The sequence below is a fragment of the Dermacentor andersoni genome, chromosome 2 (assembly GCF_023375885.2).
Source record: "Dermacentor andersoni chromosome 2, qqDerAnde1_hic_scaffold, whole genome shotgun sequence".
Taxonomy (NCBI): domain Eukaryota; kingdom Metazoa; phylum Arthropoda; class Arachnida; order Ixodida; family Ixodidae; genus Dermacentor; species Dermacentor andersoni.
This window is the reverse complement of record NC_092815.1, coordinates 52,339,178-52,411,266: the sequence shown is the minus strand read 5'-3', so window position 1 is coordinate 52,411,266 and position 72,089 is coordinate 52,339,178. Positions and strand designations below refer to the sequence as shown.

At 45.6% G+C, this 72,089-nt stretch overlaps 2 protein-coding genes across 2 annotated transcripts; both read right to left on the bottom strand.

The window, feature by feature from the left end:
- Nucleotides 1-27,953: 27,953 nt before the first annotated feature.
- On the bottom strand, nt 27,954-28,844 carry LOC126542607 (beta-alanine transporter-like). The gene has a single exon (XM_072286125.1). It carries the CDS (start codon nt 28,842-28,844, stop codon nt 27,954-27,956), a length of 891 nt encoding a protein of 296 aa, XP_072142226.1.
- A 34,281-nt stretch (nt 28,845-63,125) lies between these two features.
- Nucleotides 63,126-64,151, bottom strand: LOC126542608 (solute carrier family 22 member 13-like). The gene has a single exon (XM_050189742.2). It carries the CDS (start codon nt 64,149-64,151, stop codon nt 63,126-63,128), a length of 1,026 nt encoding a protein of 341 aa, XP_050045699.1.
- Between the last annotated feature and the right edge of the window lie 7,938 nt (nt 64,152-72,089).

Genomic DNA, 72,089 nt, shown 5'->3' with positions numbered 1-72,089 from the left:
CCGCGAGCCGCGGCAGCGGCGACAGCGACGGCTCAAATGGCACGTATATCGAAATGAGGTAGTGTAAGGCTCGGTCAGCTCTGCGTTAAGCAGGTCAGCAAGGGATGTCGCGCACGTTTTTATTAAGCGTCCCCTAAGAATATAACCCTGCAACAAAGTTGAGCAAGGGCATTAGGGTTTTTATGACCTACGAAATAGTAGTAGCAGTAGTATTAGCCATAGAGTTTCTTACATTTATATCTCCAGGTGTGCGCCAAGGCGTCGGCGTGCCGCCGCCGCCGACGGAAACCGATCGTCTCACCGCCGCCACCGCCGATGTTTCTTGTCGGCGAGATCGGCGCGACATTTAAATAGGCATAAAGGTTGCTTTTTTAAGTCAATCCAGCTTCGTTTGAAATTTTGTGTTGTCTTGTTTAACTCTTTTGCCTGTCTCAAGCATAGAATCATGTCAAGCAGGGGAGCAATGAATAACACAATACAAACGAAAGTAACCCTGCTCTTCACGCGTCTGCGCATGTGTGTCGTCACAAGTCAGCGCAACGTGGGATTCCGAAACTTCTCCTCCAAAAGCGCAATAAAGCGAGCGAGAATAAACAGCGGCCTCGGAACGTTGTAATCACGGCTTGAGGGTCGTGGGCACTGTAGTTGCGCGTAGAATAGGCGATATGTCTGATAGCGGCATCAACGCGAGAGATGCAACTTGTAGCCAGATGAAAGGGGGTCACCCAAGGGGCCCAATTTTTATTAGTCATATCATAAGAAGCCAACAAACACTGACATCAAGGACAACATAGGGTAAATTACTTGTGCTTAATAAATTAAATAAAGAAACGATAAATTAATGGAGATGAAAGTGGATGAAAAATCAACTTGCCCCAGGTGGGAACGATCCCACAACCTTCGCATTTCGCATGCGATGCTCTACCAATTGAGCTACCGCGGTGCCGTTTCGCCGTCCTCTTTCTTTATTTTTTCTTTATTTCTTCATCATTTCATTTATTAAGCACAAGTAATTTCCCCTATGTTGTCGTTGGTGTCAGTGTTTGTTGGCTTGTTATGATATATAGCCAGATAGAAATTTATGGCCCCGGTGTGTTTTAAGATGCCGGTTGGAAGTTTTCGCATTATTTCGGCCGTTCCATTCAAATGACTTTTTCTACATTTTTACGTGCGAAAAAAAAATACTTTTACATGTCTATTGCATGGTGCTGTTTCTTTGTAACTTTCATATGAATAATTGAATGCAACTGGCACCGACAGCTGCAATGAACTGTAAAACAGTTTCGACGTGCAGGTTAAAAAACTCTTCTTTTTTTTTTGCGGGGGGGGGGGGGGGAGGATAGTTGTTCATCCAAGCAATGCCTGCATTTCTACTAATCTACACTTCGTTCATTCAATCTGCTGATGACTAGTTAACGAATTGAGGAAATTAGTTTTCTACCGCATGATGTCTCAGCTGAAAGAAGAAAATGTTCACCTGCTGCACAACAAAAGTATTTTGATTATTTTTTTCTTCAGGGAAAAAGGACGTTATAAGAAAAGTTACATAAGCAAAGGGTGATTATTATTCAGAACAAATGATTTCACTTATTGTCCAGTCGGGAATGTGCGTTATAACATCTGCTGATTGGTTGATAGCTTAAGCGCTGAACCCAGCAAAAGTTGGTCATAGAAGAGGTCTGTTTTCTTTTGTTCTTTTTTTTTACGTAAATCATATTGTATAAACACAATGGCTTAGCAATTCTAGACGAAGTCACTGACTCTTTGCTCAAAGCAAAAATATAGCATTTTTTAAATTTTATTTCACAATACGGTCAATCCCGATATGGATTATTACAGGAGTGGGCACATGATCATCAAAAAAGTACTATGAGAGCAAAATAGCAACGAACAAACAAGAAATTAGCATAGACAAAAACATGGACACTTAACAATCATTTAATAACACATTGGTCTTCACAAAACTGCTTTTGTCAAGTAGAAGAAACTAACTTGTGGTCACGACTGTTTCTTCTAAATGATTTGTAAATGTTTCTAATGTGGGCTGTACAGTAATAGCAGGGTTTAAGCAGTTCCACTCTCGCACAGCTCGCGGAAAGAATGAAAAGAGAAAAGTATTGTCGTTACAAGGAAATTCTTCTAGCGTGAAAGCGTGCTTATGTCGTGTCGGTCTGGTGTTTGTACTTCAGAAAAGCAGCTAGATCCAACTTCAGCGCACTGTGTAATACTAAGTATAGGAACTTTAAGCGTTGAACCTTAGCTCGAGTTTCGAGGGTAGCGAGGCCTGCGTGAGAAAGAAGTTCGGTTGGTGAACCTGTACGTTTAAAACCATTATAGATAAATCGGGCAGCTTTTCTTTGTATTTGTTCAAGCGTATGAATGTGGTTTTTAGTATGTGAAACCATACTATGTTGGCATATCCGAGTGTCGGTCTGATAAAGCTGACGTAATCAAGCTGCTTTGTCTGGCTGGTGGAATGCGATAAGGTGCGTTTGAGGTAGAACAATTTGTTTGGGGCTTCTTTAGCTACGTACTGTATGTGCGCATTCCAGCTGTGGTCGGATGAAATTATTACACCTAAGTATCTGTAATGGGTGATGCTTTGGAGAACAGTGCTATTGAAACCGTACGGGAACTGTAGGCGTGATTTTTTGTATGTGACCGACATGCAGATAGTTTTATCGGAATTTATCACCATTTGCCAGTCTGCACACCACTGCACTACCTTATTTAGGGAATTGTTCAGTTTTCTTTGGTGGTCTTCGTGGTTACTCACAGTATGATAAAGAATGCAGTCGTCTGCAAAGGGGTGAATTGTGACGTCAACTTGGTTTGCTATATCATATACGTACTATAACAACAAAAAAAGTAAAAAAGAACATATAAAGCGAGGCACAGCAAAAAAAAAAAAAAGTTGCAACACCGACGCAACACCAACGCTCTGCATATTCCTGGAGAAAGGAATATACAAACACACTCAACATAATCGATTCTATAGTAGGATACAATTTAAAAAAACAACAGTTGGCAACCAAGGCACACGGACCGCGCGTGGTTGTTACTCCGACAGTCAATCACAGAAGCAAACAAAATAGTGGTCATGCGACCATTTCAAAATGGCGTCGTCCTTGATATCTCTCGAGCGTCTGCTATTCTTGGAAAGTCTTTTCATCGGTGAGAGCGATGAGGTGTGCAATAGACATGAACAAAGTGTATGGAGTCTGAGCAATTCACTCTTCAAAAGTCCGCAGTACAGTTCATTTCACTGCTGACCCTGTTTTACTCATGAAACTTCACTGCCAAGTGAAGTGAAACTTGACAATAAAGGTCCGTCCGATTCGCCTGCACCACGGTGAACCAGTTCACGGCAGTTCACGAGAAGTTCAGAAATTGGTGCAGCTCGATTTCTGCGGTGCAGGCACAGCGCGGCACTCGAATGCCAAGGTGCAGACGCGATGCAGACGTTATGTTATGTCCGACTAACGTGCACGGAATACGTATGTTTTGGAGGTCCTGCACTGCAGGTATATGATCGGCTACTGGGGCATAAATACATACCACACCTTTGTAGACACATCAGACGTGCAATTAAGCGGGGCTTTAACGGCACTCGTGTCCGTGTGCTGCGTCGTCTGCTACGCTGCTGTTTCGCACCTGTACGCCTGCACCAAACTGGTACCGACAGTGGAGTGGGTGCAGCAAAATCATGAACCAGCCTTGCACCTTTCCAGCACCTTTTGAAACGAACGGCGTGGTTCAGCGGGCGCCATCGCTGCACCGTTGAAACGAACGGTGGGGTGCAGCACCTCGTGAACTGGTTCATGGGGTGCAGGCGAATCGAACGTACCTTAAATACTTGCAGCAAAGCATGCGTTTTATTTCAGTTCAATAAAGAATTAGGCTTTCACCATTCCACTATAATAGACGAGTGAAAACGCACAAAATTACGCGCTTATAATTTTACTTTTTTTGTGTGTGATTACCGCCTTATTTAGGTAACAGGGAAAGGTTGAAATACGAGCTGTTGTAGCCTCGCGGAGGAACAGTGGCTGGCGATTATGAGGGCGTGGGCGGGGCTTCACTGCAGACTTAAGTTGCATCCGACTATTGATATGTGCCCAATTTTTCTTTTAATTTGTCAGTTGAAGAGCAGAAAACGTAGAAAACGTTTTGTATTTCTCTGACTTTCACCACCGCTGTATATGGTCCTTTCAGCCCTTTGTATGAAAAGGCCTGAATTTCAACCACTTTAGCAAAGAAGGATGTAGCGAAACGGCTTGTTAAATTTGTGCTTTCGGTTTCCATGCCGCCGGCGCCGCCGCCACCGCCAACGAAAAATGGCCGCGTGCCACAGCCGATGCATGGATTATTCCATGAAGGCAGGAAAAATACCCATGGATTCTTCCTTCCTCCTTGCGCCGATGATGCCGCCGCCAACGAAAAGTTAGTACTTGCTAAGTTGAGGTTCATTGAAACCATACAAATTCTGTCAAAATTCATGCCATCGCATTCGTGACATGAGGAAAAATGTATTGTGGCATATACCCACCCGTCTTTCATTTTTGCTTTGTGCCATGCCAAGTCTCCTCTGACAAAACGTGTGTGCTTTGCCGTTGCTAAAGCACAATTTACTAATACAGGTTGGTATATTTGTTTAAGGTGAGCTTAAAATATTCAGATTGTCCGCTTGATATCGTCTAGTGAATCAAGTTATTTGCCTGAAGCACCATCCATGTGAAGGAATTTCGAACATTGCCCCTTCGGCAATCTGTTGAACTTCAACCCAATACAACAGCTGTATACTCAATGGCCAACATTTAAATATATATATATTTCAAACGATTGCCCCAGTTTCAACAAGATTCAAATAACAACGAACTATATATGTGTTCGGATAGGCTTCAGACCGCTTACACTCTCCGAGCGGTTCGTGGATTTGTACACCAGTTTTGCACGCATAAGTATACGCACGCGAACGAAGAGCAGAAGACATAACAGGGCCGACTTCTTTCGCCCTTTGCCCCGAGCACGGCACCGTTCTAATCTCTAGGACCAGACGCATGTTGTCGTGTCCGCATACGCGTCACATAGAACGGGGGACACCTTTGTCCCTATACATATAGTACACGTCGTCACGAGGCGATAAACTTTGCGCATTGCGACGAGCCGCCTTTCGCAGACCTAGTGCCTTCCTCTCGATCTCGATTGCAACAGAAGTCTTTCTGTCGAGCTCCCTGCGTAACTCGGTCCTTCATTCTTGCCCCTCCTCATCCGTATACCCCTCGTTCCTGTTGCCCCCACATCTCTCGAACACTTTTTGCCCACCCTCACGTACGGCGTGTTGCCGCTGCTGCTTTTCCTCGTGCTCCGCGGTGGTGAGCAGTGCCTGTGGCGGCTAGTGGCTGCCGGCAGAGACGCCACTGCTTCGCGCCTGCGCCCCCCCCCCCCCCCGCCCCGAACACAAATGATGCCCGCGGAAGCAACATACCCGCGGTTGGCGCATTCTTCAGGGCAACCGGCCTGCCGCTCGCGTGCTCTCTCTCTCTCTCTATCTCTCTCGCACGAGCGGGGAAAATAATTGATGACCGGCTAATTCCAGAGCCACGTCTATGTGCGGCTGCACCTCGTCCGTCCTTCCCCGCTCGACCACCGGTCCCGTTCTTATTATTTTCTCTTCCCAGCGGCGTTTGTGTACACTCGGACGCCGAGGCTCGCGCCCCGTGGCGTCGACGACGCGACCGGCGGAGGAGAGAGGCGCGAGAACGCCGGGATTCTGTGTTCGCGGCCCGAGGCCTCGGGGGCGGTGGTTGGAAGCCTCTGGCCTGGACCTCGGGACACGAAATTCCGCGCGTGCCGTCAGCGCCTCGGCTCGCCCGCAGCGAGAAATGATGCGCGCCTGCTTCGGGTTTCTTCGCGGTCGGAGCGACCGCATCGCGAAACGCTGCGCGCGAAGAGTTTCCGCACGAGCCGGCGTGGAGCGAACCTTCAGTAACGCGGGGTTTCGGTCGGCGTTTGTGTGATTAAGGACTGGCACGTCTGAGCTCGCATTGAAAGGTGCGCATGATGCACCGGTTTCGCCGGTAGTCGGAACATGACATGCACAAAGTGCAAAGATATATCGAAGGGGCGTGAACGCTGCCTGCTTGCTTTCCTTGCTTGAAAGATTTTGAAGGAACCAAGGCTTCCTTGAAATCTTGATCCCCTTGCTTATAGCTAAGGAATCAGCTAACAGAATTAAGAAGAAATGTATGAGAACAGTGTTCTTGAAGATTGGCTTGAGCGTTCTTTGTGCTCACTTAGTACACTGCTATTAGCATTGACATTGTGCCTTTCGTGTCGAAGGCAGGGAAGCGTCACTATATATCCCCTATAGCGCACGTGTGGTCAAGACATGCCTTCATAGACACTGCCTTCATAGATGCCTTCATACATGCCTTCATAGACACATGCCTTCAAGACACTTCATACGTCGCCTTGAAGAAGACAAGTCCACTTGTCGAAACGTTGGCTCCTGCATTCACCTTGTTCACGTTTTGCTCATCGTCTTCAATCTCCATCTCCCGCATTCCCCGTCTTTTCTCAAGACATGCCTTGACATTCAAATCGATTTCTTCGCAGCACTGCACCTGAGAGCAACAGAGCCTCCTTATTCAATGATATCAAGCTGTAGTTGATGTGGTTTATTACCGTAATCAAATTGCAAATAAAATCGTGGTGATGCTTCGCTTTATTTCCTTCGTTTACAAGAAAATAATGTTTTTCTTTTTTGCAATTGTAAAGTGATGTGGACTACTGTGTGTCAAAACACACACACACACACACACACACACACACACACACACACACACGCACACGCACACGCACACGCACACGCACACACACACACACACACACACACATTACTATGTAGTTCCAGTACGTCACGAAATTGACCGTTGGTGAAATAATAGGAACATGTTCGTGACGCCAACTGTTCGCTATTTATAAAGAGGGTTCTCTTTTAAAGATCATCTCTTCTTCTCAAGTTCTAAGCATACTGTATGGCCTCTAAAAGTAATGTAGTTTCCACTATCGTTCTTATAGAAGCTTAAGAGAGGCACGACAGGTCAAAAGAAAGCGTGAAAACCACTAAATACTACTGATACTAGGCTATCGACGCAATAAACTTGCTCTGACTACTACGCACGCGAAATAATTAAAAGTTTGCACTTAGGAAAATCTCACATAGCGCTTCAAGTTCGCCACAGTTAAAGAATACGAGTACATGTCTATAGACCATGCACTTTATATGTAAGGCAGGAAATCGTTAGGCCGCAATCAGTAGATATGTTCACACGCAGATTTCTGCATAAATACCTGAAGCAGTATTGAATGAACCTCGAGAGTGCTGTTTACAGTCTTCATTAATATAAAGATCGCATTCATGCCCATAATACCAACGGAAAACATAGCTAGCGCTGACAGTCTGGGCTGCACTGCAATGGCGATGTGAAAAATGGTGAAGCAGCCGCTCCTTGAGCTCGCGTATCCCCTTTGGATTCAACCGCAGCTGGAACATTCTTCATCTTCCGCGCGTTTCGAGATGAACTGCAGTTTTTGTGTTGTCCTTCCTTGCACCTTTTTCTCTCCCCTTCAGTTGTCGCGGTTCAGCATTTTCGGTTGTCGTAGCTCATCATCGCAGCAAGCGCAAGAAAAAAGCACGCTCACTCTAGCTCACTGTGCAACTCATACATGGATTGCAGCGCGTGGGAGGTGGGGATGGCGAGAATTGCGAAATGCCGGTGTTTGGCCATTTTAGCCCGATTCACAAAGCTGTTCGTGTATAAGCTCGATGCGCCAATGGGCATTTCATGATTTCTGGTTGTGTGCGCGTCCAGATTATTATTATTATTATTATTATTATTATTATTATTATTATTATTATTATTATTATTATTATTATTATTTGCTTAGAAAACGTATATACACTTCACAGGAAAGGAAAAGCGGGGAGCAGGCTGGCACGTATATATGTCCAGATTCATTATTCGGATGTATAATCCGAAGGTAACATAATATCGTTCATTACATAACGAGGGTCCCGAATCCGGCAACATTGATGCCTTCAGGTAGCATGTGTGGGTTTATTGACCAGTTTCCTTCGCCCAGAAAGATCACGCACTCGTGACGCCTGCGGCAGAAAGGATGTTCCACATCCGCCACCAAAGTTTGTGAGTGGTGGCGCTGGCTAACACTCCCAGAGTTAGTTCTAGTAGTAACACATAAATACCCCAGAAAGTGGATGGGAAGACGGCGTCGGCAGTCGCTCAGTTGGTAGAGCATCGCACGCGTAATGCGAAGACGTGGCTTCGGATTCCACCTGCGCCAGATGTTTTTTCATCCACTTTCATTTCCATTAATTTATCATTTCCTATTAATAAGTGCAAGCAATTTCCCCTATTCGACTTGGTGTCATTGTTTGTTGTCTTCTTATGATATGATTAATAAAAATCGGGCCCGTCGGTTCTCTTTCTTCTCTCGTTCAGTGATACTTCAGTTATACATTACGCGATAAGCAACGATATTGAGATTGTAGGAAATGAGTTTTGCAATACGTAAATGTACTGCTGAAAGAGGGGAGCAGAAGGAGCATGATAAGGGCTGCGTGTCATGATGCAGAGTGCCTGTTTTTGGAAGTGCTCTGGTGGGCTTAAGTAAGTTTGATACGCGAGATTCCACGTTTGATGCAATAGTTAAAATGATCATGAATGAACGCAGAATCAAGCGTAGCTAAAGAGTAGGGAGGCTAAAGTACTGACGGGTTTTGTGAAGAACTAGATTGCAATATGCTGTCTTTCTTTTTATTTGATTAATATGCGTATTAAAACTTAAAGAATGTTCAAGCCCGACGCCGGGAAATGTGCATTGGTCATAGAGGAATATTGTACAATTATTAACTTATACCTGAGGTATGGCCCGACACTTCTTTGACTGCGAGCTGAATATAACAAACTCATTTCTGAGGAATTGATAACTACCTTATTTTTATGACACCATATAATAACCCTGTGAAGATCACTTTAGCTGCTTTGTCAGAGCTGCAATGGAGTCGTGTGAGTGAGTGAAATAACTTTATTAAATCCAGAGAAGACGCAGGGGAGACACCGCGCCACCCGGCCACGTAGAGACCGCCAAGCCGAGGAGTCGTGGGAAGTGAAAATAATGGTGTCATCTGCGTAAAGCAATGTTTCTGTGACTGGGGACAAATAATCAGGAAGATTATTTATGTATGTGAGAAATAACAGCGGTCGTAATATAGGTTCCTGTGAAACTCTTAGGTTGATAGTTCTTGTGTCAGAGAGCACGCCTGAGTACGATTATATAATCAGCCACAAATTAGCTGAAGTGGGGAGGGGGAGGTAGGGGGTCATACAATAAGAGAGTTTGTTGAGAAGAATTTCATGTTTGATCTTTTTCATGTTTCAACGTTCATGTTTCATGTTTCAAATTTCATGTTTGAGCTTGACTGAAGTTAATGAAAATTCATTCGAGGAACCTGTCGTCGTCAAGAGAATTAAAAAAAAACATTTCAGTAAGTGGAACCAGCAACAGGTGACCGGAAAAACCTTGTCGAAGTCCAAGCTAATATGGCCATAAGGGCTTGAGTTTCTCAAGGTAATTAGTGAGATGCACTGCAAATAAGTTTTCAACAACCCTACTAAACAAAAAAGAATAATAGAGATTGGCTTATAGTTATTGAGGACTGATCTATTACGCTTTTTATATGCAGGTTATTTCGTTATAAACAAGACAGACAAAAATAACTGTCCAACCGCCGTCACGCCCTTGCAACGTGTTGTAATTAGCGTTCTTTTTTTCTGGTGCGGGTCACGAAGGAATTTGTGAGCGCGATGCAACATAGTGAGCCGGCGGCACACTCAGCCCAATGATAGTCGAGCCGTGAAGTAGAAATTCGCACGGCGCCACGCAACCGGCCACGACCACGGTGACCTTCATCAGGCGAGGCGTCTAAGCGTGAGAATACAGCGGCTTAGAGTCCTAGCAAGAAAAAAGAGAGAGAGAGAAAATGACGTATCTATCCCATTTTATTGACTCGCCGCGCAAAAAGCCCTGTGCCCATCTTTAGCTCCTCTCCAAAGCCTGCCCGTTGAGGACTTTCCTATTCGCGACTTGGTTCTTCGAGAGGGCAGTCGGCCGGCTCTGGGAGCCGAGTCGCCCTGGAAAGCCACTCCAGTGCCACCCGCGGCGGTTCGACACGCGTTGGGAGAGCCACCTCCAACTTCAATTGGTAGTGAGCTACTTACTCGCTTATGCTCTTCGCCCACCGGTCCCGCATTAAAGATCTCCCCGCTTCCACCTCCCCCGTCGTCCCTGTTTCATGTGTGCGCACCGCACTTGAAAACGCCGGGAGTGGCGGACCAGTCAAGTATACGGCCCGAGCTGCCGCCGCCGATTATACACCGCCGTCGCCTTCCACCACTTCTAAAACCAATTTCGACGAGTCGTCAGCACCCCCCCCCCCCCACCCCCGTCGCGGTGCACGTTATGTGACCCCTTATCGGCTCTCGCTCGCGACGATTCGATCGGACAGGGCGCTTCGTTAGAGGCGTCCAGCAGGCCTATCTAGAACTCGAGAGTCCTGTTAATCTGACACGAAGCGCTAAAGAGAGAGAGAAAAAAAAAGAGAACGAGAGAGAGAGAGAGAAGTACTCGAAGGATCGAAGCTACAGAGGAGCGAAATTCGATTCTGAGCGACGCAGGAAAAAAAAAAAGAAGAAATCTAGATGATGCAAGAAAAGAAATGTCACGCGCAAAAAACAAAAACAAAAATGGAAGCCGACGCAACCAGCGATTGAATGGAAGAAATAGAAAAAGAAGAACGAAATTAGGATTATCAAAATCACGAGCGGGGCCAGCGGCGTGAAATCCTATTCGAAGGATGAATCAGTTGCTGTACGCGACGCATATTTGGTCCAACAAAGGAGTCTCCGCGGCGACTGCGCGAAGCTAATCATTCCGCGTCATCGCTTTCAACCGCGAAGACCCTTGAAAGGCAAATGAGCAGATGTGCATGAGGCGGGCAGGCTTTCGTTTGCCGCCTGATTGTCGCATCGATTTCTCTCTCTAAGGTTCTGTGCGTAATTTTTTCTTTCGCGAACTGCCAATTTGCGCAGAGAGGATATTACGCGCGATGCTGAGTAGGCGCAGACCACTGCTGCGATATTAGATGTTTTCATAAGAGAGAGAAAAAAAAATTATCGCATGTGGTCAAGCTGCCAAATAAAGCGACCACCGGCTAGCTCGAATGAAACGTGTGGGAAATGCAGCATGTGAAGTGATGAACTTAACAAACATAGAATAGCCTTGACGTGACTGTTCAGCATTCAAATATGACAAGCCCTATATAGATGCTCGTGCGAGAAATCTGTGACTGTGCTAAATGTCATAAAGAAAGGGTTGGATGGCTTGCAGGATTTAACTTTGTCATACCGTATAGGACGGCCCTATGGTTCTTCCTAAGCAAAGTGCGTTTCGAGGTAAGTTCCCTCATACGCAATATCTGTTGTTTTATTTTGTTGTCCCGCTATATTCTTTTGTGCTCGTGAAGCGTGGGACTATATATATATTATATACGTTTTTCACGGGACCATGAAAAAAAAATGCTTCTGTCTGTGTCCAGGGCTATGCTCACTTACTGCGCACGATTAATGCAACTGTTAGCAAAACTGACCAAACAATAATTTTTAATGAAGTATTGATGATGATTTCTGGGGTCTTTTTGGCACAATGGTAAAAAAGCGTGAAATGGTAAGGGTAGTCGATGGTGCGTTCAGTGACAGAGGGTATAGATGCAAAATGGCTGTATAGTGGCCCACAATATTCGCTGTAAAGTGCGTGAAAGATATATACTACATACGTAGTACTAAAACCGCGATATGTGAGGTGAGCTATGAACATAAAGTGTATGCTGAATGATGTCAGGATCAGTAAGTAGCACTACTGCCTCCCAGGGGCCCTTGAGCGCAAGGGCCAAATGCACGTGCTATGCAAGAGCAACAGCCTTTGGTGAAAGAGAGAGAGAAAGCAAGGAGAAGAAAGGCAGGGAGGTCAACCAGACAAGCGTCCGGCTTGCTACCCTACACTGGGGGTAAGGGACAAGGGAATAGAAAGAGGAAAAAAAGGAGAGAGTGAACACTGAGTGCACGTGGGAGGATGCACAAGGACACTATAAATGGTATCTCAAATCGGTGCGCACCACTTCAAGTACTGTGCAGGAATCACATTTTGTGCCAGTGGCCGATGTGGTCACGTTCAGAGTACCTTTGACTCAGAGAACGGTCTCGAGTCTAGTCGGTTTAAGGTTGTCCGGAGAGAGAGGCGTTGTACGTCGTAGCGAGGACAGATACACAATAAGTGCCCGATGGTTTCCTTGCATCTACTGGAGTGGCACGTCGGGTTCTCGGCCGTTCCCATACGATAGGAGTAAGCGTTCGTGAACACCGCTCTCAGCCACAAGCGGCGCAGCAAAGTTGTTTCGCTGCGACGGAGGCTAGATGACAGTTGTAGCCGTAGCAAGGGGTCCAGCTTGTACAATCGGCAATTGAAGGTACTTGAACTTCAGAAAGCTTGTAACTTTTTACGTGCAAGCAAACGAAGTTCCCTGGCAGCGTCCGTCCTCGCCAAAGGTATTGGAGGCGTCTGGGCATCTTCGTGAGCAGACCGGCCAGCCCTGTCAGCAAAGTGGTTGCCGACGATGATGTGCTACGAATCTCCCAGGCTGATAACGTGCAGTATTTTAACACCATATATATATATATATATATATATATATATATATATATATATATATATATATATATATATATGTGTGTGTGTGTGTGTGTGTGTGTGTGTGTGTGTTGCATATACAAAGCTTAAAACTGACTTATTATAAAAAAAATATCGGTACCAAGGAACATAGCTGCATGAAAAGGAATATGCTCTCTGTGGGCTAAAGGGAAGTACTTTTGTTACGCTATGCCCAAGAACCTAGCAAATTATGACATGTCGATTAGATGCACATATAGCGCCCTAAATAGAATAAATTTCGAAAATTACAGGATTTTTTAGCTTTTACAGAGACATTAAGGCTTTTAAAATGCTTAAACAGTCTGTAAATACTATTGGCCTTTCTAAATTTTATTTCTTTACGTGTTTCACAGCCGGATAGTACATGTCACGTATAAATATACTAGTTTCTGGGTGCAGAATGTTCGATTCAGAGAAAGGCGACCGATAGCAGCATACGATACGCCCATATGTGACTTTAATGCGTCGGTGTAAAATTCAGGGCAAGAATAGTTCGTCTGAAGTTTTAAAACGTGCATTTAAATGTGTGCCTGTAGACCTCTTTTGTTACCTCGATAAAAGATGTGTCGCATTCTACCAGATTCCACTGCTATGGTGGTAGCAGCTTCGCTGGAGGCATTATGGGAAGCTCGTGAAGTGGGACGCCCATTTAGTTGCCAAGTTCCCTCATACGCGGTGACAGAGGTTGTCTCTTTGAAGGTCTATTATGGAATAGTGTAGCACACGTCAACTAATTATCAGTTGTATAACACAGCACACGTCAACTAATTATCAGTTGTATAACACGGTTAGAACGTACTTTAAGGAAAATGATGGAAGCAAATCTACGTTCTTTGCATATAGGGCGACTACTTATTCGATTCCGAGTACAGACTTGGTCTAGCGCTTGTTGTAAAGGCGCCTGTGTCCAGGCCAATGCCTAAATGATGGACAGGACCGAGCATCTTCAAGGCGCTTGGAGTAGCAGACTGATAAACTATGGCACCGCACACCAAGCGCGAGCGTATATATACGAGGCTCTTGTACACGTTCGTGAGGTACTTCCTGTGACACCCCATGTTGTGTGCGCCAGCATTTTCAGCAGATTCATTGTTTTTAAACAATTGTCCTTGAGGTACTTTATGTGAGGAACAAAGGTTTGTTTGGAATCAAGCAAGATGCCCAAGAACGTATGCTCTGCATTTGCAGGTATTTGTTGTCCATACGTTTGAATATTTAGATCAGCGGATAGTTCCCCTTAAATGAAGTATTGTCTCCTCGGCCTGATAGAAATTATTAGTAAAGCGGGCTCTGATGTATAGCCTACCTTCTCATTTATTTAAATCGTATGAACAACAACACAAGGAAATCCGAAACGAAAAGCATTCTGCTTTAGCAACCCTAACAATTGACTGCAGAACTTCTGGTCTATGTCTGTATCTTATTCACTGCATCAATGCACCGGCACTTTAATTTTTGTATGTATGTGATAATGATAGGCATTTGCATGTTGTACGCCCTACCTTGGAAGCATTGGCTCATGCTCTTTAATGAACGCATGTGTTCATGAAATTAATATGTAGAAGTACTTATAGTATAAGCATCAGTAGGTACCTATGTAGTAGTTCAAACGAGAAATCGTTTTCAAAAATTAAAATTTAATCGTTTTCTAATAAGCCGCAAGGCACCATGTCCCAAGACGATGTAGTAACTCTATTTCAATTCTTTCTCTTTTTTTGCGCTTCGTCTGAGCTCCGAGCGGTGCTCTGAGTTCGCTATCACCAAGATGACCAGCTGGTCGTGAATGGTATAAACGACAAGAAAGAAATAGGGTCGAACGCAAAATGAATCGTTGCACTATATTGATGACGGTCTGCAACTACTGCAACTAACAGAATTAATAAACTTAAATTCTGGAGCTTTACGTGCAAAAACAATGATCTGCTTAGGAGTGTGAAGTTAAGAAGTCTGTGATGCCTATGAGGTTGCAGTTGCAGTATCGGCATGAAACGGGCCTCCATGATTAAATATAATTTCATTCCCACATCATGCCGCGTGGCAACCAACGTGAACGAAAAGAAATCATCGTTGTTGCCAGGTCACCAATAAGAAATGGTGGCGTGTTTTTCTAGTTCCCTTGAAACAAGGCAAGAAGAAAAATCCACTGATGAGTTTTGGCGTGCGGCTCTTGTCTATTACCACAGGCATCTCATGACTGCCGTCTCTGAACCATTCTTAAACGCTTGCGTTTTGGCAGGCGTTTGGGTTCCAGACGATAGCGAGTGTTGTGAATGTTGCCTACAGTCGGCATGCAGATAATAGTCAGGTGTCCTTCACCCTAGTTGATGACCGTAACTTCCTTGTTTCTGAGATGTATTCGCACATGAGCACGTATATAAGGGCCAGCCTTCAAAGAAAATTCCTTACTATATGGAGCTCTTCATGGTTACCGGTCCCAGCCAATCAGGACGTCGCGCGTACTATTGCGCCCAACGCGCAATGATAAATAGCCCTAAAGTAAAAACAACTACGGATGATGCATGGTAAGCACACAGAAACAGCAGTTTATAAGGTAGGGAAGAGTAAGTACAGGCAGCGTCAGTAAATCATCAATCGTAAAAGTCCATGAAGGAAAATTGGAGGAGTAAGAAGTCCATGTGGATGTTGATCGATAGTCGCCTAATGATAGTTGCCGATAGTCACATAATGTTATCGTCTTGCAGTCGCTCAAGTGTAGCATGAGGACTTTTTGTCATCTGCGTTATTGATCTGCGCGTAAACTCTGCAATGTTTTTTTTTTTTTTTTTTTTTTTTATTGGAAGCTACGAGAAAGCTTTCCCTGGCTCAGTCGCGAGGCCTCACACGCTGCGATGACAGGAAACAAGAAAGAAGGAAATGAAGAAAGAAGGAAAGTAAGAACGAAGAAAAGAAAAAATGACAGATAGAAAGAAAAATTTTACGCAAAGCTGCCTTTCATCACGCGCTGCTCCTCGGTGTACACAGTGAGGACTTGCACGCAATTGCCTCGTCACGCGGTGTTGAATCCTCCTCTCTCATCTTTCCTAATTCGTGGCGCATGCGCCGTGTGTCGCGTATTGTCTGTTTTACAGTTTAAAGAGACGGTGTGGATCGTACAATCGAAAGCGAGAAGACGTTCGACCGTACGCTGTACGATAGCGTGGCCTTGAGTGGAACACTATCCGCATAGATTAGCTCAGGCAAGCCTCCTAGGTACACTAATTTGCTTTTAACGCTTTTAAATGTGCAAACGCACGTGCTGGTTGCAGCTCAAGGAGCTGTACCGGCACTGGCACGCATGTGCGTATCAAAATGGCATAACCAAAGTTTTGTACGATGATGCGACAAAGTGGTGGTCGCCCTCACGCAACGGAAGTGAAACTGCATAGAAGCACGAACATGCTACAGCCTCGACTTCGCTAAAGGGACGTACAAAAAAAAAATAAACTAGATTGTAAGCAGTTGGAAAAGCCACGAAGATATGGAAACCTGCTTTCTTTCGAAAAGTGTGAGGTGAACTTCGCGTTTCTTTAGGTTTTTTTTTAATGACTTTGATATAGGTGATGGTGAGTACAAAAGCGATAGCTATTTTTCCTTATTTGGGCGGCTTTTCGCCACATGTAGAAGGTCTCTGAGCAGTACGCAGCTTCTAGCGCTGGGAATCCTGTTCTTATGCTTCACATAGAGGTGTTGGTTATAGCCCTTTTGTTCTGCAAATTAACTGTTACAGAAAAAGGACATAGTGGTCTCTCCGATAAGCGCCGTCGCAGAGATTCTTGGCGTGAAGTTTCAACGCTCGCCGATTTTTTCCCCTTTAGGTGAAGGCTACAGCACTAGCCATAACAGTAAAACATGTTTTAGGATCTTTTTTTTTTAAACAGGATAATAATGCTTGTCCGTATTAGCGCTTCAGTTTCCTGTCTCGAGAGTGTACAGACTTCAGTCTTAAGGAACTGGTTGTACAAAACAACTCGTTTTCTTTGCGGTCACCAACGATGCCACAGACTTTATTGCTAAAGCAATGATTGATGTCTTCAATGCTACGCGAGTCGAAATGTTGATGGGCTGAGATTACGGTAAGCATGCAATCTTTACGTATTTTTTTCTGCTTCTCTGTAGTGCTTAATATGTGCCTGCTCACAAAGACAACATCCGGGATACCTTTAAATATAATGATTGCTATGATTATTGTAGAATGCATGCACGAAGTGGTAAGCGATTTCTCTTAGCGCATCCTATTTTGTAACAAAGAATTTTGTGAGAACTGTATTAAATATAGGACAGCTTGATTTCGACCATGTAGCAAACAATGGTGACACGAAGCAATATCCTGCAAAAATTTTCCTCGCTTTTCCAGATGATGCTACAGCAATGGTTAATTCGAAGTAGCGCTCATCTTTAATTGGCGTCGCTGTAGCGGGAGTTCATCGAAAGCCTCTGTTTTGGCGCTGTTGTAGCGTATATTTTTCGGGTTTTCCCCACACGCACGCACACACACACACACATACACACAGGTGAACAAAATTATTCCGGAGTTCTCCACTACGGCGTGCTTAATCATACGGTCGTTTTGGCAGGTAAAATTCAAGAATGTAATTACTTTTAATTTCAGAAAATATCGTTTTCATATAAGCACAATCCTCGCGGGCAGGGAGACGATCTCGTGACTCAGTCAGAGAACATCACGCCAAGCGAGTAAAAGAGAATCTGCGCGGCTTTGTAAACGAAGAACGATCGCAGGGCTCATTCGTGAAATTGCGCGTCTACTAAGCGGCATTGTAGTTGAACACAAATTTTACATTTCGCGCATGATTCTAGTCATTTGGGACTGCATATACAAAACTTCATTTGAGAAGAAAAGAAACCTCATTATTTCACTCACAGGTGACTTATTTCGACCATTTGTTACATCACGCCCTATAATGCTTCGTAATAGTTGAGCATACTTTGCAACATTGTCTTGCAAATAAATCTCATTGCCACTTTCTAACGCGAAAAGTGTGTTTGTTTAGGTTAGCATAACATTATTTTTGTTCAACGCTCTTTGAGAGTACCGAAAAACATTCGGAAAACATCACTTCATCAGCACAAAAGATAAATATGTTGTAAAAATACAACGCAGGAACACCTGTGAACATATTATTATTTTGTTGCACCTTTGTACGCCTCCATTGTTTTGTGCGGGTGTGTTTAGCGCTTCTGGCTACTTATTCGGCCAAGTACCGGGAAGCCTAAACTAGGCAATTTTCTTGTTTTAGTTTTAAGTACGTTTGACGCGCTTACACAGCAAAATATATTGAAAACGGTAATGTAATCAAACGCTGTCGCCTGTATTGTTGGGCGATAGCGCTAATTCTCATCGCTGGGCGAAACACGCCCGTGAAAAGCGCTCGCTAACCATGCATGGCAGGAGCAAAGAAGGAAAAGTTTACGCTGAGCCGACTAATATGCAGGAGCAGGCTGTGTCACGGTGGAAGTACTCAAGTTTACTTAAAGTTATCTTGCGAAGGTCCGCACTGCAGCACAAGACCACGTAGCTTTGTTTTGCCCATTAATCTTTAATTTTGTCTGCCCTTCTGTCCGACGTTCCAGACCGCATTTTGGTGCAATGCCGCTAAAGCAGTTCAGGCATTAAAGCATCGCAGTGACCACCTAGTTTCCTGGGAATGACATCAAACGTCCTTCATGATATGCTTAACGCGCTGGGCCGCAACGAAATTGGAATGTCTTGGAATTGGAAAACTGGAACCCGCAGCACGCGCTGGACAGTCGAACACAGTATTTCGGCGCAGACGCAGTAGTTGAAGGCCAAATGCTGCAGTTCATTGTCAAAAAAAGTGTCGGCAAATCATTGCAAGTGCATCACGAGAACGAAATAGCAATGACGAGCAACCAACGCCAACGTTCCACCGATGACTAGCAGGCGACGTCCGGAGCAATCCACACTAAGCGTTGTGACGGCCGCCGACTCCGCTCAATTTCGCAGGGAATAGTGTCCAGGAACATTCCTTATGTACCGTTCTACAAACCTGCCAGAATGACGTTTAAGAACTCCAGCAGAGTTGGCCGGCCTGCAGCGTCAACTTGCCTTCACGTAACGAGCGCGCGCGCGGCGCAGTTTAAGCGGCGCCCCCCCTACTGACGTCACACGCGAGAGGGTGCCACTCAGAGATCTCGGCGCTAATAGCATTGGCGGGAATGAATGAATGAATGAATGACTGTACAATTTGTTGGTAGAATGGCTCATTAGCCTAAGTGAAGATGGAGACGCCAGGAGCATAAATAAATAAATAAATAAATAGATAAATAAATAAATAAATAAATAAATAAATGTAGCGATGTTTCCTTCGTCTTTAGTGACGCCAGCCATTTGTTACACCGAGTTTCTAATGACCTAAGGGCGCAACCCTCCTCCCGTGGTGATCTATACTTTCGCTTTGGCCCTGGCTCTACTGACACTGTCCGCCTCTGCATGGCCCTCGCCTCTCGTCATTCTATTATATATGAACAACCTGTCACAGCAGGCAGAGTTTTTCACTTTAAAGATAAACAAAAGGAACCTACTGTAACGTTTGAGTAGAACGTTTGAGTGGAAGATTCCTTGCGTCGATGGCTACGTAAGTTTCACGTCAGGCAAACTAATAGAATAGAATAAATATTTTTGTGTTATCGCGCCCCTTTTTGCCTAATTTTTGTAACGCAAGTCCTAAGACATCTGTATTAATTAACCCATTTCTTTGATTTTCTTCCGCGTTTTTCAGGAATCAGATATCGTACTCCACTAAATCACGATGAACGAACTACGTGCTTTCAGCACGCAGTTCTCATTCCCTATGCAATACTATAACTTCGCCTACCTGTTTCCGTCGCCAACAATCCTTACTGGCAACTTCACGGTCCTGAAGATTTTTTTTTTTTTGTCCGGTAAGAACTGCCTTAAAATGCAATCGCGTATCTTTGTGCACTTGCAGGATGCGTATGCACCAGATACTTTCTGTACAGTGGCTCTACATGTTGTGCAATCAGATCGTAGCGAGATCATGCGAAATCTTAAGACTGCAGTTGGCGTGAGACTGCTTCTGGAATGATTCAAGGATGATGAAGCGTCACTTGTTTCTGGTATAAACAAAGGAGAAGGCAGCCGGTTTGAAAACAAACAAACAAACAAACAAACAAACAAACAAACAAACAAACAAACAAACAAACAAACAAACAAACAAACAAACAAACAAACAAACAAACAAACAAACAAACAAAACAGCTGCAGTCTTTATCAATATGCATCAAAATGACGAATACGGGGACTTTTGTCCGCGCTGGCCTTTTCCAAATCATTTGAAACTATGCCGACGTCTCGAAACGAAGCTGAAATTTATCTGCCTTGACTGATTGAAAGTCCCGTTATCTCAAACACAGTTGTCTAGAAGGTGATGCCTTACAGCTAGATGACTTTGACGTGGTCTTTTGAGTGCTGCCAAAACAAAAAGAGCGAGAGAAACATTGTGCGTGTTGATGTATCTTGATTATTATACCGTTTGTTTCAGGTTTGGTGGATGTCGGGAGTTTTCATAGCGGTACTTCTCTTTTTGCTTCGAGTGATCTCGTCCTCAAAGAAATGGTCGCCGAGCGCCACATCTTTCATTGGCGCCCTATTCCTGTCGCAGAAGACTGGTAAATCTTCAGTTATTGACTTCCTGGCGAAATATTTAGGTTTGTGGAGAGCGTAGGAAGTTGTCTGCGTTCTTTTAATGCACGCCATTTGATGTATCATGCTTCTTTTTCATTGACGCCGAGGCCAGAAGATACAATAATTTTCTTTTTGGCATTGCCCAGAATCTATTGCTGGCGTTTACTAAAGAGTCACCTATCGCAAAAATTTTCATTCTGGTTACTTTGATTACTTCCTTTTTCCACAGACGACGAGAGTTGCGCATGTTTTTTTTTATTTGGTAACAAAACTGTGATCGCGTTTAGTATGTGCTAGAACGATGCTTCTAATTGTGTTTCCATGGCGCATGTGTTTTGTACCTAAGCAACGACAAGGAAATGAAATAGGTCACAGTCCGAGCAATTCTGGGGAATTGTTCTCCCCCACACTTTTATGGAGCTTATTACGGCAACAAGAAGCACACGTACACGCCATACTTAAGCAAGAATGTTTTCTAATAGTAACTAACAGTATACATCGGTGGTACACAGCAGTACACAAGCATCATAGCTCTCAATGCCTGCCTCATGTAGCCTCACGCGGACCGCCTTCTGGGTCAAGTGCTGATATCTAGGGACTTACGCAGTGTGAGGAGAACGACGTCGCTAAATGCACAGTACTGGTGTTCACGTGGGCCCCATAAAAGAGTTCGACAGGCCACGTGTAACCCGTGTGCAACTTATCGTGGCGTTTGGAATGCATTCGACATTTTCCTGGTCGCAAACACCCATCCAGCGATGTGAATTGAATTTGATGCCTACAGGAGACTAATATAATATCACTGCTGCTCAGGCTGTAAGGATTGGGAGGTCAATCCCACCGTTCGTAACCAGTTGTCAAGATTGGAGTCGGGCATGAATTAGATGGTAGCTGGCCCCTGCCGTCGTCCAACTTATCCACGCTGAGGACGTTGTTGAAGGAAAGGACTGCTTCTCATCGAGAACGAGGAATATGGGTTTATTTACAGTATCGACATAAGGACGTTGCAGTTCATCAGTCTAGCATGACTGCGAGAGAAAAGTACACTGAGCAGCTGCACAACAGCGGTTTATAAACACTCGGTCCTCCCTCGATCCCAAGGTAAGGGAAACGTTCGACCAGGCACCGTAGACGAGCCGCCTCTTTGCGCGAGGGCACACACACACTTCCGCACAGGTTCACGGTCCCCAACCGAGGTCAGACGGTCTTCGCATAACTCGGGGCTGCCGTCAGGAACGGTGCGTGGGAAGGGGTCTCGAACTACGTTCCCTCGGGGACTCCCTTGCTCACAGCAGGCCGGGTCGGCGGTGGCGTGTTCCGTCACAAAGCCTGGTTCGTCGAATTCATCTCGGCAATCCCGCGACGCAGAGTGGCGGACGCGGCGTATTGTCCTTGGTACACAGTAGACTTAGTGACGCCGTTTGGCTTTCCAGGAAAAGTCGACGCCGCTGTCGCACCTGGCTGGCAAAACTTGCACCTCAGTGGGCCGTTCTTAACAAGGCTGATTCCCTGTCTCGAAACCGCGTTTTCAGGGCCACCAGTGAAAAAGAGCCAGAAGCCAAGCGTGCGCATGCTGCTCACCATGCTTCACTTCTTCCGGATTTCGTACTGCTTCACGGGCGTCTACATCAGCTTCCTCAACATGCCCCTCCTCGAAGTGGCTCCGGACACGAAGGAGAAACTCCTGACGATGCTGCAGTCGGGCCACCTGCAGTCCTGCATCTGGGGCAACTCGGTTGGAAATGCCACTATCATTTGCCACCACCATTTCATTATGAGGCGCGTCGTAGAGGGGTACTTGGGAATAAATCGGACCACCAGGGGAGCTTTAACGTATGGACACCGGCTTCGGAATAAGGTTAAACAAAACTCGATCACACTCTCTCGCGGGATCCGGTAGCGTCACAATTACACCGAGCGGCATAAACCATCGATTTAGCAGCGAGCGGTCGAACAAAGCGTCACGAAAACTCATCTAAGCTTGCCTTGGCCTCCAATAGAGGCCGCCTATTTATGTCTACGCACTCCATACATTATTTTCATTAAGTATAATTACCGCATTTTTGAGCGCATAACCCACCACCGCGTATAATACGCACCCCCACTTACAACAGCCTGGAAAGAAAAACAAAAAAGAAAAAAAAAATATCCCCGCATATAATCCGCGGAAGTAACCGCATACAACACTGCTAAACCTTTGCAAAGACAGTCTCCATTCGCGGATGAACTCCTCGTCCACGTCGTATCTTCGGCCAGCGGCTCTGTTCCCCCGTTCTTCAGCGATTCTGACAAAGCTGGGTTCACACGCCGGCCGTTATCGCGGACGAATCAGTCACTCACATGATATCTGAAGTGAATCGGATCACTTCGCAGCTAGCACTCGCACGACAGCGGAATTTGCTATCGTGCGAGTGCGGAATCCGTTATCGCGGGATCCGTTGTCGCCACAGCGGAACCCGCTGTCGTCCACGGACGGGCAAGCCCTCGCAAGCACAACGGAGCAAACGCGACGAAGTCGAAAATCCCGACGGTGATTTGGCTCACCGCTGTATCGCGAAGCACTTCGCGCAGACTGAGGAAGCGCCGTGGGAACGGGTGACGTACGAGTCTGCCGCCGCCGCGTGCGCAATTCGCTAACTACTAAACGCAAAATGGCGACCCGTAAAGCGGAGGAGGATGGGCGACCGTGAAAGAGGGAAGAAAAAAGCTTCAACACGCAGGGATGGGGACGAGGTTGAGTTTAGTGGCGGATAACATTGCCTTGATGTGTGGCTTCGCAGCAGCGCGCGCTGAGCTGCCGTGAAGCCACACTTCATGGCACAATTCGCATATAAACCGCAGCCCCCTTTTTTTTGAAATTTTGGTGCTTTGGACGCTTCGCACGTGAGTCGCATCACATGGAAACAATTTACTGATAAAAGTGAGAACGCACGCTCTTCTACCTGACAATAAAAATTAATGTTTTACTTTATAAGGAGGAAGCTTGGGCGTGTTGGTGATTCAATATCGACATGTTTGCACAGCGCAAAAGACGAGGACTGATGGTGTTGTGCTTTTCCTTCAGTCCTCGTCTTTTGCGCTGTGCAAACATGTCCATAATGTTATATGCCTGGAAAATAAGCCTATGCAATAGCGCCGTAGTTCAATCGAAGTCAGGTCTGCTGAACTTCAATTCTACTGTACCAGCGGGACGAAACTGACTGCGGTTGGGAGACCGCGTTTAGTGAAGCTTCTTTTTTTTTTGTGTGGCGGGCGAAGGTTGGCAAAGTCACCCAATATAAAATACAACAGTTGTATATTGATCCGGGCACGATGAGACGTCAATAAAGAATATATATAAAGCGAATTACAGATCATCTCTTGCAGTTCGGAAAATCCACCTAAGAGGGCCTTATCAGCTGCCGAGCTAGAAGAACGGACCCCGCATACGCGCAATTGGTTACGACGACGCGCGATACATTGAAAAATCTCATAATTACTATTACAAATTGTAAATAAAGGTGTCTTCAGTAATAAGGTGCTTTGAAACATTGCTTGAATGCTAATCGCGTTAACGTCGATGAGATGCGCACTGAGCTACTGGAACATTTTGCCATTATTCATTCATGGTCTTAAAGAAAAGCCAGAAGCCATGTCTAGGAAAATATATTTGCCGTGAGGTGGCGGCCCTAACCGAGACCTGTTATGCAGGAAGGAAAATAAAAAGTGTTTTGGGGTTTTACGTGTCAAAAACACAATCTGATTGCGAGGCCGTAGTCGAGGACTCCGGGTTAATTTGGCCACCTGGGTACTTTAACGCGGCCTAAATCTAAGTAGGCAGACGTTTTTTTTTTGCATTTCGGCACCATCGTAATGCGGCCTCCGCGGTCGTGATCTAGCCCGTGACCTCGAGCTGAGCAGCGAAACGCCATACTCACTGGACTACCACCGCGGGTGGATGTGAAAACCATGAACAACATTTACGAACGTTACGTTATGGCTGCATCGAAAACGTACAGCGGCGGATTAGGAGCACATTGCTTCGACGGCAGAATGTCAAGATAAATGCGTGGGAACACTCATCTTAGCACCCGACCTTATAACTCGGCAGCTACAACAAAGTTTTGCTCTTCAGTACTGGGTTACGGGAATGACTGACTGACTGACTGACTGACTGACTGACTGACTGACTCACTCACTCACTCATTCACTCACTCGCTAGCTCACTCACTCACTCACTCACTCACTCACTCACTCACTCACTCACTCACTCACTCACTCACTCACTCACTCACTCACTCACTCACTCACTCACTCACTCACTCACTCACTCACTCACTCACTCACTCACTCACTCAATCAATCAATCAATCAATCAATCAATCAATCAATCAATCAATCAATCAATCAATCAATCAATCAATCAATCAATCAATCAATCAATCAATCAATCAATCGTGTCATATTTGTAAAAAATAGCATTTCAACAACTATTTATTGCTCCCGTCAAACAGAGACACAGTATATATTGACGCTGAGGATTTCTGCTCTTCAATCGGCTCTCGCACACTCTGGAATTTTTTATTGAGAGAGTTTCGTGAGTGAAGATGCCATCTATTTTCGCATTGTTATGAGTGCGTTTTCGGCGTCAAATACGAAGTCCTTATTTCTCTCTTGTAACATGCTCTGCAATAAACAAAAACTTCGGAGTTTCTGTTCATGTTTGCTTTTTGGCCACCTTTAAAAAAAGAGTTGACCGAATTTGGAAGTGAATGGAAACAAATCGCAGTCAAAATGGAAGTCCCGCAAGGAAATGTGGATCCAGGAAGCCGAAAAACCCCGCGATTAACGTTAGCTTTTATTAGAAGAACAGCACAAATCTTCACTACACGACCTTATGATTTGTTGTCACTATGTTTCGATAACCAGATAAGAAAGAGAACTGCTACTCACCGCGAATTCATCGCTGCGTGCTAAAGACTGCAGTTGGTTAATTAACAAACCGCCATTGTAATATGTTTTAAGCTCTTTAAAGAGGTTATTTGTCGTTCTTTTGGATTAAAAGCTATATTAACCCTGACAATCTCCACAAACCACTTGACCCAGAACTGTGTGACAGTAGGTATTTTTATGTGATATACTAAATATTGGCGATGATGTCTCGTATATTCTTAGGGCACATTCTGTTGTTCTTGTTGCTGTTCATTTTTTGGGGGTGGGGGGGAGGTCAAGTAAAGTCAAGTTTGAGCTCAGGATAAGAAAAAAGAATAAGCGATATATCCCATTGCATTCTCAACAGTAAGTGATGCAAGGTACGCGGCTCCAACAACAACATATGATCGAGGTGTACACAGGCTCCCAAAGGGTTTGGAGAAAGTTATACTATCGTGCCACAGACAACCCCGGAGTGTGCATAAATATTAGTCATCTATAGGATCGCTGTATACGATATTTTCGAACGTTCCGACAGCGCTACGAAGGTCGTGTAAAAGAGCAACTACGCTTTACTGCAAGCATAAATGAATCTTAAAGTACATGATAAAGCTCCATCATGTCCACTAGACCCACGAATTCTCGTAATGCAACCTTTGAGCTGTTCTGTATGCGTAATTTGCATAATCCCTAAGTCAGAAACAAACTGGGGGAGATGGTATTGCATAAAGGAACATTAACCTTCATTCCTGTTTGTTTATTGACACCAAAAACAGTCCTATTGCCAATGAGCGTGAAAGTCACAGACCGACGCGCTTACACAGATACCTAAAACCCAGTGGCCTTTGGCTCCCATCACTGGCACTGAGTTGATGACTAAGGCATCAGCTAAGCGCATAGTTTAGGAGCATAAAATGTCCAAATATGTAGGCATGTTACGTACCAGTAGTTGTCTCGGTAGCTAAGCTAGCTGGGTTTTTATTTTAATAATGCTCGTAATTGCCAAGGATTCTTCACTTTCACAATGAGCGAAAGCGGCTTGATTCTCGGGAGGATCAAACTTCTACGAACTTCTGCGAAGTTCGCAGGTCGCTTGTTCGGCGGTTGCATTTGTTGTCTTTGTTTTTCTTTTTCTTCTTGTGCATCATCGATGTACTGATACGTCCGCTACCTCACCGGCATTAATGACAAAACAAAACTGATGTCACTTTCCCTTGCGCGCATCGCGAGTTTCTGCACAGGCTCCTTCCCGTCTATAGCTTCGAATTGAAACGAATACTCTTTGGTCTTTTAAACTGTGAGTGGCATGGAATAAAGATAACTGAGTACAACTTTACAGTTTCATTGATTTCATGGGGCGTTGCGCTTTTAAATTAACACAACTGGTCTGCAGTCGTCCAATTACCTTACTAAAATAAATAGGTCTAAAATATCGAAACATTGTGCATGTGCGCTAGCAGCTTCGGCGCAGTCAGCTAAGCGGATGGTACCAAGTTCCATTAGGTTGGCATTTATAGCTCTCTTTAAAAGGAATGTGCACATGGCCTAAACTGGCGAAGGCCAGGAACTGCCAATTTCAACATCAGGCAACAAGCTCGGCATGTGAACCACAGTTTGCGAGGTGACGTTTGCTGGAGTACTGGCCCGACCTTACGAATTCGTTTTCAGCATCTTTCATTTTAACACATTTGTACTGAAATAGAACAGAATTTTAAAGCATACATGACCATAAAAATTCAATCAATAAAGCGGAGTTTTACGAGTAAATCAGCGTACTCCGAAAGTCTCGTTCAGGCAGCTAAGTGTGCTGCAACCAGTTATTGGACGTGAATCAATTCGTGGGTCTGGCTAATTATCGATACCGTTTGAAACTTTCTTGCTGCGAGTTCGATGTCCTTTCACGCGCAGCGGCGAAAGGCTTCGTTGCATAATGTAGAGGATGTCCTTGTGTTTTCCCATTTCCTCGGTGACATTCGTGCCAACACTCGTCTCATGCAGCTGCATTACGACCATGATGTTCGCGAGAGCTCTGACGACGGATGCCATCGTGAAGCCGAAGTCCTCCCGGCCGATAGACTTGAGCTGTGCCAGACAGGCGGCCAGCACAGCTCCCGCGCGGCCGCTTGTGTAAGCGCTGCACATGACGGCGCTGCGAACGGCGGTGGGAAAGGGCTCTATGATGTAGAGGTAGTTGTTCGGAATAAGGACGCTGGCCGTCGCCTTGGCTGCGATCACTAGGACGTAAGACACCTCGACAGGATTTGCATAGTAGCGATACCGCAAATCGCGGGCCCTCCTCCCAGAAGAGCCAGCAGGATCAGCAGCAGCTTCAGCCTTCCACACGAGTTCAAGGCGTAGTACATGGCCAGGTAGCTTGGAGCCAGTACAATAACGGACGTAATCCTGACAACACCCTGTTCTTGAAAGTGGCTGCTGCTCATAATGATAAAGAAAGCGAACATAACGGTAAAGTTCGAAAAAAAAAATACGCTGACCGCTCTCACACGGATCACACCCGACTTGGCGATGGTCCTGAAGGACAAGACATGCTAGCATTGCTCCTGCTCAAGTCTGACCTTATGGTTTTAACAGCCGTTTCCGCTTCGGCGCGCCGCGCGCCCTTGATCCTGGCCGCTCTGAACATGACAACGTCGGCCTCCTTCACGTGACCCGTACAAATCAGCCATATAGGTGAGTCGTAGACAACCAAGGAGGCCGACAGCAAAATCGTCGTGGGCGCCACAATGATCACCCGCATTAAGTGCCATCTGATATGTTTTTGCAGTAGTGTCAGCAGCAGGAACAACGTATCCACCATGAGAGCGCCCAGGGAGCAGCCGAAGCCGATGCAGAATGTGCGTAACTCGTGTGGTATGATCTCGAATAGCAGGATGATAGTCAAAAGGTGAACAGTGCTGGCACATGCCGAGCTGACAAACCTGATGACCAGGTAGAACACAAACGAATGCGTGAAGCAGCCTGCGGCGGAGCTCAAGGTGAGCCCCAGCACGGCTCCCATGATCACCGGCTGGCGACCCGTCGTGCATGCGGCGTAACCGGACATGGGAACGACGAATAGCGCGCCACTCATGTATACCGCTTCCGCTAGAGTCAGCAGCCAGGTCCTGCGGCACACGAGGCTCCAGAGCCTGCGCGCGGACTGCTGTTTGGACTTGTCATCGTAATCCCACGGATCGCAGTGAACCACCGTGGTGTCGTCGACGTGACCGGGGTGCGCGTAGACGAGGCGCGCGCTGTATCGCTCGGCTTCGTCGACGGGAATCGCGATGTTTTTCCAGAGAGGCACGGACAGGTTCGCGTAGAGCTTGGTCGGCTTGCACCAGTGATCCACGTGCGGGCAAATGAACTTGAAGACGTGGTTGTGACACTGCAGTACCATAAGGGCCACGATGCCGTAGCATAAGATACGCCGCTGGAAGTTTCCGTGGCCATAGTGTTTGCGCTTTGCTGCATCTGCTTGGTCTCGAGTTTCGCATCCAAGTTATCCAATACACCCGCTATGCCCGACACAACCGTTGACCCCGACATAGCTGTATTCCGTGATGCAGCCGTAGTCCACGACACAGCCGTGGTCCCCGACACAGTCGTGGTAATTATCTCCGACTTGGACTGACAATGAGAGTTCCTTCTCGCTTTTGCTCGGCGCATCCTGATGCAAGGAACGGGAATCATCACTCTCGAATCAACGCTCGAATTACCGTACAAGGGCGCTATAACGTAAAACTATTCCAAACTTTTCTATTACAATTCTGCAATCAACCCTTCGCGATTGATCAAAAACTTGTTTGGACCACCCCCATTTCACCTGTCTGTCACGCGACGTCACGAAAACCGCGATAGCTCCCCATCTGATATAACGTGTACACACGGATTATGCACGATTTGACCGAACAAAAGAAAAATAGCTGTTTATGATTCGACGCCTCTTCGCCATTAGCCCTCGGCTATTGGTCAAAAGTTCTCGGGCTGCGCCCACATCACCTGCCTCTCACGTGACGTCACAAAACCGCAAAAGCTCACCGCGTCAAAGTGACGCGTACGCGATAAAGATGCATTAATATGCCGAACAAAACTGAATTTTTCTTCTGAATAGCCACAGGCTGCCCCGTTCCGATAGGAATAAAAGATAGATGTCGCCGATCGCTTACGCACTGGCTACTCGCTCCTGTCGGTGAGCATGGGTTTACTTGCGTGTAATAAGACTTTTTGCGTGGCCGTGCAACGTTTTCGAGCGCTTTCGGCACGTTTACGACCTCGTTCTGCCAACTCTTCTTTGCTGAGGATCCGTTTTAGCGTCATTCTTAAGTTTCCGTTGCATGTCGCCGCGATTGTCCACGAGCCACCGCAAGCAAAGTAAGGGGAAGCGGACCAATCGCAGACGCCGGCGCCACCCTCTTCATCCGGTTATCGATTTTCAGTGCAGTGGCTCGGCCCTATCGAATCCCTCTCCACTTGAGCGTGCTCCTCGCCTCTTGTGAGAAAATTAGATAAGACAAGCCGCTCAGTGTAGGCAATGTTATTCGTTTTTCAAGCAAACAAAAGTGACCCCCTATGAACGAGGAGAGTGTTTGATTGGTCTGTTCAGACAACCCTGCGGGTGACCGCCCGATGCTTGCGTCGGCGGTTTAGCAAATTTGACGTCAGGAGATTTGAATAAAAACCCCTGGAATAAAAGCCCCTGGTTTGGTAATATCTACGCTAAGCAACTACATTTGCTTAGTCCCCGAAACGGGCACACTGATGTCAGGAATCGGTCACTTGGCCCCAACGAAATGCTTAGACACACTAGTGGGGAATGAGTAAAGAATCCATCAGTGGGAAAAGACCACGATCTAAAGAAAATATCAAAATAATGTAAGTGTCAAGTTATTATGCTCGTTATGTCTACAAGGATTAATTCCCGGTATATGTGTGCCGAAATTAGTCACTCAGTCCGATTAATTTCAAATTCTGAAGCTGAACTCTTAGCGTTAAGACGCGTCTCGGAGAAACGAAGGTCATCGCGTAGCCATTTTTTCTGTTTGCCAGACGGGAGTGATTATTTCGTGCGCTATGGTATTATTGGCTTCAGCATTGCGGAAAACTTTGTTCCGCGTATCTGGGAAATCTTTGCAGACACACTAAAAATTCGCTAGGAGAAGCTTGGAGAATTAAGAGTATCGGAGAATTACAGTTACGTCGAGGAAAAATAAGCGCAAGGAAAAAATGAAAACGAACAAAGTACCTCACTACGGCAGTACTCAGTGAAAGTTCTCCTAGAGCACGCGCATTTGGTTGGGCGCGATGCTTCAACCTTAGATGTTGCGCGCTCTCTCTCTTCATAATTCTATCAACCAACAAAAAAATTTAATTGTATGGCATGGATTCGAACTATGGTTAAAGTAATTACAAGCATCGAGAAAAAGACACGGAAAAAGCGTGCTTTCTAGCCCTGACGCCGTAATGAAGCCTTTATATTAGACATGCCTTAGTGAAGCTACTGGACAGAAGGCTTTTGAATATTCCTGCCAAGAGTTCTGTTTGTGTGGAGGAAACGCACGAATCGACCTAAATATGAGCCATATACGCAGCGAAAATATTGAAACGCCCCAACTTGCATGGACCCGAATGTTTTAGCCCTGCAAGAAGGCACACTACAAACAAAAAAATATAGGTAACCTATATTAAACGTGAGGTGACATGCTTAGAACCATGAACGAAGAGCGAAGTATTTTCTATGTTGGCACGCGGAAGCCGCAATAGGTATAGGTAATATTAATATCTAATAACTGCAAGTAGCGCCAAACCCTATCGAAAGACAGTTCACACGCACTGATGCAACCGCTCCTACAAAAGAAGGCTCTTCCTGTCAAGGAACTAATCATACCACGTCATCGATTCTCTCAACGTCGATAACCCGAAAAATGGAAATAGGCAGCTGCCCAGAACTCTTCAAGCTGGATTTCTGCCTTACAGTTATATCGATTCCCTTACCACCTCAACCAATCTCTTTCTTAGGCAGGTGACAGGCTAAATGTGCCATGTTTCTACAGCAGAGCCGCTATTTTACTATTGAAGACAGCGGTGCCATGTGACCGTTGCGACTTCGCAGGCACAGTGCGCGGAAGCGAGTGTCGGCGTACGGACGAGAGGTCGAATTCTCAAAGCATTCCTACCGTAAGTGCTCTTTGCGATTGGCCAGTCACATTCGTTAATAATATGTCTATCATGACCATTGGCGGAAATTTTCTCTCGCAAACAATTCTAGCGTAAAAGCTTTTCGCCAACATTTGCGTAGGTCTGCTAATGGGGCTGAAATTATTGTGAGTAAGATGCACATGTTAGTTTCTGTTCTGAGTGACTAAGTCCTTCCTATCTTCCATTTCTGTGTTGCTGTCACCTCCCTTCAGAAGAGTAGGCAGGTGTTGTGCCCCTTCTGGTGGCAGTTGCCAGCCTGCTCCTCGCTTTCCCTTTCCTGATACCTGTGTAAATGTGTATATGCGTTCAAAACAAATAATAATAATAATAATAAGTGACACAGGTGAAAGACATAAATCATGAAGCTTGATAGTCCCGAAGCTTATTAAGTGCTTTCTTAAGGAGTGGTAATCCTTTTAGTATTCAGACATGCAGGCACTTGGTGTCCGGTAAATTGCATGAGTTTGGTTTCAGAATCAAGCGTGGTAAAAGAGCTCACGCTTGATGAGTCTTTCAAGGTGGGTTATCGCAGCGGCCAGCTCGTTCAGGGAGGTTTATTATTCCTGGCGGGCTTAGCTACAGCAACTGCTTCGCTTTAGTCATTCTAATGTGAACACGAAGCGGAATCACTATTCATCCACCAAACAAGTGCTGAACAGGAGTGAAACTATAAGGTTTAAGTCGGTTCCTTTCATATTCGCCCCATTCCCGGTAAAGTAACTTCTCGAAATAGAAAACAGAAGGCGACACTAAGTTACGCGAGGGTGGTTGTGCTGGAAGAGGGCATGCGATACGCTTCGAAGTTATTCGAGCACGCTAATTCTAAAGGAGCACGGAGAATCAAGCTTATACCATGGGCAACGTGGATTTCGTTAACAATTTCTTGGCTGACGGTAAATCGGCGAGCAATCGGTAAACCAGTTTAATGTTAGAGACGCAAGCAAGCATAAAATCGGACGTTAAATACTGTGACGTGGGCGCGAGTGGTAAGGTGAACAAAAGGAAAAAATAAATAACAAATGCTCCATTTGGTTGCGTCGAAATTCAGGAACAACAATAACAACTATAAGGCACTAAACGGGGTCGAGGCATGTCTACCTAGCCCTTGAATACCATTGCTATAGAATGTTCCAATCGATTATACGTTTATTTCTGCGTCTTTCAAATAAGTAAAAACCCGCCGCGGATCTATCCCGCTTCGTGGGATTGGATTGCGTAAACTTCATTAAACCTCCGACAGGACGCGCGTCAGCGCGAAGCGGGGTTATATTTAACGCCCACCCTCGGCTAGATCAGCGCTTTTCGTTAACGGAGTTATACTCGTCTTTTGTCACTCATACTCGTCTTTTGTCACATACGTTCATTTGACCTTCCCCGGTTACCCTGCTGACTTTTGGCGGTAAATCATGTGCCATCGATTTTGCTTGCGTGGTTAGTTGCGGGAGCGCGCAGTGGGACAGGCACATGCTGCGAACTGCAAAAAGAAAAAAAGAAAAAAAAAGATAAAGGGCAAATGGTTCACAGCCAAACGTGTTCCCCAATTCGACATCCGCTTGTTTCTTCTATCCTTTGAAGCTTTAAGTGTTTACTCTTTGCGCCCATATCTGAGATCAATAGATACGCTCGCTGCAGTGCTGCTTATTGATTACAAAAAGAAGAAAGAACTCTTAAGAGTACAGCTGTGTCATGGATACACTGAAAGTTCCGCCAACACAGCTTTGAACCCACGCACAGCTTCTTGACAGTGCGTGACCACTAAAAAGTCGAAGTTTGCTTGGACTGTGCTCTTAGTCCGGCGCCAGAATAGCGTTACCTATTAACCTATCGCTGCTGTGTTCCGCGTCGGCTTCATTGCACGACGTGCCCTTGAAGTCACTGCAGGTCCTTCACGAGTGAAAACCGCATTCGGTGTCTGTGTAAGCCTTCTGATCACTAGTGTGCAGGTAGATCTGTTTCTGGTTGGACTATTAAGAACCTACTCCTGTTTTTACGGCGAAGCTGTTAGCGCGACTAAATTCGCTCGAAAAGGTTATATGAGTGTCTTCGATGTTTCTTGGGAAAACTATGTAATCCACCGAGCCTATATTGTTAGGGAATATTGGGGGGAAGGGGAGATGGGTAAATCAGGAGTGATGTTCTGGTATATAGTAAAGTGCATGGATTATTTAGCGACGAAATAAAATTTGCAAATGCTAGATTTTGGCTTGCTTAGAGGCACTTGGTGTAACGCTTACAAGCATTCCCCGCCCCGCTGCCCAGGAAGAACCAAAGGGGACATCAGTATTATATTTAGGGAGAATGGCGGCTATGTTATGGGTGATGTATGGGCCGAAAGTAATAAACCTTTAGGATAACGTGTGGCATGTTATTACTAAATGATAGTTTTCTTGCCCTTTAAAGACATTTATAAGAAGCACGCACTTTGTTTCCGCGGTGTCCTGTGGGAACTAAATACGACACCAAAATTAATTTTGCATGATGATGAGCGGCATGTTGTGGGTGATGTACGATCGAAATGTGAAATGTGTGGCTTGATTACAGCCTTTGTAGAGCATTACTTATACAGCCATTCAATAGCGTTAGAAACGTATAGAAGCCGCATGTGAAGTTTGTCTCCTGCCCCGAAAGAACTGGATGTGCAACGGAGTTTACACTTCGAGGACATAGGGGACATCTTACGGGGGAGCTTTCAAGAGCGTCAGTTTGTAGGCGAGTGCTCTATAAACATTATGCGGCTTCTATTCGCAAACTTTCTATGTGACATCGAAATCACATTTGGTGGAAATTGGGGCTGCGTTAGGGAAAAATTGATGGGGAAGCTTTCTAGTGTCTGCGTTAAATTTCCGGATTTCCGGATAATTACTGATTGCTCCCTAATTTATCGCGATATATGAGACGTGTTGAGTGTTTCTCATTGTCCTCAGAGAAGTGCAAGTGACACTGACTCCATATTTGGTGGAAATTGGGGCCACTTAATGTAGGGTGTGTCTACAGTGTTCAACACCTGCACGTCGGTTAATTACGACGTTATACACATGTTTTACCTTTTACGCAGACAACAAAAAGGGACGCGCATACTAAGTTGGCATTCGATCGGGTCCATGTCATGAGTCATAAGCGGGCTACGTATTAGGGAGTGTGGTTTGATTCCTGGCTATTCAATTTCTTCATACGTGTCGGGGTGGCTTAGCGGCTATGGCGTTGCACTGCCAAGCACAAGATCACGCGATCAAATCCCAGCCAGGGTGGTCGGATTTGATGGAGCCAAAATACAAGAACGCCCGTGTACCGTGCATTGGGTGCGCGTTAAAGAACTTTAAGTGGCCAAAATTATTTCGGACTCTCTTACTGCAGCGTGTCGGACAATCAGAGCATGGTTCTGGCACGTAGAACCCCAGAATCTAATGTAAAAATTATTTATGCATCTGCTCGAAAGAAATAGCATAGCTGAAAATTTGGCTGTGATTCTTCAAGATCGCACAAGTATGCTGCGTTTGTTTTATATTGCGTAGCTTGTCTCAAGGCCTTCTGTGAAGAATTTGTCTGTCTTAGGACGGTTTTCTCTATTCAATGAGTTTTCATTATGCCGTGTTTACTTAACGAATGTCATAGTTATTCATGATGAGGCTACTAACGATCCTGCAGGTATCTCAACTGAAATAAAATAAAGATTGGGCGGGCGGGGAGTTAGACAGATGCTGCAGGCATTGTGACATTCATTTTCGAAACACGAAGGTAAACCGCAATTTTCTAATGACCACATATGGGTAGTGCAGTTTTTACATTCGGTAAGATGCAACCGGGTCCAGATTTTTTTCTTTTGCTTGCTGTACCATCCTTTGTCGAATTGCTGCAGGACATTATTAACTAAGTTTTTTATTGGGATCACGTTCTAATAAAAGAGCTACCAGACGCCTTGAACGGCAGACTGCGGCTGTCTCAGAAGGTGGAGACAATGATCGTATGTGCACTGCGGAATTTCATGCTGCTGCTGCTGCTAGCAACCAGTATTGCCACAAGAACGTCAGACGATCTTGAAGGTAGGCACTGCACTAATAAGTACATTACCTTTGTTCTCTATACGATCTTTATCGTGGTTCTGCACATATATGTATATATATATATATATATATATCTTTTTTCAACGCAAACATCTTCCTTTGATTGCGCTTGTGTACAGCGCGTTTAGTCGCATTGTTCCACTGAGGCATTGTGTACGTGATCAGTCGATCGTAAACCACCGACTAGAAAGCGCCATTGCAGAGGAACTTGCTTAGACAGTTGAGGCACATAAATTGATAATTGCAAAACGCAGCGCGAGTTATACTGGGATACTGATGCTGTTACACTGTGTCGGTCCTTTGTGTTGTTCTTGTTTCGTTGAAGCAGAAGTAGCATTTAACTGCCAACTTATGCCAATACGATGCGAGCATCTTATGCGTCAGAGTAGACGATACTTTCTTGAGTTTGCGAACGCGAGAAACTGGCGCGAGTGACACTGCGACTCCTACTATGCTTAAATAGATGCACTTTATATAAATATTTGTTGGAAACAAATTGACTGAAGCTTGATAGAAACAAACTTTTGATTGTAGACTGTCCTTGGAAAGGTGCACTGTCATTTTACTTTGGAAATAAATTGATTATCAGAGGAAAAAATCGAAGGCCAAACGTTCTCGGTTCAAATTTTATGCCCAGAATTTGTCTTTGACGAGCTCATACTGTCGTCGGTACGTGTTTCCCCACCTTCTGTTCAGGAAAACTCCACAAAATGTATCAGATTCAGTTAATTCTTGTTCATTTTCAAACATAATATAAGCTTTGTGTTCGGTAAACAATTGACTACCTTGCAGTAGGCGCTGCCAAAATCAGCGGCGTCACGGGGAGTTGGTAAGATAAATTTGGTTGGTACATGTGACGTCACTACCCGTATCTCAGTTTTACGACCTCCGGGCACACTAGGCCACTGCTTAGGCGAAGGAGGACTTACCTGCCATCACATAGATGTAATTAGAACGCCGTCCGAGAAAACAAAGCGCAACGCTAGACATTGATATCGCGATCAGTGCTTTGTCGAAACTGCCCGTATTTAGCAGTGTGTTCATCCAGAGCTTACTCGAGAAATAACACTTTTATTTCGCTAGTGTTCTATGTCATATCTATTAAGATTTTTACTCTCCTCAGAAAGTACATTGTCACTGTTCTTCATTACAGTCTCAGACGATGTGGCAGATTTTATTGCTCAAGTGATGACCGATATTATGAATGCGTCCCATGTGGAGGTATTAGTGGGCTCAGAACCAGGTAAGTTTACGTGTCCGCTGCTTGTTTCATACCTTTCGTTTTTAGGGAGAGAAAGAAACAAACTTTTCTCTGGCAAGCGAACTATAGAGAAACAGAATGATGTATTTATTCGATGGCTCGAGGTATTTTCGAGAAGTGGGTAAGGGGAGAGATCTGGCCAAGTATGTCTCACAAAGGAAGTTTTACATGAGAAACTCTGCAGTGAGTTAAGCGTCTCTTTGACGTCAGCGCGCGGCCGAACCCAGACCTCGAACGACGTCACCTCCTTAGGCCAGCACTTTTCCCCGAACAGCTTCAGTCCTTCGCATTTCCACGGGAGGTGCTGAGCACTCGCAGTTACCGCCCTTGCCCATGCGTAACATTTCACTTGAAGAAGTGATTCCGGGTGATCGGGGTCATCGCGCTGCTTTCGCCTCTTCCAAAAGGAGATGGCGTCATCTTCCATAACGTGTCCTGCTCTATAGCCTCGTTCTAAAGAGCTTGCGACCCTCGTGATAGCCTTTGGGAGAAGGCTCGTCACAAGCGCGTTCACGCCAGTGTTTTCGCGGCACAAATGGGGAAATAAATTAAATTTTGTGCATAAAAGAATGCTTAGAATAAAGCAGTATGAATGACGACCGCCACAGGACACAAATGCGTGTGACAACCCCCCCCCCCTTCTTTTTTTCAGACAATGGGACCGTGATGGTCATCCAGAGACTGCACCTTGCTTCTACAAGTGTCGTCACAACTAGCATTCGGTCAAAAGCTTCTGCTTCAGCTTTTCTAGAGCACGTGTCCGCGAAATTCTCTACAAACACCAAGGTCTACGTGATTTGTCTCCTTCCGCAAAAGTATTACCTCAAGCACATGTTCCCCCTGGTAGGTCGCTTTTGGTTTCTGCGTTTCGCTTGCAACGCTGTCGAACTCCAGAAAGCTTTATGCTTTACAAAGTTCGCCACCTCATCTAGTTATTCAATGAAAAAGAAACTAATTGATAAAGCGTAACCTTTTTAATGAATCCTTGGCAGTTCCGCCTTGCCTGAGGCCTTAGTAACACGGAAAACATTCTGAATGCGGAGAAATTGCACCCTGAAGTACGGTTAGAGACAGGTGACCAGCTATGTTTGCATTAAACAGTTTTTCGCAGGCGTCGTAAGTTTAGCGCTCGCATAAATCATATGTTAAGATCTACGGCGCTGACGTCCTCACGAGATGTACGCGAGCTGTGAGCAGTCTGATATTCTACACTGATGCAACCTTCGTATTCTCGCGTTTGCAGATGGAGTCTGTGTGGACTCACTTGATTTACTCGTACTGGATTGTGTTGGGCCGCGGAGAAAAGTTTGCCAGACTCATACTGCAGCAAAGCCCCTGTACGTTTTACTTTCTGACTGACACCGCTCAGGTGAGAAAGAGAAACACCCTGGTAACCTTTATTCTTGCTTTTGGCAAAGAAAAATAGTAAGAAAAACCTGAATGAACCCTCTCAGGATGATACATAAACACGCGTGAATGAAATATTTGATATTAATCAATACACTGCGAAATACACTGCGAATAATGTTTTTAGCGAATATATATATATATATATATATATATATATAGAGAGAGAGAGAGAGAGAGAGAGAGAGTAATATGTTTGTCACCGGTGGGCAATTAAGAACACTGCAAGTAAGCTTCACTTCAAGCCACCTTTGGCGCCTTCGTGTGGAACTTGCACAGACAGTTCTCGTCAGATTCGAAACAGGTCTACTAAATTGCATTTGCTCTTCAAGATTCGAGTACACTTCCTTAATGCAGGTGACCGATATAAAATTCGTCTTTTTAGTCTAGAAAACCGCTCACGAGATTTTTTTTTTCTTCAGGGTTACGTATTGCAAGGACCAGGCTATGCAAAGCGTAATAACTGTTCCGGCGTACGGACCATTGCACGGTGGCCCAAATTGACCGGAGCGACGTCACCGATGCTACTGCCACCGGCAAAGGAGGAAAGATCCAACGTTCTAGCGCTTGCTTGCGATGGCTCAGAAAACAACGTCAAAGGCATGGTAAGCATACCTTTCAGCCCAGCCTCGCACGTACTACCTATATATCCTACATTGTTGAGCACGGAAGTATGGCCTCCCCAGCTCGAGACTTCGGGCTGATATGTGCATCTTCTATTGGAAGCTAAATATCAGGGCGCCTGTTATACAATATATGGTCAGGCAAAAATGCATGGAGTTGCCAAAATAAAGAAAATTTGAGTCAATGTAACGCTTCAGCAGAAACACCTTATGCCGTCTGATCATCAGCCCAATGAGGGATGTCAGTAAAGGAGTTAAAATGGTGTCTGGTGCCAAGCTAGTCTGGTATACCCATGGAGGAAAGAAGCAAAATAGGAGAGGCCTTGACGTCACGTTTTTTTGAAGCCAGAAATGCAGCCATGTTGGTGTGCCATCTCCCGTTGCGCCTCCAATGAGCTCGCCGGAGTAGATACGTGGGAGCTTTGAACTTGCAGTGCTACGAGCTTCCGGTAGTGTGTGCAGCGGACGCGCGTCAGAACAGAGCCTACGAAACTTCTGTAACAGTTTTAGAGAAGCTGACGCGCTCCTGTGCATTTCTGTGGCGCGTTGAAGAAGACGACGAAGACCAACGCCGTGATTACTTGAGTGTGTCTGTATCTGACTGACAACTCACACTCACAGACCCAAAACACAACTTTCGAGCTTACACACCACGCTCTAAAGTCAGGTTGTCTCGCGGATAAAATGTGCTGCGAGAAAGACACGGATCGAAAAAAACCTACCTCACTTTTTGAGAGGACTAGAGCAGCAGTGATAGCTTCAGGAACGTGGTTGCTACGGCAACGTTGACGTCTGGTGTACTAGTCGCCGTGGTCCTTTGCGAAAAACAGCACGTGACTTACACTACACTTTCTCCAATATGTCCGTGCTGGCCGGGGCCTTTCATATGCTTTCCTTCCTCCTTGGGTATGCCTGACGAAGTCACAGTAGTGACGTGCGCAGGTGACCCAGTGCAGGCCGTGCAGACCTTTGAGACCATTATTCCCGATTAAAATTTTACTCCTTGCATAACTGCGCTCGGCAGTGTCTAATGGTGCTCATCTGAATGTATGTGAGGAAAGATTTTTAGATCCTGATAAGATACTGGCTGCTAATATTTATTTTGTTTGTACAAAAACCACTGAGGCGAACAGTAGTAAGGAAATACGCCTTGTAGCGCCCGACGCAAACGTAGCACGACCCCGTAATTTGACAACTTTAGACACTTTAGAGTTCGCGTGTTTCTCGGCTGGAACATAAAAAAAAAGAACTAATCTTTTTGTTTTCATTCCAGTACGAATGTTACTCGTTGACTGAAGAAGACGGAGTGATAATGATGAGAACATACCTTAATATTACGTGAGTTTCTTTTTTCCTATGAAGGCAGTCACAATATTTGTCACGGCATTGCAAGGTTTGGCTATTAAGATATAACGAAAAGAACTACGCCTGGGCCCCTAGTCACACGGGTTATTTATTGCACGACAGCACTTCGTAGTGATAAGAACTTTCGTAGCGTGACAGCGAACGAGTACGTTCACCGATATCGACCATTTTGGAACCGTTCTCAGAAACTGATAGAGTTTCAAATCCGGCTTCATAATTTTTTAATTGAATTGAATTGAATTGCTTTTATTTCAATAAACATAAAATTTATGGGGGATTTATCGAACTATGGATAACTATTTATGGGGGATTTATGGATTTATGGGGAATTATGGAACCCTGTCTGAGGGCAGCAGCGGCAGGCACAGGGCACAGGTACTGATTCAGTTCCAACAAATCAAACGCTACATTACAATACGGTACCGTGTTGGCATCAACTTGTGCCGGCAAAAAAGAAAATTTCAATATAAGAAAAGAAAAACACTACGAAAGATCAAGCGATCCGCAGTTTACACATGAAAAAAACACAGCAAATTGCAAATTTTGCAATTGCAAAACGCAGCATGAAACAGCAAATTCGATCATGATCAAATTTCGTTGAAAAACTTATGCAAACGCGTAACAGGGCAGGAAGTGACATCGGTGTTATTGCGCATGAGTGTGTTTATCAGGCGTGGTAAGCGATGATGTAGAATTTGAAACGCGTAGTTGGTTCGAGGACGAGGCACATGCCATTGTTCGGCTGATCGTGTGCTGTATTCTGTTTTGTTTGTAACTAACTGCGTTAAGGACGTATTTATGACTGGTTTTGTTCCTCGTCTTTACGATAGGCTAACGACAGCTTGAAGTCTAACAGAGAGCGCAGAGTGAGTAGTTTCAACTGTTTGAAGAGAGGTGCAATATGGGCATCTGCTGGAGCATTACAGATGGTACGAATTACCTTTTTTGAAGCAGGAATAATATATTTAAGTTGGTAGCAGGGGTCGTACTCCACATAAGACAGCAGTAGTGTATGTGATTCAGGAAGAGAGCAGTGTATAAGAGAAGTTTGACTTTGCGTGGTAGTGGTTTTAAACTGAACAGTAATTTAGCGACTTGCGCAAGCTTTCCTTCAAGGGAGTCTATGTGATCAGTCCATCACATATGGCTACCAAAAACACACCTAACGTTTTCGCAGACCGGACAAGCTCAATTCGTAGCCTATTGAAATGTCAGTCTCTAAGTGCACACGTTTATTTTCGGCTTAAAATAAAATAGCTTTGGTTTTGTCAGTGTAAATTTTTAAGCCATTGTCTTGTGACCACGTATGTATTTTAGCAAGGACAGAATTTGCAGTCGAAGTTAGGTTTACAATATTGTTTGACGAAAAAATCACGGTAGTATCATTTGCGGAGATGATATATTTTGGTTCGCTATACACATTCATTCATTCATTCATTCATTCATTCATTCATTCATTCATTCATTCATTCATTCATTCATTCATTCATTCATTCACTCATTCATTCATTCCCAAAACTTTCTTAGTGTCCTGAAGCCCGGTCTTTCAGGCCGAGGCGGGCCGCGTCCACGTCGGCACCGCCAGGCCGAGTCTTATGGCGTCATCGTGGACCCTCTGGACAGCCCGTAGTTGATCTTGATATGAAGAGCTTGATATCATCTTGTGCCAGTAAAGGCATTTTTCTTCGGGGTCGGCGAGAGTCGCGGGACAGCCCGCCAGCATGTGTCTGATGGCAATGATGCCATCGCACACGTTACATTCTTTCCCAATTTCTCTTTCGGGCAAGAACAAGATAAGTGACATATACATCGAAAAGAAGGGGGCCCAATATGCTCCCTTGGGGAACTCCAACATTTACTTGTTTGATCTAGGAGCAGACGCTGTTTATTTCTACAAGTTGACTCCGCTGCTTTAAATAAGATTTGACTATATCTAAGGTAATACCCCGAATACCGTAGTACTCTAGCTTCTTTAATAAAAGTTCATGATTAATAGAGTCAACCGCTTTGCTGGAGTCGATTAGAAGGCCAAGCGTGAGCAGCTTTAATTCAAAGTTTCTTAATATCAATTATTTTGTTCTAGCAGGGCAAGCTGGGTTGACCTTCCTCCTTGAAAAGCATACTGACAGTTAGATAACAGGCTGCGTTTTTCTAATAAATTTCAAATGCGCTGAAATATTATTTTCTCAAGTCCATTTGAAAATGTTGGAAGTATAAAGATAGGTCTGTATTTAGATAACTCAGTCTTATTACCCTTTTTAAGCAGAGCAAGTACTTTAGCGATCTGCATTTTGGCAGGAAATACCCCAAATAGCGGTCCGCATTTCTATCTACACTTATGCCGGCTGCACTGATAAAATAATTATTAAAACAATCCCGGAAATCCAGGAAACCTTGCACGTTTTAATGTGCCATGCAAAAAAAACAAAAGTTCCTTAAAGGTCTTGTAACCTAGTAAAAGGTATTTAGCCGCAACATCAAGGTGTAACACCTCGTGAATTTGACGCACCAGCCGGGTTACTCTTGCAGCTAAATTAGTTGTTTGTCAGCGTAGTGAGTGGTGTGGTTCGGCGGCGTGCTGGCGGGAGTTCACGCCTGACTTTAATGAACTTTTGCGAGCTCTTTTCTCAAACGTGGTGACAAGATTTACGCAAAAGGTAATGCGTCGCTAGCAAAATGCTTTCAAATGTACTCTAAAGACACAGCTTTTACTTGGCGACAGTAAAGGTGTTCATTAAAGGTAGCTAATTAATTGGTACTAAGAAGTACAGTGAGGACGAACAAATAATGCAGCTGAAAGTATTGCACAGGCGGCTGCTCGCAACAAATAGTTGCTATTATTCGCATAAATATACGCGCCTAAAAAGAAGTATTCACCTCATTGTGCATAAAACGCAAACTTAGTGCAATAAAAAGAGTTACAATTCAAAATCTGGTTGTATAGGGAAACCGCCAAACCTGCTTGGCACTACGACATAGCTCGAAGTGTAATTAAAAGATGAAATCGCGTAATTGGGCTCTGCTATAAGAACTACTATATAGTAAGTTATTTAGGATGGTCTGACACATGCCAATATATTATTTTTCCTGGGGTAATAATGATCCGGTTAAGAAATCACGTTCATCTCCAGCTGCACTGTTTAAACAAGCCGAATGCTTTTCTAGGCTGTGTAACGGTGCGCGTTTACGCTACTTCTTCATTCAGACGCGCCGTTTAGAATCTTTCCTTTCAGAGGCTTCAATTACTGCCGTAGGCAAAAAAATTGCTTTTATGGCCCATCCTGAAGTGAGCTTTATAAAGATGTATATTCAGACGATGTTGTTTTCAGTTGACTTTACAAAGGAAGAGGGGGGGGGGGGGGAGGGCATATTCGTTTAACAAATGGGTGACAGTGCAGGTGAACTTGATGGCAAGCAAATATTGAACACCAAACGCAGTTCCAGGTTGCCTGAGGGTGCTTCCGCCATAAGAAGATAATAGAACGTTAATTAAACTAACTGTGGGGTTCAACGTCCCAAAGCTGGACAGAGTATTATTATGCGTAGCGCTCTATCGGAAGGCTCCGGGTTAATTTTGACCACCTGGGTTTCTTTAACGCGCATGGGATGCTCGGTACACGACCATCTTTGCGTCCCCCCCCCCCCCCCCCCCTCGTCGCGGCCGAAACGAACCCGCGAACTCGTGGTCAGCAACGCAGCGCCACAGTCGCTATAAGCCTTCGTGGCGGGTAATGGAGCTTGCTTTACATTTGCTTCGACACCGTGCGTAGATTTCAGTCAGTGAGGAAACTGCTACAAACTTATTCGTCCTTGTACTGACGTGCTCTGTGCATCGGCCCCTTCATTCAGGCATTTTATCATATTTGCAAATGTAATTTTCTTTGGGTTAATTGTTCATGAAATCAACAACAATTTCTAATCAATAACTCGTTTTTCACTCGTGAGAGCGCATCTTTTGTGAGAAGAAATTCTTTAATGATCCTAAATAGCAGTAGCTTCTTCAACTAGCTTGAACTATAAGCAAGACAATAACCGCCAATTATGCTGTTGTCAGAGTACACTGCTGGAATATCGTCTTTCGGTCACATACTGCCGCTTCATTACATGCTCTTTTTTGTTCAGGCGATTCGAGCGTGTGACAGCGCCGTTACCTTTCCTGCCAGACGACAGGTTTCCGGAAGCCAACACGTTGACAGGCCTTCTCACTCACGGCGTAAGTGCACACAGTTAAGCAGCATGGCAGTGCTATTTAGCTGTAATTCGATAGTGAGCTTTCTGATTACTGATCCAGCAAGTTCTGCGGAAAATAGGGAAGGTCGAGGTAGATTTATCAAATGGAATTCCCATAAGCACCTGGTTTCAACTAAGTTCCTTAATGATTTCTACCTACTCCTCTTCAACAATTCATGATCGCACAGTAGTCATCTAAAGAAAAAAATAAAAGAAATGACTCTTTGCTGATTTTTTGCAGCCCGCTACTTATGCCCAAAATAGTAAACTGCTACTGCAATAATATGCTCTAAGAACCGTACGTCGGGCGTTCTCCTTGTAAGCAAGCTAGGGCAATGATGCGCTGGCTGTCAAAGGAGAGAGATAAAGAGAGAAAGAGATAATTTTATTAATTATAAAAAAATGTACATATATTAAAAGTTACCCCAGTGACTTTCCGGCGATGTGCCTATACATTAGGTGAATTGTTTCGCTTCTTAATAAGTAGAGCAGCGCGTTGCCGTATATAGCTTTGCACTGTTCAAGGGTCCCTCTTGGAAGGATCCAATCTTGGATGGATGCTAAAAGTGTTGGGTCACAATGGCAAGGCCAGCTCGAAGGCGGTTCGGTGTCCCAAACGTGGAGTCTGGCAACTATGTATAGCATCACTCAAGCTGCTTTCGGTTGGCATATAGCCTTAACAATTTTGGCCCTGAATTTTTTTCTTTAAGACAGTGATTTTTTGTTTACATATTTAGTATGAAATAGCTTTCAGAAACATGATACTAAAATGAAAATTGAAATCTCGAAAATTTTAGCTAAGTTGCGGAAATGGTGTTAAATAACGACGCCAGCGCTCAAAGGTTGTGTGTGAACATGTGATGCGTTCTTTTGGAAAAATGCACAGCGCTTTTATATATTATGTTACAGGGACTGAAAAAATTGGATTTCATTTCTGTCAAACGTTATGTTGGGTGTTGTAATTCCCAAACAAGAAATATAACTACATGAAATAAAAAGAAGCTTATCACAGGTGCCGAGACTTCCTGTTCCAAGTCGCAGTGTGAGCTGAGGGCTTGAGATTTGTGGGCCAAGCTCACACACGCACACGCACGCACGCACGCACGCACACACACACACACACACACACACACACACACACACACACACACACACACACACACACACACACACACACACACACACACACACACACACACACACACACGCGCGCGCGCGCGCGCGCGCGCGCACGCGCACGCACACGCACACGCACACACACACACACACACACACACACACACACACACACACACACGCGCACACACACACACACGCTCGCACGCACGCGCACACAAACAGGCGCGCACACGCACACACGAACAGGCGCGCACACGCACATACGCACACACGCAGAGAGAATAATGTGCGTACAAAAATACAATTACAGTGGACACACAAATTGAAAGTATGTGAACCGTTTACTTAAAAATACAAAGCAGATCAAGGGAAACAGTTGGCGTTTTTCCGGGAGTGTCCAAAGGTCCGAACGACGTCCTCTTTCTCCACCTCCGTCGTTTCTTGTCATTCGCGCTCCTTCTGCCCTTTGTTACGAGAGCTGTACTGCATTATAGGGCTTCAGATGGGCAACGTGCGTGACTTCGGTTTCGGCCGATTGTCGTCTACTGCTTGTGAGGCTTGCAATATGCGATAGTTGACCTCGCTGAGAAGTTCGAGTATAACGTAAGGTCCAAAATAGTGGGCCAAGAACTTCTGGCAGAAGTCGCCCTTCCCTAATGGCGTCCAGACCCACACAAGGTCACCAGGATCGAAATGTAGGCGACGGCCGTCGTAGCGGCCCTTTGATCGGTCCTGCGAAGCCAGGGTGCGTAGCCGAGCAAGGTGTCGCGCTTCTTCTGCTTGGCAGAGGATCTTGGTAACAGAGTCATTGTCATGAGCGAAGTAAGGAAACATGGTGTCGAGCGTGTAGCGATGTGGACGTGCATAAAGAAGAAAGAACGGTGAGTAACCGGTGGTCTCGTCTCTTGCGGTGTTGACTTCATAGGTTACAAAAGGCAAGACACTGTCCCAATTCTTATGTGCGGAATCGACGTACATTGATAGTATGTTGGCAAGCGTTCTGTTTGTACGTTCAACCAGACCATTAGTTTGTGGATGGTAAGGCGTCGAATGCCGGAAGCTAGCTGAACACAGACGAAGGGTCTCGTCAACAACGTCTGAGGTGAATCGTCTCCCACGATCGCTGATTATAATGCGAGGAGGCCCACGTCGGAAAATATGGAATATATTAAGAACAGAGAGACTTCTGCTGCTGTTGCCGATGGCAGCGCTGCCATCTCACAATCACGGGCCAGGTGTTCTACACACACAATAATTAAATGATTGCCGCTGGAGGATCGCGGGAAGCGACCCAGGAGATATATACCAATTTGTTCGAAAGGGGCGCTGGAAGGTCGAACTGGCTGAAGTCAACTGTGTGGTGTGTTTGGAGGTCGCTTGTAACTCTGGCATTCGGTGCAGCTGGCGACGTACAGCTCGGCATCGTGACGCATCTTGGGCCAGTAAAAGCGCTCTTGAGCACGGTAGAGCGTTTTTGTAGAGCCAAGATGGCCAGAGGTTGGATCGTCGTGCATGGTGCATACTATTTATATACGGAGGCTCTTGAGGACAACTAAAAGGTAGCGCGCGCCAGCAGTCGAGTAGCTCTTCTTCTACAGGACGCCGTCACGTAGGCGAAAGCGGCTATTTCCTGAAGGCTCGTGTGCGGTCGCGAAGAGTGGTTGCAAACTGTCGTATTTGTGCTGTTCGGATATGAAGGTACCGATATCAAGAAATTCTGGAGATAGAAAGGCGATCTATTGATCGAAGTTGTCAGCGTCACATTCAGTCGTTGGAAGAGGCATCCGAAAGAGATAATCAGCTTCAGCGTGTCGTCCAGCGCTCTTGTACGAAACAACAAAATCGTACTCTTGTTGACGCAGAGCCCAACGGGCAAGTCGACGGGCAAGAGTCCCGAAGATTCACGAGCCAGCACAGTGAATGATGATCCATGATCACCGTGAAAGGGCGCCCATAGAGGTAAGAACGAAACCGTTGGACCGTGAAGATGACCGCCAAACAATCTTGCTTGGTCACTGTATAATTGCGCTCGGGGCGACTCAAGGAGCGGCTAGTGTACGCGATCACGTGTTCACTTCCGCCGATGCGCTGAACAAGCACAGCGCTGAGGCCAACACCCCTCACGTCGGTGTGAACCTCTGTTGGTGCTGAGCGATCGAAATGGCGAAGAGTAGGCTGCGACGTCAAGAGAGACTTTAATTGACGAAACGAAGAGTCGCACTCTGTGGTCTACTTAAAAGGAACGCCTTTCTGGAGAAGGTGCGTAAGAGGATGGGCCACGTCGGCAAATATAGAAATGAATCGGCGAAAGTAGGAGCATAAGCCTAAAAAGCTCTGTAGCTGCTTGACATCGTGAGGTTCCTTAAATGCCTCTACAGCCGCAGTCTTTTGTGGAACTGGTGATATGCTGTCTTTATCGACCTGATGTTCCAGCACAAGAGCTTGTCATTCACCATAATGGCACTTCTTCGAATTCAGGACAAGGCTGGCTTTCTTCAAGCAGTTTAGCAGCGACTCCAGACGCTTGCTATGCTCACTAAATGTTCTCCCTAAGATCACAACGTCGTCCAGGTAGCAGATGCAAATTTCCCATGTCAAGCCGCGCAGTACAGTATCCATGAACCTTTAGAACGTTGCGGACGCGTTGCACAGACCGAAAGGCATCACGTTAAATTGAAATAATCCATCGGGCGTTACAAATGCTGTTTATTCCTTATCGTCACTATGCATAGGAATTTGCCAATAACCTGACCGCAGATCAACAGAAGAGAAGTAAGAGGCCGCAAAAAGGCAATCGATCGCGTCGTCAGTGCGGGGAAGCGGGTACACGTCTTTTGTAGTAATGGCGTTTAGGTGTCGGTAATCAACGCAGAATTGCCATGTACCGTCTTCCTTTTTCACCAATATCACTGGTGCTGCCCAAGGGCTAGATGATCCTTGGGTGACTCCGTTGCTTATCATTTCTTCGACTTTATCGCTGATTATCTTGCGCTCTGCGGGCGACACACGATAGGGTCTTTGTCGAATCGTCTGGGCAGACTCTGTGTTGATGTGGTGACGAGTTGTAGACGCAGGGATCGATGGCGGGCTGTCATTCTGCGTGAAGTGGAATACTGAGGAGTGCTTTACAAGGAGGACCACCAACGCCTCCCGTTTATAGTCACTGAATGATTTAGCAACCATGAAAAGGACCTTTGAGTCCACAGAGCGCATGTTACCGGCTTCTCCTGTGTCCGCAAGTTGGGTAAGCACTGCCATGGGTATCGGCGAGTCTTCTTGAAATGTGGCAAGCTTTAAGCTTTGAGGCAGCACCGCCGCTTCAGTAGAACAATATATCACCCACAGGCCTGTGCATCCATTCAGCACTAATACCATGCAATGCGGAACCAACACATATTTCTTCAGGCAGTTCACATGTACAGGATCCATTGCAGCATCAAACGGCTTGTAAGTTGAACAAACAGCAGAAACACGGATCGCGGATAAAGCGGGCACAACTGTATCCTCGGAAACACAAAGCGCACTTTCTTAGCTGGGTGAGTCATCCAAGATCACGGATGTAACATTCCCGCCCCCACTGAGTTCTCCCGTTCGGCAGTAAACATTGGCACCACACAATTGCAAAAAGTCTATCCCTAAAAGGATGTCGTGAGTAGGACAAGGAAAAACAGTAAACTCAGTGTTAAAAACTCGGCCGCTAAAGGCCCCATTCATATTGCAAGCACCAACCGGGTATAACGAGTAACCGCTCGCTCCACGAAAACTAGTGATCTGGTCCCAACGAAACATAACCTTGCGTCCCAGAAGGCCTTTAAACATCAGACACATGACGGAAACAGACAGTTGCGCCTGTGTCGACTGGAGCCATGGTGGAGACACCGTCAATAAGCACATGAACCCTATTCTTTAGCATAAAAATAGTTGGACGTATATCAGTCCGCAGCAAAGGTTTTTCAGCAACCTCAACTCCATCGGCCGCGCTGGCTAGTTTTCTGGCAGGGGTCACGTGAAGCGGCACCATGGAAATGATAACGTGATGAGGCCGCCGGGGAGGTGGTGATCGGTACGCTCGGAAAGCTGGTGGTGGTGACGGAGTGCGAACGGAAGCAGGCGAACGGTCGCAGGTTTTTTCTTCTCCCAAGTACCTTCCTAGGGTGCAATTGCGTGGCCTGTCTTCTCAGAAGTAGCGGAGTTCCCTGGCCACTGTGTGTCCAAGCTGCGGCCACTTTGCCACGTAGACGACATCGATTGCCAATAGCCCGATGGTCGACGTTGGTTACAGTATCTGGCTCTGTCACCTGGTGTGTCACAGCTGTAGCGCACTGGCATAGGGCGAACTTCGTAGTGCTGATGACAATGTTCGGCCGTGGCCGTACGTGGAGAGTAACGAATATTCTCGCCTTGTAAGTCGCAGGCAGGGCTGGTCGTCGAGAACGAACGTAGCGTGGCCGCTGATCAAGGCTTCGGTCAAAAGAATCGTTATAATATGGTTCGCTCAGGTCATAATGCGGGCCGTCTCTATAGCTGCCAAAATCTGTAGAGTTTATCGAGTGCTGCCAAGCAGTCGTGGGGCTTGCACAAAGGGCGTCTGGGAAAGCGCAGGAGCTCCTGACAATATGGAATACAACGAAGAGACTACGTTTAATCCGAATTGCACAGCCGCTTGTTGCCATGTTTTAATACAACAACAACAACAACAACAACAACAACAACAACAACAACAACAAACCAGTTTGTTTAGTGTGCTTCATTGAAGAGTGCTACAATATGAGCCGAATAAATGATATCGCATTCTATAAGAGATGCAGTACTCGTTTGGCACTCAAACGTAGCCGATAATATTGCGAGTGTAAATTGTGATTTATTTTTAGAAGGAAAGTTAACAAAATAATCTTAACAGCATCTGCTTTTTCCTCTCTCTTGCGCGTATGCTGATCAGGAGGCGGATGTCTTGCTACTCCCCATGATCGTGAGTGAGCCACGTGCGTTCAGCACAAAATTCTTGTTTCCAGCACGGTACAGCAAGCACACCTTCCTTTATCCATCGCCCAGAGTTCTCACGAGCAGCTTCACCGTCTTGAAGATTTTTTCAGTGCCGGTGAGAACACACGATGGATTGATTTGATTCCCTTGAATAAAGCGGGAAGCATGGCGCAGTGAATAAAAAGAACGCGGTGCTCGCCCAGTTTTGATCTGAAGACATGCGAGGCTTAGCAGTTACGTTGAAGAGGTCCTGTAAGGTACCTCGGGTTGAATACCATGGGACAATAACTGATGGCTGCCTCCATAAAGCTGTTAAGAACGAATGTTGTGCTGCAGGTACAGCTTGTTTTATAGTTCTACTCTCTCCGTAACATTCTCTGAGACCCAGACGCCGTAGCCTGAGCCACATTAAGAGGGAAGTGGAAGAGCCAGGAAAGATTACGCATTCGCGCATTATTATTTGTTTCAGGTTTGGTGTGCGTCAGGAGCTTCCCTCGCGTTGCTTGTCCTTATGCTTAGAGGGTTTGCATACGCGGGCGAGCGACCAGTAAACTTCATACGTGTCGTCGTGGCGCTACATACTACAGAAGACAAAGGTGACTCTTTTGCTTTCTTAAACTCTTGGGGTGTACTAACAGTAGTTTTTTGACACCGAAACGAATGCGAATAAGATGGTGCCAGATCCTTATGGAAGCGAACATCGAATATTTTTCGAATAATATGCGGTTAATGTACAGCATTCTCACCTTTATTACGAAGCAGTTTTCACATCATGGCGTCGCGACTTCAATGTCCAATGCACTGCCCATTACAAAACGTGCTTTATTAAACGCGCAAAGGGAGCATAGGGGGCAACTGAAAAGCTTGTTCGCAAACTCAGGGCTCTTTAGAACGTACGTTGTTCGCATACGAAGTTCAGTGAGGCCTTTGTGGGCCAGTTAACGTCGTAGCGCCCGCATCTGCTGCGATGCCAGAGGGCGCTCACAGCAAGAACAACGAAAGAAGTAAAGGGCGTAGGTTGCAGTATATCAGCTGTGCAGCTTACGTGTCGGTCGTTGTTCCTTTCGCGCTCTACAGTGGTGACCCCGACTTGATTCGAACACACAACCTTCTGATACTGAAGCCTACGCTCCGTATGCGCCTGTATATCTGTTTGGATATCTGTATACCTTCGTGACCTAACCAGCAATGCGTGTCATCTGCGGCGATGGCAGAGCGAAAAAAGCACTTTTTTTCTGTTTTGAATGGTCGTCGTAGGTGGTACCACTACTGTATTAAGCATGTTGCAATGAAACGTGTTCATATTTATTCCAATGAAACGACACAGCGGCGCACGTCCCATTTTAGGTGAACATAGAGAACCAGCTAGCGTATGTTAGTTAAGTGAACTTAACGCTCTAAAATGAAATGCAACGCGTATATTTCTTTATTATTCGTTACCGCTGTTCAGTACGCCCGAGTGTCGGATGTGCTCTTACTACGCAGGGCGAATTGGCTACTGCACTCTTAGAAGACCAACTGCAACAAAAATTCACTTTGGCTAAGTCGGTTATAAATGAGTTGTATACTGGGTGATCATTTTTAAGTTTTACGGAATTTTAAAAATTGACTGTGGCAAATAGCGTAATTTTTGTCTGTCAACTGGGTTTTTCGAATATACTGACATTATTAGCACGATAAATCGAAACACATTCAACTAATTATCCCGGCCACGGCGGCCGCATTTTGATGAGGGCGAAATGCGATAACACCCGTGTACTTAGATTCAGGTGCACGTTAAAGAACCCCAGGTGGCCGAAATTTCCGGAGTCCTCCACTACGGCGTGCCTCATAATCAGAAAGTGGTTTTGGCACGTAAAACCGCATTTTTAATTTAATTCAACTAATTAACGAAAAGTCAGGAATGATATTCTTAATTAACTGCTTTAACAGCGCATATCGTAATTTACGAATTGCAGCCGTTGAGTTTGCGAGACGTATCTACTTGAAAAGATTTCCAGGATGACATCAGTTTCGAGATAACATTTCCCAAACTATGGGACAAAATACGAATCCGTTCCAGTTACTTTTGTGCTTCAATGCGTAAAATAGCGTCTTGTTAAAAAAAAGTAAGTGCAACAACCGTGCTTTTTTACGGTGAGTTGGGTGGCGCGTATCTATAGCTTGATGGCATACTGTAAATTAATTCCAAGTGCATACGCCTTGCAATCTCACCGCCTACAATTCGTAAATTGCCATATGTGCCGTAGAGTAATTAATTAGAAAGTTAATGAGTGATTTGCTTTTGTTAGTTGAATACGTGTTTCGACTTAACGTGCAAGTAATGACCGCATCTGAGTAATGCAGCTAATGACTAAGATTGTGTTATCTGCAACAAGCGATTTTAAAGAAATTTCGTGAAACTTTTAAGATGATCCGCCCATACACCCCTGAAGTAAACTTAGCAATGACGCAGAGCTGGTACTTGCATAGTTTTCTTGATAGCAGTCTCTAAGCAGCACCTAAGTAAACGACGCTTGCGCCTGATGCTTAGAAGCTATGACGTAAGTCCGAGCCCGCTGCCTCCGAGATCTATCAGCGCACCTCGGTATAGCCGCGGAAATCCGCCCAATCTGAGATCTTATGCCAAAGCGCCACACATTGTAGGTGAGGCGTCACATCGGGCGGGCGGTAATGGACGTATTTTCTTCCCGGTTTCGGTATAAAACAAAGGCCCTTTCTGCGAGGTTTTCGTGATGCTTCCACTCGAATTTCAAACACAAAATGTTGCACGGACGCGCCTCTACGTGTACAGTGCTCAGCGTTTGAAACGCGATACTCGGAGCGCGTGGCTGCAGGCCCCTTTTTTTTTCTTGCACCACTGGTGGCCACAGGGTGCACCGAGTTGGAACATTTTTGTATCACATGAAAGCGAGAGCCCTTGTGATGCGTTGTTCCTGCAGCAATCCCCCAGCGCGCACCGTTGGCGCAAAAAGGCGCCGACCGCCATGCGATCCGAATATCGCGTTTCAGTAGCTAAGCAGAGTAGATTATATTAAACTAGGCTTTTCACGCGGCCCAGAACCCTGTAGCAGTTGGCCTTTAACCTCGTTTCATTTTGGTTTCTCTAAGTATTACGTCTGTCACACGGCACGTGTGATGTCATTCACAGTAAACGACGTTCGTACCGAATGTCTTTGCGGTCTTGCATTCCCTGTCTACACGGGTATACAAGATGGCATTCGCAATTGATGGCGATGTTTATTGGCATCTTGCGCACGCAGGAATTTGGCAATCGACATGTATACTTTCAGGTTGCGCTTCGCCCTGCGCAAATCGCTGAGGCGGTCTTCCCACACTGATCAGCAGCGCGCGCGTCTCGTCGCCGGTTCAGTGCGCTTTCCGCTTCTCATTCTCCGCTGATGAAGCTCCAGAGCTGGCTTCCGTGGTTGGTGGATAGACTTTCGCACGGCACCACTTGGAAACAATATGCAGAAATGAAAAAAAAAAACAAGAACAGACGACCGTTTGTAAACATAGCCGACAAGAGGTGCTAGCGTCCAGTCGGAGACTGGGAACAAGAATATAGTTGCACAAACTGCTTCAACTATCGTGCTGTACGTCATAAAATTAATAAAAATTAATAACAGCAACTTTTACGCTGATTACATTTCGTTTTAACCTGTCGATTTCGTAATTTTTTGCCGAGACCCTCTCGTCGAGATTACACAAGTCGCTGTTGCGTGAGTTCGGGAAGCTCGATAAATGGGCGAATGCCATTAGCTGGGAATTTCATTCACTATGCCCGTGTAAAAGCAACAGAAAAGGCATTAAGGCGTAATCTCATTCGCTGCGAACGACATTACACGTGCCGTTTGATAGGGGTATAAGTGGAAAATTTGTGCTAATTTTCTTGATTACCTAAATGTAACTCTCGTGCTTCTTCAATATACATTTATGAAACATCGTTCCACACAACGCACTGGTTATGTGGAATTGCGTTCCACTAAGATAGGCGCTGCTATCCGACACAGCGTTCCACATAGCTGTATCTTCTATCCGAAAAGGAGCAGCAGACGACGGTGCCAGATATCGCTAGCCCGAACGAACTAGTGTTCTTTAAGCATCTACAAAGTGTTCCTCCTCATTGAGCGCATGCACGCTTTCTTGAGCTTTCGAACTGTCCTTTTACGATGCGTGCAGTGGATGCTCATTCTGGACTTTTGTGTTTCCAGAGACAGATGTGGCACGCAGCAGGAGACTAAGCCTGCGCATTATTCTGGTGACACTCTATTTTCTGTGCTTTATGATGTGGTACTGCTTCACCGGCGGGTATATCAGCTTCCTAAACCTGCCGCTCTACGAAGAAGCACCAGATACAGCGCAGAAAGTCCTGGCCGCGTTCCGGGATGGACGCCTGCAGCCGTGCATTTGGAAGAACTCATTTCTCAACGTCTCTCTTGTGGTAATTATGTTTGCAGCTAATTGAACGCTCTGTATCTTGATTTTCTGCAAGTGTTCGAGATCAATAAGGAATAGCCTGATTAGGGCTCCCGGTAAGTGTGGTGGTGGTTTCATCACGCAGCGCAACTTTGCAACACCGGAATGCTAATGTCGCGTTTGTAGTGTTTGAAGGCATATTTGTTGCAGTTAGGATGCTTAGGTAGCGTTTGTTCTTCCATTTCGTAATTGCCTAGAGAGCTCAGCGGGAAACAGGCAAATCTGTAGGGATAGCGCACATTGCTTTACCTGTACGCCGACTCAATATGTGTGCGCTGTTCTGTGTTGAGCCACCGTATTTGTTTGAAGTTAGGGGTGCAATCAGGACTCGATTGCAACCAAAGGTAAGTAGGACGCCTCGAATTGGGCGCTCACGGGAAGACTACGAATGAAGTTGTGCAGGGTGATATGGCCTGGGTAAGTTAAGTGAGGGAAGCTCACAGTAAAATTGATTATAAGGAGAGACTGACGACTATGGGCGAACGTAAATGGGCTGGGAGAGTGTTGCGATATTTGTACAGGAAAAAAAAAATGATCCACCGTGGAGGAAAAGAACGAAGAATCTTATCGGCAAGAATGCGACGATTGCGGTATGGGGAGCAACATGGCAACAAAGAACGTCAGGCGGAGAGTCAGAGAGGCTGAGGTAATCTCATGGGTGGTGGCATTGGAAAAGAAACCTGCTATGCGTAACTACCTCAGAGGAAAAAAGGAAATAAAAAAAGAAACAATTTATGATAACTCAAAGGGAAGTTCTTTTCGAAGCGAGATCAGGATGCTTTAAAACACGCACTTAAAAGCGATGCACAACAAGGAAGAAGAAGCATGTGCGTACTATGGCAAAGGTAGGGAAACAATGGAGCATGTTTTATTAGAATGTGAAGATATCCGCAGATAAATGTAATTTAGGCACCTCTGGCCCCCTTGAAGCTCTTGGGTTCAGCGAGAGCTGGGGGAAAGTAAGCATGTCCGAAATAGAGATTAGTAAGAGGCGATAGGAATATTTGGAAGAAAAGTAGGCAAACGACAAACAACGGAGGCATACAAAAACAAAATTCCGAATATGGGTTCAGAAAGATTTTGATGGGAATTCATCGTGGGTATTTTTTTCCTTTTCTTTTTTTGTTTTTTTATAAACATAGGTAAGACATTAGGCAACATAATGATCAGAGCTTGGTGGCACAATCCACCGTCCCGCTCCAAAGGGGACTCTCCTAGCATCCATCCATTCATTCTATGTCAGGCGATGGGCGAGTTTCCATGAAAAAAAGCACTTTGAGTAAAACCACTTATGCGGTGAAATGAAGCCCTATGCCCGTCCAAGCCAAGTGACCTCATTATCGTGCAAAAAACGATGCTGGGAAGGTAAGCTAAAACTTGTAATATTTGGAGCATGTCAAGTGTGAATGCTTTTACTGTAGAGCTGTTAATCTTTGGATGTCTCTCGCTAAAGATCACCACAATGTGCAGTGGTTAAAATTGCTAATGACAATTTCAGGCACTTATTCCGCCTCCATTTTAAAGAAGCGAAGAATGACAAAATTTCACAGTTTACAGCAAATTTACAACCTATTTTTGTTTTTACACTTTAGTATTTATTTATTTCCAATAGGAAGGGGCCCGCTGGTATAGGAAGAATGAAAAAAGAAATAGGAAGAACGGATCAAAACAGGGCGGGTAAGCTGGGGACAACCACGAAGTCCACAATCTTCTGGGCACGATAGTTGGCGTGCGTCCACGTCTAGTTGGCCATTGTGTCCATTGCTAGTATCCTCGCCTGGTAATTCAACGCGTCTGGGTTCTTTTAATGCCTGTAATTCCTGCTCCTAAGTCTACCCTGACGCTGCTAAAGAATCATGTAGTGTTTCACGTATGGCACTAGCCAAGCTTCCATCATCAATAGCATAACGACATTCTTTGCTAGTGTTTTTACGAACTGATAATATTACGATTATACATAACACTTGTCCATTGTCGGCATCGGACAACTAGCCGATAGCGAACAACACATATTCTAATTGTGAAAGGTTAAAAAAAAGGCTGGTGATCCCACGAAACCTATCCACTGACCGGATGCCCATTCATGACATATATCACATGAAACACTCATGCGGTAATTCAAGGCGTTGAATCGAGATGGTCACATCCGCAAATGACTGCCACGGTAGGGATTCTCCTATTTGTGCGTCTGAGGCGTGATTCAAGATTGCGCAATTTAATTGTGGCCCTCCCTCATCGTAAAAAGTTGGGGGCCTGTATTTTTTAGCTTTTGATCAATTCAATCACTTCATTAGCATCTCACGTAGATGGTTGATTACGCTTTTCCGGCTGTGTTTGCAGAACTCGAAGAGCACGCTAATGTCACACTTGAGGGACGCGGTGAGTGACTGGACGCCGTTCTTGCTGGAAGACATGAACGAGTGCGCCGAGCGCGTGAGGCGGCGTCAGGCGGTGTTCATCAGTAGTAGCTGGTACCAGGAGAGATACGCCTACTCACTACGAGGACAGGTGGAGATGTCCAGTGAGTCCCTGCAGGGTTTTGTGCTCATATGCTACGTTCTGCCGAAGGCGTCACCTTACGAAGACTTGATTGAGAATGCGTAAGTTTACGAGTGCCACGTGGTAAGCGCTTTGTAGTCTGCGTTTCAACCAGCGTTTAAGCCCACCGAGGCAGTGATTGTAAGGGCACGGCTGACTACTTAGCTGCAGCGATATGAAATCATATGTAATCAACTCATGTGGTCAAATGTGACCACGATTTTGCTTTTTCGGTTCACGATGCCAACGCGCCGCGTCCGACATGGCGAACCATCCAGTCCAGGAGTGTCGTTTTGCTCCAGTATTTTTTTGCACGTATAAAGCGATAGTAGAAATCACACGTTTATGAAACTGCAGTATCAACTATTTGCTCAACAAAAGGCAGACTCAAGTGACCACACATGTGCAAATAAGTCTTTTATTTACCTATGCCATAGAACCATCCCGTCTGCAATGACAGCGAAAGAAGGCAATGAAGGTGAAATAGAGAAACAGAAAAAGAACACGATAAGCTAGAAATGGTAAATAAAACCAATAAATGCATGCTTACCATTGCCTACAATTGCTGCATATTTTAAAGCGAAACTTTCTCTATTCGTCACATTGAATACAATGCAAATAGGCGGGAGTGGTCCGGTCAGCTCAGTATCTAAAACTAGGGAGCCGGGAAACTAAATAACTGATCCAGAAGCGTCGTCCACAATTCATACAGAACATGCAGATTTGTACTCAAATCAACAACAATACAGCTGCACTGAGCGTTTGTGCACATTATACTTGCCTGCAGTGTATTCAATACAGGGCTACACACAACTCAAAGACTGTTTATCTCTCTTTCTCTCCCTCTCTTTTTTTGTTGTTACTGGTAGTGTGACGTTCAAGATATTGATTCAATATTATATCTTTGTGTCTGTTACAGGATCATGAGGATGTTCGAAGCGGGGCTGTTCGACCAATTCGAGCTCCGCTACCGTTATCGCAACTTGACGGCGACGAATGGCTCCTCATTTGAAGACTTCGCGCATGTGTTGCAGATCCAGAACACGGCTCTCCCTTTCTGCAGCTTAGCAGTGGGTCTGGCCTCTGCATTGGTAGTGTTTACATGGGAAGCCCTGAGCGTCGTTGCCAAGAGAAGGTCACGACTCGGGCCCGTCCGCGTGATCGTCGTACCACAATCTGAAGGGCGTTGGAGATGTATTCGCCAACGTCACCTAGCTCACCAGCCCCTTGAATGAAAGAGAAAGTCGCAGCTCTAAAGGCCTTTCAGTTGTAATGTGTTGTTTTGGACAAAGTTCAGCGCATTTAATCCTACAGTGTTATACTTAGAAGATCAGACGAAGTGTGAATGAGAACAATGACAGGCATCTCTTAACACGTACTGTTCTGAGAGCGCACGTTATGAGCTTTGCTTGGCTGTCGAGGTTTAAGTAAAGCTTGCTTTATTGGGCGAGAGCTTGCGCACAAGAAGTCGGGAGAAATAGAGAAAGTAATATATTTAAGTGATCGCGCTTGGCCTATTTGGGGAAGTGGGTGAGGGGAAGTGTGCTAACAAGGGCTGACTATGGAAGCTTCACACAGAAACCCTCATAGTGAGTTAAGTACCTCTTTGACGCTAACGCGTGGTCGGACACAGTCCTCAAACCTCGTCACCTCCTTGGCCCGTTAGTTTTACCGGAATGAGTTGATAGCTTTGCATTCCTACACGAGATTATGAATATTTGAAGTTACATATTTTGACCATGAATAGGATTTCACTTGCGGAGGTGATTGCGAGCGCTCGGGGTTATTGCATCGTCGTCGATACTGCCATAAAGCGGTGATGTCGTCTGTCATGGCGTACTCAGCTCTTGCTTGATCGCGAATTCTACGCTTCGTGTTTGAGGCTGAATGTACATGGCTGAGTGGCGGCTGATCCGTGACACGGAAATGTTCAGCCCTCACTGAACTTGATTTCCCTTTACTTTTTCGAGTTTGCTTGGACAAGGGTCACTGAAATGAGCAGAATTGATCGCCTCATGACATATTGCAAAATTGAGTTTGATCTACTCGAGCTAGGTCTGCGTTGACTTAATCAATATCGCAAGTTTACCTGTGACAAATATATGTTGCATTCCACTGCAGTGGAGAACGCAACCAGGTGCGGCGAGTCTGATTGGTTAGACGGATTCCAAACAAAAATACGCTGACAAAGAGCCTTGCACTTTCAAATCAGTGTAAGAAAAGCTTTCCCGCAGCGAGTCTGAGTCGGCAGCCAGTGGCATAACGACCGCGGAAGAGGAAACATGGAATTGCCAGGACAAAAGGGGGTTTGAAAAGCAGCAAGAAAACCGTGATGCGAAATGCTTGAGGAAAGGAGGAAAAAATTATAATTTCGTTGAGAATGGGAAGGAATCAGGCGATAGCTTGCGAAATATTTTACGAAGTAAATTACGCAATGTATCGGTAATCCGCAGCTTCTAGCCAGCAGCTGCGGATTACCGAATGCAAGCGTCTAAATAATAGCTGAAATTCATACAAATCTCAATAACTTCATTTACCGTCTGCAATGCAATTAAAGGGCGCTTTCAGAAAATTTACGCCGTCTGAAACTTCTAAAAAATCGTAATTTTGCAGTTCGCATCCTTTTCTGTAAAAAACAGTTCACCGCACAAAGATAAAAGGCAGCCTGCCATTGCTGGCAGTTGCCCCTTGGCCTTGACTAGATTGCGATATGGTGTAGGTGCTGGTTCTCAGCCCGATGCACTTGCAATTGAGTTCCATTCTAGCAGTCTTTTTACTTGGGGTCAATATTCTCTCTTGCTCACTGGTTGCTCCTGAGATCGTCGTTATAGTGCCGACGAGAAGACGTTTCTTCGCGATAAGCAGTCTTGCTTTTCTAGACTGGCACAGACATAGCGTCCGAGGCACCACAAAAACTAGGTATTTTTCCGACCATGGATCGGCATTCGTTCGGTCAGGATTTGTGTACACTAAAGTGGAGTTCTTAGATGTTTACGGTACACAAATATGCACGTGAGTTGCCCGTCACTCACCGCTGGCGGCACTCTTCAATCATAACGCTTAAATGACACAAATAGATTGACGACTATCCATCGATTTTGTTTACAAATGTGTTTACTTTTCGTAGGCGATGCACCTTAACCGACGATCTAGGTTTCAGGGTCACTATGCCGATCACATTCAGTGGCCGAGTGGTCCCTAAGTGACGCAGAGGGTTCTTTTTAACTAGTTAGCACGAGTGATTGATCTTTGTGTGCCGCTGAGAATGATAGTACAGCAAAATTTGTGTCTACCTCCAATAATTTACAAAGACAAGGGCAATGACCGGTTCTATCTTTTAATAACGAGCCGTATGTGTAGAAGGGCACCATTCTCACAAGTGTGCTTGTTGCTTCTCCACGATAGGCAATCTTCTCTACTCCTTCTCTACTCCTCGAATGCCTCTCCCAAAGAAACTGGTATATAATCTAGCCAAATCTCGTTCAAAACGCACACTCTAAAGATTCTCATGCATGTCGCTATGCTTGACACAGTGTATTTTATGATTGAGAAAAAATAAAATTTCAGCAATGCATTATCACAAACAGCGCTTTTTATTTGACAACTGTTTCTGCTAACGTCTGCTGAAGAACAGGAATGAACGTTGCCCTTTATTCACAACAGACTTCTTAGTTCGTGCAGTCGTGGATAGCCCGCGGCCAAATTCTTAAATATTCTTGTACAGAAGTGCCCTTCTTCATTGGTTGGCCATCTCTGCTAATACTAGGACTAGCATCAAGATTGGCGGGAATTTGCTATTAACTAGAGATTTGGCCTTAAAAGGAATGAAATCGTCAGTTGCAGTACATTTAATAACTGATTGAAGCTAAAAAGCAAAGAACTCGCCAAAGCTTCTTGTCCGCCTGACTTAGCGCCTCAATCCCGGTTCTCCATTGGTCGGCGGTGGCATATGTTGTCTTTGTTGCTTTTTCTTTTTCTTTCCGTGCTTCATCGATGTCCTGATACGTCCGCTACCTCACCGGCATTAATGACAAAACAAAACTGATGACACTTTCTTATGCGGGCATTGCGAGTTTCTGCATAGGCACCTTCCCATCTGTGGCTTAGAATTGAAACGAATACTATTTGGTCATTTAAACTTTGAATGACATGAAACAAAGATAACCATTTGAGTACAACTTTACAGTTTCGTAAATTTTTTTGGACGTTGCGCTTGTAAATTGACACAACTGGTCTGCAGTCGTCGAATGACCCTATTAAAACCAATAGGTATAAAATATCAAAACATTGAGCATGTGCGCTAGCAGCAGTTTTGGGGCAATCAGCTTAGGAGAAAGCACCAAGCTTCATTAGGCTAGCACTTACAGCTCCTTAAAAAGGAATGTGCACATGGCCCAAACTAGCGAAGGCTAAGTGCTGCTAATTTCAACATGAAGACAACAAGCTCGGCATGTGAACCAGAGTTTGTGAGGTGACGTTTGCTGGTGTAGTGGCCCTATCTTACGAACTAGTTTTGAGCATGTTTAATTTTAGCACACGTGAACTGAAATAGAACAGCATTGTATAACATACACGACGACGAAAATTCGACCAATAAAGCGGAGTGTTACGAGTAAATCAGCGTATTTCGATACTCTCGTTCAGTCTCTAAGTGTGCTGCAACCAGTGATCGGAAGTGAACCAATGCGTGCGACTGACTATGGATACTATTTGAAACTTTCTTGCTGCGAGTTCGATGTCCTTTCGCCCGCAGCGGCGACAGGCTTCGCTGCATAATGTCCAGGATGTCCTTGTGTTTTCCCATTTCCTCGGTGACATTCGTGCCAACACTCGTCTCAGGCTGCTGCATTACGACCATGATGTTCGCGAGAGCTCCGACGGATTCCATCGCGAAGCTCAAGTCCTCCCGGCCGATAGACTTGAGCTGTGCCAGACAGGCGGCCAGCACAACTCCCACGCGGCCGCTGGTGTAAGCGCCGCACATGACGGCGCTGCGAACGGCGGTGGGAAAGGGCTCTATGATGTAGAGGTAGTTGTTCGGAATAAGGACGCTTGCCGTCGCCTTGACTGCGATCACTAGGACGTAAGACACCTCGACAGGATTTGCATAAATAGCGATACCGCAAACCGCGGACAATCCGCCCAAAGAGCCACCAGGATCAGCAGCAGCTTCAGCCTTCGACACGAGTTCAAGGTGTAGTACATGGCCAGGTAGCTTGGAGCCAGTAGGATAACGGACGTAATCCTGACAACGCCCTGTTCTTGGAGGTGGCTGCTGCCCGTAATGATGAAGAAGGCGAACATGATGGTAAAGTTCGAAAAGAATACGCTGACCGCTCTCACATGGATCGCACCCGACTTGGCGATTGTCCTGAAGGACATGGACATGCTAGCATTGCTCCTGGTCAAGTCTGACCTTATGGCTTCAACAGCCAATTCTGCTTCGGTGCGCCGCGCGCCGTTGATCCTGGCTGCTTTGAACAAGACATCGACTCCTTCATGTGACCCGTACAAATCAGCCATATAGGTGACTCATAGACAACCGAGGCAGCCGACAGCAAGATCATCGTGGGGGCCACAACGATCACCTGCATTAAGCGCCAGCTGATATATTTTTGCAGTGTCAGCAGCAGGAAGAATGTATACGCCATGAGGGCGCCCAGGGAGCAGACGAAGCCGATGTAGAACGTGAGTAACTCGTGTGGTATGATCTCGAACAGCAGGATCATAGTCAAAAGGTGAGCAGTGCTGGCACACGCCGAGCTGACAAACCTGGTGACCAGGTAGAACACAAACGAATGCGTGAAGCAGCCTGCGACGGAGCTCAAGGTAAGCCCCAGCACGGCTCCCATGATCACCGGCTGGCGACCTGTTGTGTCTGCGGCGTAACCGGTCATGGGCACTACGAATAGTGTGCCACTCATGTATACCGCATCCGCTAGAGTCAGCAGCCAGGTCCTGTGGCACACGAGGCTCCAGAGACTGCGCGCGGACTGCTGTTTGGACTTGTCATCGTAATCCCACGGATCGCAGTGAACCACCGTGGTGTCGTCGACGTGACCGGGGTGCGCGTAGTCGAGGCACGCGCTGTATCGCTCGGCTTCGTCGACGGGAATCGCGATGCTCGTCCAGAGAGGCACGGACAGGTTCGCGTAGAGCTTGGTCGGCTTGCACCAATGATCCACGTGCGGAGAAATGAACTTGAAGACGTGGTTGTGACACTGCAGTACCATAAGGGCCACGATGCCGTAGGAGAAGATGCGCCGCTGGAAGTTTCCGTGGCCATAAGTGCTTGTGCCTTGCTGCATCTGCTTTTTCTCGGCTTCCGCATCCACGTTTCTCAATACACCCGTTGTACCCGACACAACTGTAGACGCCGACACAGCCGTAGCCTGCAAGACAGCCGTGGTGCCCGACACAGCCGTAGTCTTCGACACAGTCATGGGAATGATGTCCGACTTGGACTGACGATGAGAGTTTCTTCTCGCTTTTTCTCGGGGCAACCTGATGCAAGGAACGGGAATCCTCACAATCGAATTAACGCTACAATTAACGTACAAGTCGACGCTTCCCTGGAGCTCGAAATCGAAGCGCCGTCGCGAGCGTGGGATTCTTGTTCTTTTGTGGTGCGGGGCTCCCTTGTCTCGAGCCACCGAGAGAGCGCCTGTTTCTGCACAGCGCAACAGCGAAAAACTTTTGTTATATTGAAGCTCACGATACCCCAGTAGTTATCTAAAAACACTGGTTTGGCGATGTCTACGCTAAGCAACTACATTTGTGTAGTCCCCGAAACTGGCACACCGATGACAGGAATCAGCCACGCAGGAGTTCATTGCTTCGCCCCAATGAAACGCCGCGACAGACTAGTGGGGAATGAGTAAAGAATCCAGCAGTGGGAAAAGAGCACAGTCTAAGGAAAATATCAAAATATTTTAAGTGGCAAGTTATTATGCTTGTTATGTCTACAAGAATTGTTTCCAGGGATATTTCTGCCAAAATTTGTAACCCAGGCCGATTATTTTCAATTTGCGAAACTGAATCCTGCGTCTCGGAGAGGCGCAGGTTATAGCACAGTCGTTTGTTTCTGTCTGCCAGGCGAGAGTGATTATTTCGTGGGCTATGGCAGTATTGGCGTCACCATTGCGTTAAACTTTGTTCCGTACATCTGGACAAGTCTTTGAACACACACTAGGAATGTGGTAAGAAAACTCGGACAATTAAGGGCATCGGAAAATTACAGTTAGGTCGGGGGAAATGCAGGCGCAAGGAAAAAATGAGAAGGAACGAATTTCCTCACTGGAGAACTGCTCAGTGAAAGTTCTCCTGGAGCATGATTTTAAGTGCGCTCAATGGTGCAGTCTTAGATGTTGCGTGCTATCGTTCTGTCTCTTCAAAACTGCATCAACCAATAAAAAATAAAATTGTATGGCATTGGTTCGCGCTTTAATTAAAATAATAAGAACCATCGAGGAAAAACAAACACGCAGAAAGCGTACTTTCTAACCCTCTCGAGGCAAAGAAGCCTTTATTATAAACACACCTTGTGTAGATACTGGACAGAAGGCTTTCGAAACTTCTTACTACGAATTCTGATTGTGCGGAGGAAACGCATAAATCAACATAAAGGTGAGCCAGACACGCAGTCAAAACATCGAAATGCAGCAACTGGCATGGAATCCGAATGTTTTATCCCTGCAAGAAGGACACATTGCAACGAAAAAAAATATAGACAATCTAGAGGAGTTAAACATGGGGCAGCATTTTTACGACCATAACGGACAAGCGCAGTGGATGCGACGTTGAGACATTTGAATCGAAATAGGTAATGTTAACATCTAATAGCTGCAAGGAGCGCCGAACCCTATCTAGAGACAGCTCACACGCGTTGATGCAAGCGTTCCAACAAAAGAAGGCTCTTACTGTAAAGGAACTAATCACACCTCGTCATCGATTCTCTTAACGTCGATAACCCAAAAATGGAAATAGGCAGCTGCCCAGAACTCAAGCTGGATTTCTACGTTAGAGTCATATCGATTCCCTTACAACCTCAACCCATCTCTTTCTTAGGCAGGCGCCAGGCTGTATTTACTACGTTTCTGCAGCAGACCCAATATTTTACTCTGGAAGACAGCGGTGCCATGTGAATGTTGCGATTTCGGAGGCACAATCCGCGAAACCAACGTCGGCATATGGAGAAAAGGCCGAATTATGAAAGCACTTCTTCAGTAAGTTCTCTTGGCCAATGGCGAGTCGCATTCGCTAATATGTCCATCGTGACCATTGGCTGGAATTTTCTTTCGCAAACAATTATGGCGTCAAAGCTTTTCGCGAACATGGACCTAGGTCGGCTAATGGTGACCATGGTATTTTGAGTAAGACGCACGTGTTGGTATTTGTCCCAGGAACAAGGGGCGGGGGGGGGGGGGGAGCAGTCTGATTGACTGAGTGACACGGGTGAAAAATACGTAAATCATGAAGCTTGTTAGTCCCGAAGCTTATTAAGCGCTTTCGTAAGACCTGGAAATCCTTTAAGTATTCAGACATGTGGGCACGTGCTCCAGGGCAGCGATCCGCGCCTTAAGCGTTGGCGACGTGTGTAAGGAAGCCTGTCGCGTCAGCGACGGCAAAAGCATCGCCTCCCACACTCTCACGTGGATCCCGTCTCACATGGGATCCATCATGGGAGGCTCCACAAACCTCAACGAGCTGGCCCACTCCAAGGCGCGAGGTCTCGCTTTCCGCGACCATGGGGAACTCCACAGCCGGCCCGCAGTGGTGGAGAACAGAGATCAACCCACCACATACAATGAAATTACGTAGCACTTTTATCTCGGCAGGAGAGACTTTACCCTTCCTCTAAGAAGTTAAATAGAGCGCAGGCATTGACCCTCAGATTATTGCAAACAGGCTCGTGTCCCAGCCCGGCTTTATTCGTGATGACTATTCTGATGTAAATTGCCCGAGCGTTTACCACAACCAACGATTTACCTATGGTTACACCACAACGGGTTTTTAAAACATCCCTGCAGCAAACATGTAAGCTCGACCTTTCCTTCCTTGCCGCTCCAACGAACCTTGTTAAACTCCCCTAAAGAAAAGTGCTTACGTTAGCTGACGATGGGCGTCAACTGTAGTTCCCACGAAGCGGGATAGATCGTCGGGGGAGTTATACTTGTTAGAAAGACGAAGAAATCAACGTAAAGTCGCTGGGAATATTCTGTAGCGGTGACACACACACACACACACACACACACACACACACACACACACACACACACACACACACACACACACACACACACACACACACACACGCACGCACGCACGCACGCACGCACACACACACACACACACACACACACACACACACACACACACAAACACGCAGGCGCACGCGCGCACACACACACACACACACACACACGCACACACACACACTCACACAGGCACACGCGCACACACACACACGCAGGCACACGCACACACACACACACACACACGCAGGCGCACGCGCACACACACACACACACACACACACACACACACACACACAAATAGATAATCACAAAAAGTTATGTTAAAGTACTATAGCACATGTGATCTAATATTATAATTACGTTATTCCTCCTATGTTTCATATTTATGCTTGTCTACAAACTCATACTCGCGGAAACGTCCATAGCCTACACGTTTACATTTTTTAAAACAATTGTATGAAAGAATCGACCATAGTATTTTGTCACACACGTTCAGTCGACCTCACGCGGTTGCCATGTTAACTTTTGGCCGAAAATCATGTGCCATCGATCTTGCTTGCCTGGTTCGTTGTGTGAGCGCATTGGTACAGGCACGTGCTGCGAATTTCCAAATGAAATCAAATACTTCACAGCCAAACGTGTTCACAACTTCGACACACACTTCTTTCTTCTGTCCTCTGAAACTTTCAGTGTTTCCAGTGTTTCAGCTTTCATCTGTTGTCAGAAAACTGTTCCTGTGGCGCTGCTTATTGATTACAAAAAGAAAAGAAAAAATAATCTTGAGAGTGCAGCCGTGCCACAGATTCACTGAATATGAATGAAAGGGCTTTGAACCCACGCACAGCTTCTTGCCAGTGCGTGACCACCAAAAAAAGTGAAGTTTGCTTGGACTGTTCTCGCAGCCCGGCGCCAGAATAACTTTACCTGTTAACCCATCGCGGCTGTGTTCCGCGTCGGCTTCATTGCATGACGTGCGTTTGAAGTCACTGCAGGTACTTCACGAGTGACAACCGCATTCGGCGTCTGTGTAAGCTTTATGATCACTAGTGTGCACGTAGATCTGTTTCAGGTTGGACTATAAGAATTTACTCCTGTATTTAATGCAAAGCCGTTAGTGCGACTAAATTCGCTCGAAAACGTTATATGGCTGTTTTAGATGTTTCTTGGGAAAACTATATAATCCACCGAGCCTATATTGGTAGGGAATATTGGGGGGAGGGGGGTGAGGGGTAAGTCAGGAGTGATGGTCCGGTAAAGAGTAAAATTCACGGTTTATTTAGTGACGAAATAATAATGGGCAAATAATAGATTTTGACTTGCTTAGAGGCGCTCGGTGCAACGCTTTTAAGCTCTTCCCGCCCCGCAGCCCTGGAAGAACCAAAAGTGGAATCAATACTATATTTAGGGAGAATGGCGGCTATCTTATGGGTCATATATGGAGCGAAACTTAGAAATGTGTAGGATAAGGTTTAGGATGTAATCACTAAATAATCGTTTTCTTTCCCTCTAGAAACATTTAAAGGCATTTATAAGAAGCCCGTACTATGTTTCCCCGGTGTCCAGGGGCAACTAACTCCGACAGCAAAATAACCTTACAAGTTGGAAATAAATTAACTCCTCTGTGTCGTTTTTGTTGCGTTGAAGTGCAAGTAGCAGCCTACTGCAAACTTATGCCAATACAATGCGAGTATTTCATGCGTCAGAATAGACGAAATTTTTTTAGCTCGCAAATGCGAGAAACTGGCGTGAGTCACACTGTGAAATCTACTATGCTTAAAGAGATATACTTTACATAATTATTTGATGGAAACAAATTGACTGAAGCTTGAGAGAAACAATTTTTTGATTAGAGAATATTCTTCCAAAAGTCTACTCTCAATTTTCTACTGAAAAATATTGATTATCAGATAAAAAAAAATCAAAAGCCCTTAGGTTTCCCTACGAAGATGAATGCGAAAATATTTCGACGTCTCTCCGATGACGTCTTGGCCTCGTTCGCGTACTTGCGGGGACGTCCAAAGGAGCCGGGCACAGCTACTGACTGAGAAGTTGAAGGCGATTGCTGACCGGTTGATGCTTAGTTCGTCTTTCGGAGCGTACGACAGAACAGACCGAAATCACCGCACCGCCTGGCAACCGACAGCGCGCGGTGCTGTATATAGACCGACCACACATTTGCTGCTTCTCGACAAGTGCAGCTTATGCAACCGTAATCTTTACCGGGAAACGCTTGCTGCGAACGCTACGTGCGAAGACGAGCTTTCTGGTTCATTTCTTTCTTTTCCCAGCACGGCAGGCGCTTTCGTGGCCGCAGTTGTTTATGATTATTGTTTTATTTTGATGATTTATTGTCATTCCCTTTGAAACAGGGCGGTGACAAATAGTCACCTATCCTGCATGATTTAATCAGCTATGCTACACATGCTTTTGATCATAGTATTTTTGCATCTATCTCCTTGATATCTATTTTTCCCCTCCAAACTTCTCTATCCGCCTTGTATCGCTACCGATGCCGTTACATGATCCGGTCGTGTCAAACTCTTCCCTGCTTTTTTTTGCACCAGTACTTTAAACGTCTCCTGCTTATCTCGACTGCTGACCGGTTGATGCTTCCATCCACTCTATATCCAAGCGCTTCTGGAAGGTGTACGTTGCGTACCTGTCTCCCTGGTTGACTCCCTTCGTATTTCATTAGGATGTGCTCAGTGGTCTCCGATTTTTTTTCTGAAGCATACACATGCCTCATGTAATTGTCACTATTTGCTGCGGCATGTTTTGGTCCTTAGGCAACCAGCTCGAGCCTCCAATAGCAAGGCACTTCCCTTCGTGCTATCGTACAAACTTTCCTATCTCATTTCTTTTTTTCTCATTCTTGTAAGTCTCCAAGGTCTTTTTCATTTCCGTTTTCTGCATCCAATTCGCGGTCTCTGTTTCTCTCACTTTCTGATTCCTCCTGGTTGTCTATCTACACTTTCAATTACCCTGTACTTGGTTGCCAACTTTCTCGACCTCTTCCTCCATTCTGTGTCCACGCTTTTCAGGTACAGATATGTGTGCGCTTTAACCACTCATTTCCTCTGATCCATGTTCCTGAGAATTTCTTCTAAAAAATTTTTTTCTGCGCTTCCCTGACCTCATACGAGGCTCAATCCATGTCCCTCCCATTGCACTGCCTCATTTGAGATTTTGCGTGGGCTCCCAAAGCGAACAGGCCGACCAATTAGCTTGCAAACCGACAATATATCCGATTTTAGGCCCAGAATGGCACTTGCGAACGTTAGCGCTGGCACTATGACTCCTTTTCTGATTCCAAGCACAACTTCACATTCATTGTAGTCCCAAAGTGCTGTTGCGGCTCGAGGTGGCGTTTGGGACAGGAATTAACCAAGCCAGTTAACGAATGCGTCACATATTAGGAACGAAGGCAAATGGTTTATTTTACATTATTTGCACTATGTCCAGATACCAAATCCCACTCCATGCAGGAGCATATTAAACGCCTGAGTTCACATCAGGACACGTCAGCACCAGTCACTGCACCAAAGGTCTCCGCTTTTAATCCCATCGTCTTCCTTAGGCGATTAGACTAGGGAACCTGATGAACCAATCACAATCGCCGAATTGGTCGCAATATCCCGCCCATGATATCGCACCGTTCCACCGAAATCCGCTTCCGATGTTGCACCTTCGCGCCTGCAAATTTAGCAAGCGCGTAGCAATCTGGGAATACGAGGTCGAAGCCGTTCCCATAGTAGCATTCGCCGTTGACCCTTTTCATCATTATTTTAGCCTGTCAGGTAAAGGTAGAGGGGTCTTTTGTTGAACCGTCAACCGTCGGCGTTAAAGCTTCGTTGACTTCTGGATAAGCGCTGATGAATGAAGGGGGGGAGGGTTTCCTCGTGGTAAACGTTTAATTAATGCCTTTGGCCGTGTTAAGACAAAGTGCTACGTTCTCTTGTCTTGCATGTCGCTGTCATCCTGCTAGTTACTGGTAAGTTGTACGAATCATAGTTTCGAGGTCCTCTTATGACCATCGATGAGTGATGTATGGGCCAGTGCGTTTGTAGTTCTTGCAGGTTACGTTTTCTACGTTAAATACGACGTATATAAATTTTAAGACCGCGAGAGTCGTTTGAGATGTGGCATATTTGACTGGCAATCTTTGTGCGCCAAGCCTAAATTCTCTTGGAGCGCTGCTGTATCTTTTTTTTTTTTTTTTGAAAACGCGGTGTCCTGGACATTCGCGACCGTGGCTGATGGGTGCTGCTGCTTTCTTGCCGGATAGCTCACTTTAAACAAGAATTACCCACTTGCCCGTTGGGGAGATTGAAACCTCGGTCCCCCGGTACATCAGCCGGATGTTCTAAACGCCGACTAGATCTTTGAGGTTATCGCCCCGTGCGCCACATTGCGCAGCAAGGGTATGCGACAGCACGTGTGGCCGCTCCAGTTTGCTTTAAGCCAGAGAAGCACGAATGAAACGGGCAAACTTATAGCACGTGCTTTACGACTTCAGATAGATTCTAAGATGTGCGTTAAATTTGCGTAATATTCTATTTATGGGCATCTCGGGAAGCATCTTGGGATTTCGTCAACGAGCACCGATAGTACCCTGAATGAAATTAATCAACCACATGAGTGCGCCTATAACAGCTGACGCTGTAAAAACAGGCCACTCCGACGTGCGCAGCTACCGAGGACTAAACATTTGAATGAATTATAGTTTATATGCTGCCAGTCAACACCCGTGTTGCGTACTCCTACAGAGTCACTTACTTCCTGCTTTTTACAGCAGATGCTAAAGTACATATGTAATATTCTTGTAAGACTGCACGATTTTTCTCGCTCGCTCTCCTAAGTTGTGCTGCGGTGAAGGGTACCTCAAAGCGTCAGTCTCGCGTGTGAATTCCGAAAGAGAAGCCACATAGAGATGCTAGACACAAAGCAAATAAAAACAGAGCGCAGATCGCAATACAGGTAGCGATCAGCTTTTCAAAATTGTCCTTGTGTATAGAAGCAATTTAAAATATGTGGTACAGTTTACATAAAACCGTCGACGACATTGCTGTAAACGTAATAAGGTGCTATGAGCCCCTGCTATTTCAAATGAAATTCATATTTGGA

Excerpts from the sequence above, each read along its gene's own strand:
- LOC126542607 (XM_072286125.1), bottom strand. The coding sequence starts at position 28,844 with ATGGTACTGCAGTGTCACAACCACGTCTTCAAGTTCATTTGCCCGCAC.
- LOC126542608 (XM_050189742.2), bottom strand. The coding sequence starts at position 64,151 with ATGACTGTGTCGAAGACTACGGCTGTGTCGGGCACCACGGCTGTCTTG.